We start from the raw sequence: 72,089 nt of genomic DNA, 5'->3' as shown, positions 1-72,089 counted from the left end.
GAGTTCAGCTCTTCTGGATTTCACCTGTAAGTGATATAATCTGTTATTTGTCTTTCTCTGTCTTATTTCACTTAACATAATGCCCTCACGATTCATCCACGTTCTTGCAATGGCAGGATTTCCTTTTTTATTATGGCTGCATAGTATCCCATTGTATATACTAGTATACATGACATTTTTTTATTCATATATATATTGGCAGAAATTTAGGTTGTTTACATGTCATAGCTGTTATGAATGATGCTGCAATGAACATGGGGGTGCAGATATCTCCTTGAGATAGTGATTTCGTTTCCTTCAGCTATATACCCAGAAGTGAGATTGCAGGATTTTATAGTTTTATTTTTAATTTTTAATGTACTTTTCTATAACTGGTTTTCCATAGTGGTGATACCAATTTATATTCCCACTAGCGTTCCAGTTGCAGGAAAAATCCTGCAATAGGGTTTCCTGCTGCACTCTACCCCGCCCCGCCTCCGCTCCTCCCTTGTCCCCCGGCCCGCCTTCTCCGCCAGCCCGATCCGCTCTCCTTCCTTCTCCCCTGGCCCCACCTCCGCTCCGCCCTTCTCCTCCCCCCCCCCCCCGGCTTGCTTGCTTCTCCACAGCTTTGCTCCCTTCAGCATCTCTTGGCTTCTTTCTACGCTGTCTTGATATGCAAATTAGTCGCCATCTTTGTTGGGGTAATTTGCATACTCGTCCTGATTGGTTGGTGGGCGTGGCTTGGTTGGTGGGTGTGGCTTGGGCGTAGCGAAGGTGCGGTCAATTTGCATATATGTCTATTATAAGGTAGGATGAGCAGTGTACACATATTCCTTTTTCTCCACATCCTTGTCAGCACTTGCTATTTCTTATTTTTTTTATGTGTGTAGTTCTATGCCATTTTATTATGTGTGTAAATTTGTATAACCACTACTATCAAGATATAGATGATTGTAAGTGTACAAACTTCATCTTCTTTAAAGTGCTTTTCCCTCCTAGTTTATAATATAATTGCTTCACATATTCTATATATGTTGAGAATCACACATTAAACTTTTGGCTTCAACCATGGAACATAATTTAGAAAACCCAAGAAGAATGTATTGTGTTTACTCATATTTTGTTCTTTCTGTTATTTCTTCCTTACTGATGTTCCAAGATTTTTTTTCTTAATAATTTCCATTCTGTTTCAAGAGCTTCCTATATAGATCTACTAGTGAAAAATTCTCTTAATTTCCCTTCATCTGAAAATGTCATAATTTCCCCTTCATTCCTGAAAGATAGTTTTTCTGAATATAGAATTTAGAGTTGACAGTCTTTCCTTTTAGCACATGAAAAATGTTTCTTCTGGCCTCTATGGTTTTTGATGAGAAATATAAGGCATTTGCATTGTTTTAACCCTATAGATAAATTGTCCTTTTTTTCTGATTTCAAAATTTATTTTCCTTGTTTTTCTGAACTTGGCATGGATTTATTTGAGTTTATCATCTTTGAGGGTTGCTCAGCTCCTTGAATCTATAGGTTTATCTATTTTGCCAAATTTAGGAATACCTTTTGTTAGCTCCATCCTCTTTCTCTTATCCTGGAATTTTAATGACAGGAATGTTAGATCTCTTGCTTGCAGTTCCACGGGTCCTTCAGGATTGGTTCAATTTTCTTCAGTTTGTGATCTCTTTGTTGTTCAGTTTGGGTCATTTCTATTGTTTTATCTTCAAGGTCACTCATATTTTTCTTCTGTATTCTCCATTCTGCTATTGAGCCCGCCCATTGAATATTTTGGGTATTGTATAATTCAAAAGCATTCATTTGGTTCTTTTTAATACTTTTTCTTTGTGAAACTTCCTATTTTTCATTTGTTTCAAGTGTGATTTTAATTGCTTATAGAAATATTTTATGATGATTATTTAAAAAAATTTTTGAATAATTTTTATGTACTTGTCATGTTGGTGTTAGCATCTGTTGATTATCTTTTCTTGTGCAAGTTTAGATTTTCCTGGTTCTTGGTATGATGACTGATTGTCATTTTTATCCTGGACATCTTGAGCATTATAAGAAATATGGATGTTATTTAAATCTCTTTTATCCAACCTCCCTTCACACCATGCTGGCAGGTGAAGGGGTTTCTTGCCTGTTACCACCAGGTGGAGATAGTTATCTAGGTATACCACTTGGCCTCTACTGACACAGTGTCATTCCTTGGGCCTCAAAGTTTCTACCCGTTCCACCTTTTTCTCTCTATCTTTCAACATTTAGTTATGTTTACTTTCTATTTAATTTACAGTATTTTTTAACTGTGCATAATGGAAGAGATAGGGAGAATTGCATGACACTATCTTGGTCCTGAATTTGGACCAAGAGTTTTAGAGTAATTTCATTTCATTTTGTTGTGTAGTTGGTGCAACACACAATTCAAGTAAAACTATAGCAATGATGATGCTTAAGCTGAAAATTTTAAGTATTTGCAGACCTAACCAGTTTGTTAACTTCTTTCTGAAAGAAAAACAGTACTCAAGTAATGAAAAGCTTTTTGTTTTTGTAAAAAAGTATAAGGAGGTTAATATTTTTTTACTTAAAAATATCAACTGATTTTTTTTCTTAGAAAATATTTAAGAGTCTGTTTAAACACACCTGAAGATGGAAACTATAGCCTCATTCTAAGCTTTCTGTTCTCGACAAAGAGGAGTCATGCTCTAGTGACAATGTCATTGAATTGTAAATAAAAGTGCCATGGAAGAGGATGGAAAATATTAGCTGATGTATCTTTCATTTTTCTTCTTGGCCAGAATGAAGCTGCTGAGTTATAGGCTTTAACTATCACATCACAAGGAAAGCAGTCAAGGTTGACTACACATGCTAATTAGAGACCAAGTTCAACAGGAAAACCCAATGGTTACCAATAATCTGGAGAAACTACAGCCTTTTCCTTAAAAAGACTATATACACTCTGTAGCCCCAGAATTAGCAAATATATTTATGAGCCTTTAGCTTTGCTGATTCCCAGCCTCAATGATACTGTGAAGGGTCAGCAAAGTTTTTCTGTCTGATAATAAATATTTCAGTCTTTATGGGGTCATACAGTCTGTCTGTTGCAAATATGCAACACCTACATTGTAGCATGAGAGAAGCCATAGGCGATTCATAAAAAAATGAGTGTGGCTATGTTTCAATAAAACTTTATTTATAAAAACAGGCAGCAGGCCAGATTTGGCCACTGGGTTATGGTTTGCTGATCCCTGGTATATACCCATGTGGCAGGATACTTTGTTGAAATATTAATTTATATTTTTCTCCTTGTAGATTCTCATTTCTTTATTCCTCATGTGTAGACAAGTTCTTTCATGCTTCCTTGACTTGGGAATTTTGAAGGAACAGAAATCAGAAGGGGCTTGAAATCAACTTTCCTGTTTATTCTGAAATCCAAGACAGAGGTTATAGACTGGCATCAATCGACTATGGCCAATGACATATTTTGCTTGTCCCAAATGATGTTTTCAAGTCATTTGAATTAGTAATTAGCATTTAGTAATAAGGATATTTCACATAAAAATTGAGATCTCTGATTTTCCTAGAAAAACTGTCATGGTGGGCAAAATAGTTCCTGTATCCCTCTTGACAACAGCTGGCTCAAGCCAAATAGTAGCTGCTCCTGTTGGACAGGTTTTCCAGTACCCACGCTCCCTGTGTCTTCTGAAATGAATTCCAGGGTTAGTTGCTATTTATTATTTTTCTCTGACTTTTTTATGGTGAATGATTATGTCTTCATTCTAGTGTCTATACTAGTGTTCATATTTAAATCTTTGGGCTCCTTTTCCTTATCTGCCATCCTTGGCCTGAGGCTATTGTAGAACTAATGCTAGGTATTCCAGATGAGAATAGCAGAATAACACTTCAGAAAGAAAGGAGAATGAAGCCATATCTCTAAACTGGCCAGTGTTAAGACCACCGTGAGACCTCAGGGAAATAGGACCAGCATTGTGTTCTGTGTGTCTGGTGGTTTTAAAACATGTTACAAATCCTTTGATGCTCTTTCTTCACTTGAGACTGGGCTGGCCTTTGTGACTTCCTCAAATAAAATATAAAATAAAATAAATACAGTGATTAAATTGAAAAAATAATGTGATGGAGGTGATGCTGGGTGACTTCTGAGGCAAGAAACCATGCCATTTTTGCTGGTTTCTCTTTTGATACCCCTTTTGGGAGCTTTCTAACTTCCCTGTGTTGGAAGCCTGGATACTGTGAGGTGGCCATGTGGAAAGATCATGTGGAGAGATCACCACGATAAGAAGAGGTGTCCGAGGAGCTCCAGTTGTTCTGGCTTCCAGCTTTTTGAACATCCCCAGACCAGATGGTGGCTATCTAAGCAAGAATCCTTCAAGATGACCCCAGCCCTAATCACCATCTGATTGTAGCTTCATGAAAGACTCTAAGCAAGAACCACCTAGCTGAGCCCAGCCATCCTCCAGAGCAAAATAAATGATTGTCACTGCTTTAAGTTACTCTTCTAGGGCAGGTTTTTTTTTTTTTGTTTTTTTGTTTTTTTTTCTGCAAAAACAGGTAACCAGAACAGTGAAAATGCTGGGAAAGAATGGAAAAACAAAAACAAATGGAGGGCTGCATGGTGCAAGGTGTCTTTCTTGCCCTGGCAGAGAATTCTGTAAACAGAAATCAGCTGGCTTTCAAAACTACTGTAGGTTTGGCTAGAGAACACCGATGATGTGCAGTGGAGGCAGGGACGAAGACTAGTGGTCCCATTTTCCTAGCACTATGCAATTCTGGGACAACTTTTGGAAGGAGAGCTAGAAGGAAACGTGGAAGAGAAGAAGATTCTAATTTTTGAGCCTGAATTTATGGCTAGGGGATGGCATCTTTAAGTCAATATTTATTGTATTTAAATGCAATTTTAAAAGAAAAAAAATTTTAATTCTAATTTGAAGAATCTGATTTAAATTAGTGTAAAAAAAAGGAAGCCCTTGATTTGCCCGGTATCTGAAACAACATTCTTTTTCGCCCTCAGCCAATTAAAAGTTTGCTAATATGGTGGACTATTTAGCCCAAAATGTTATGAGCTTGGTAAACATATGACATCTAAAAATTCAGTGAATAGAATATGTGAAGGAAAATCTCTTTGTGGGAAGAGGTCTTGGAGATGGAAAAATAAGATTGTTAAGTAACTGATTCTTGAGTGAGTCCTCCCCCCTTTCTGCTCATATCTCTCAATGGCATTTAACCTGAACTTGTATATGGGGCAAAGAGCACAATAATCTACCTCATGGACAATGTTGATTTCCTTTGCAAAACCGGTTTGACAGTTTTTACTAACATGTTTATAAATAATTTTGACTGGCTTGATTGTTTTGGTAAAGGCTGTTTTAGAAGTCATATTTTACTGATTTATGTTTTCTAGGTTTCATAAAGGAGGGCATATGAATAAGGAAGAAAAGCCAGTTTTTATTTTATTTTATTTAAATTTCTAAAAACTGATAAAAAATAAACACTAAATATAGCTGTATATGGATCCCAAAGATATTCAGTAAATGTTTTTTTTCTTATGATTTGCTTAATAACATTTTTTTTCTCTAGCTTACTTTATTGTAATGATACAGTATATAATACCTATGTCATACAAAATATGTGTTAATTGACTTTATGTTATTGGTAAGGCTTCCAGTAAACAGGAGGTTATTAGTAGTTAAGTTTTGGGGGAGTCAAAAGATTTATGCAGATTTTCTACTGCATGGGGGCTTGGTGGCCCTAACCACTGCATTGTTCAAGGGTTATGTACATGCATGTGTATATGCATGCGTGTGTGTGTGTGTGTGTGTGTGTGTGTGTGTGTGTGAACACTTCACCCTTTGTTTTCCAGTCCAGTGCTTTGGTTGAGGAGTTTGGAAAGTTCTCAGCAAGTTCTCTGAACTTTTTTTTTATTTTATATAGTTGCATTTTAAACTAATACATACATATAACAACGAGTTAGTTTTCTAAGCTCCTCTATCTTGTTCAGGCTTCTAAGTACAATTTATTTAAATTATAACAATTTGGATCTGAAAATTGATTTGAGATTGTTTTAGAGAAGAAAGGTGGCACATTCAGCGCCTCTCTGAAAGAAAGGGTTTTTAAAAGCAATCAAGAAAGGGACCTGCAGGGAGACTTAAAAGTGAGAGATGAGGGCTTTGATGAGGCCCCCAGAAAGCTTTCCTGGAAATGAAGAACAGCTAAATGAGCCATTTATAAGCAAATAACAAGAGAACTGTGGAAAAAAGAGGAGGGTACTGTTTTTTTGTATAGGCTAAGTAATATAAGTAGTGCTAAGTTTGGCAGTAGCAGAACTAAGAAAGTAGTAAGAATCTTAATTGTTATTTCTAAGCCTTTCAGTTGTGGAGAATGAGAGGAAGAGCCTGGGAAAGATGCCTGAGTCCTCCTCAGACCAAATTTGAAGTCTTCTCCCAAATAGATTGTTGGGCTGTCTAACTGGTCCCATCTTCAGCCCCGTAATTCTTTTTTTTTAAAGTATATTTCTTTATTGATTTCAGAGAGGAAGAGAGAAGGAGAGAGAGATGGAAACATCATTGATGAGAGAGAGAATCATTGATCGGCTGCCTCCTGCACACACTACCCCTCCCCGACACACACACTGGGGATTGAGCCGCAACCCAGGCATGTGCCCTTGGCCAGAATCGAACCTGGGGCACTTCAGTCCGCAGGCTGACACTCTATCCACTGAGCCAAGCCGGCTAGGGCAGCCCCATAATTCTTATGACCTCAGCTTTATCAGCTTTGTGAAAAACATGGGTTGTAGGATTTGTTCAAAATAAGTTATCCTCAAATTAATGGCCCCCTTATATTAAGCTCTACAGAGACTGCCATATACGAAAATGCAGCAAAAATGTGTAGCCAAAACTAAGACTTGATCTTCTGTGGAAAAACAATGCTTTCAGCAGATTTGGCCTCATAGTCACTATTAAGATGATGAAGTGGCTTAAGCAGAGGGACACAGCTAAGTCTAGAAGGAGCATAAAGGAAATTGGAAGCAGGATGTCTTAGTAGTCTCTTAAAAAGGCATCATCATTTCATCTGTGGTAATGAGACCTTGGCCATCTGCACCCGAGTTACCCAAGACTCCCCTTGAATGCTTCTAATTACAGGGGATAGCCAAAATTCTGTTTGAGGTCAGAAGAGCGATGAAGGCATTCTGACCCCCTCACCTGAATATGGTAAGAAAAGAACACTCTTGGTTCTCATAATTTTATCCTTGTCACAGAATGTAGAGAAAATTACCTCAGAATCATGCCCTGGGCCGCCTAAGGGCCATAAATTCAGGATAGGAGATGATTCCGGAAGGCAATGAATTATTTCTCTATTAATTCGTATCCCTTAAGACAACCCACAATGAAATGGTTGTTAGCAGCAAGATGAGTAGTTCCAGAAAGTAGCATGGATAGAAATAAAGAGTTCTCTCTTTGGTTTAAGTCAACTATAAGCAGCTGAGGAAGAAATTGTCAGGAAAAAAAGTGCCAATAGGAACATCACTAAAAATAAAAGAAAGAGAAAAAAAAAGAAGAAAGAAACTTGAGAATTATATTAGACACCCAGATTAAAAAAAACAACCTCAAAGGACCCATCAAACCTGAGTAAGATAAAATCAGAAATCCAATTCATAGCCTTCAATTAAAATAGCAGCATTTGTAATTACCGCACAGTACAGTGACCCAGTTTTCACAAACAATCTGAATGTTGCTTTTAAAGGCAACAGTGTCAGAAAGAAATGAATTCAGCACAAATCAGTCATGATTCCTCGCACCATTTCTATAGCAACTAGAAGCAGAAGAGTTATAAGGTTTGGTGACAGCAGATTCTGGGTAGGAAAAAGCAAAGCACTTCAGGTTGCTTATCAACTTCAGTAAAATAATAAAAGTTGTTAATCTCATTGGGCTCCCTAAATGAGGCTTTTTAAAGTCCTTCACAGTTCTTATCAACATTATCTAAGCAATGAGTTCCCCAGCCAGGCACCCTTAAATATCTCAGAATGCTCAGAGGTAATGATGGGGCCCTCAAGCTATTTGAAGTATTTTAAAAAGCCTAATGCAAATGGTACATTTATCTGTGAATTTTGAACCCATGTAATCCAGCATCTGGATGGAAACATATTTTTTTTAAAAAAAGCATAGTACTAAAAAGTAATTAAAAAGAGTTTAGTTTTTTTTCTAAGACATTTGAGCTGTATTACTTCATAAGCCCATCCACATTTCTCATGTCACTCTTTCTATCCTCCCCAGTTTTTCTGCCCTTCACTCATGAAAACCCCCTCAAATTTTTCCTCCACTGGCTGCCCTAGAGAATTTTACTCTTTCACTCACACTCTCTTCTCCCTCTTGATCCCCCCTTATCTGTTTATTATGGACCTCTTTCTAACTTTTCTCATAACTCTTTTTTTCTACTTTTTCTTCTTGTCCTGCCTGGTTGTGTATGTTCCCATTTGTGCCTCATAGGAGTGTAGGAAGGATCACTCTGCCTAGCGGGGTGCAAACGGATGGCCACAACATTCTTTCATTTATTGCGTAGAAATGTATACATTAACAGTTTGGACATTGAACAACAGGAGGATCTTGCCTTCAGGTGGAATTGTACTTGCTAATTCAGGGCTAGCTACTTAGCTCTTCCTGGTTGACTTTCTCCTTAACCATTCTGCCTTAGTGGTGGCTCTGTTGTACCTTTGCAGAATCCCTATGGTTCTACTACACACAGTTCAAAACACATTGTGTAGTGATTATTTTTCTGGCTCCTGATTTGACACTGTCCCACTGAGTAACTTTTCAGGTGTGTGTGCTGTATTTTCCCAATAAGATTGCATACCCTTTGGAGATGGGAGACAAGGACTCAAGAGTCTTCCATTGAACATTACATGATGCTAGGCAATCAAGTGGCATTTTATAAATATCAGAGAGTTAATGATGTCAAAGATCATGGCACCTAATTTTTCCAGCAAATTTATTATTCCTAACAGGACATTTCCTGAAATATATGTCAAATAGGGGCAATAGTTCTATAAAATATTCTACAATAAAAATATTCTGGAAAGGCTCAAAACACACACACACACACACACACACACACACACACACACACACACACATCCTATCTAATAATAGAGTAACATGTAAATTACCATCACTCCGCTACACCCACGATTGGGCAGCGGGAGGCTGGGGGGCGGGACTCGGGGTGGCCTATCCGGCCATTGAGAGTCATGAATCCGCTGCCACTGAGGGGGGCTACCCTGCTGTTGAGAGGCGCAGGGGGCGGGACTCCCGCCCCCTGCGCTACTCAACAGCCAGATCCATGGCCGCTGAGGGGGCCTGCCGCGGACACCCAGCTGCGCCTCTCAACGGCAGGGTAGCCAGGTGTCCGCGGCAGCCCCCTTCAGCGGCCGTTGAGAGGCGCAGTGGGCGGGAGTCCCCTGTGCCTCTCAACAGCAGGGTAGCCCCCCTCATCGGCCGCGGACCATCAAAAGTGGGGGAGCTGGGTGCCTGTCTGCTCTGGCACCAGGCCTTTCAGAAGCGCTTCTGAAAGGCCTGGTGCACCAGCGGACAAGCACCCAGCTCCACCGTGAAAAGCGAAAGCATGTAGGGGACCTACACGTGCATGATTCAATCATGCACTGGGCCTCTAGTATATATATATATATCCCCCTTTGGAAATGTATGATATTTGTTATTCTATTGTTTAACTTGTTGAACCCAACATATGGCAAACTACCTTGACCACTATCACTCCGTGCCTCTTTTTCTCTCAGAGCATCCTTCAGCATCCCACAGGAGGAATGTGCACCTTCCTTCAGTGAACTCTGGCCTAGGATCACATAATAAGCCAGGAAATGCATCTCAAAAAAATCCTTTCCTTGTGGCTTTTCTGAATCCTACTCTATCTTTTCTTCTTAACAAAAATTAACTCTTTAATCAGATATGAAGAGGAACAATGGAAGCACACAGGGTAAAAAAATACTTTAGAATTTTCCTTTTTTACAATCTGCAGTGTGTTTAATCCTGGCAGTCTTTGTTTGGTCCATTTTCCCCTTGTGCAGGTCAGGCTTGAAGTGATACATGCTTTTTGTTTTCTCTGGACACCAATCAGAGAAAGTTTCTTTCAACATCTGGTACTGCTTAAAAGCTAAGGGGAAAAAAAGCACTTCATGAAAAAGCTATTAGTAGGCAAGGAAATGAAAGCTTGGTGTTCTCACAAAGCAAGGAACACTTAAGGAAAATTGAAAAGAAACAAACAAACTGGAAATTTGAATGCAGCTGATATTTCTTTTCATTAACAGTTTATTATCTGTGGTGTATATAAAATGACCCACAACAAAACACTGTGCCTTCCTCAAAAGCTCTCAGACTTGCACGCAAATAGAACAGCCCTAGGGAGAAATATATAAATGCTGCATTGAATTATGTTAAATGGGTCAGGGCCAGCCACTAAGAGGACATTTCCTAAGAAGGTAACTAATCACTCATTCAAGAGTAGTCCCACCAAGTAGGGAGGATGGTGAGGAGTAGACAGGCAGCAGTGATCATAGGCAAGGGTCCTGCTCCAGGGGATGGTTCATTCCCGGGCAAAGCCGCTGAGATACAGCGAACATTCAAGGGAAGGCCTTGCATTTTACTGCGGCCACGGAAGAGAGATTCAAAATAAATAAACAACATAGTATAATTCACTTCCCAAGGGAACATTTATTTTTAGCATTTATTATAGATCAAGGAACAAATAGAAAGACTGACAATGGCATGGTCTCCACCATCTTAGAGTTTAAATTTTTAGGATAAAATTTAATAAAGACATGGTCACAGATAACTCTGATACCAAGAAGGGTGTCATGAATGCTGTAGGGGAGTTACAAATTGCTCTGAAAATTGAGTGGAGGTTTCCTTTTAAAATAATTTCTTTTATAATATATTTTCTAGCATATGGTATATGCTTTAAATAATATATAATATTTAATTATGTGCAAAGCACATATAATATAATTATGTGCAAAGCACTGTTTGGGACAGAGGTAAATAAATAAAATGATCCATTGGCTCACAGTTAAAATGATGAACCATCTCCTGGAGCAGGACCCTTGCCTATGATCACTGCTGCCTGTCTACTCCTCACCATCCTCCCTACTTGGTGGGACTACTCTTGAATGAGTGATTAGTTACCTTCTTAGGAAATGTCCTCTTAGTGGCTGGCCCTGACCCATTTAACATAATTCAATGCTGCCTCCATTGGCTCACAGTTAAAATGATCCCACTGGTACTCGGGCACTCACCTTTAAATTGGGGTTCACAAACCTTGGTCTGCAGGGCATTTCTGGCCCACTGATTGTTTTGAAAATAAAGTTATTGGAACACAGGCATATCCATTTCTTTACATACGGCCTGTGGTTGTTTTTGAGCTACAATAGCAGGGTTAAGTATAGTTGCAATGGAGACAGTACAGAATGCAAAACCTAAAATATTCACCATCTGGTCCTTTATAGACAGTTTGCTCACCTCTGTTCTAGAAGACAATCAGTAATGTTAATCATGTGATAAGGAATCTCTTTCTTATGCTGTTCATGTACTAAATAATCCTGTCATAGACACAGGGTAATTGTTCTCATTTCAATATGATGGTGGGAAGTACACCTACTCCTACCACCTCATAGAGGTTGGAAGCTCCTTAAGACTTGAACAATTTTTTATTATCCAGATAATACTCCAGAATCCAAGTTCCATGCCAGTTCTTTCTTCACTATTGTATCACCAATGCCAGGTGCTAAATAAATATGGCATTAGATGCAGAGAGGTCTATAAACTAGTCCAGAAGAAATACTGGTGTGAGAACCATAATTCAGGGCACCTCATTCGCCTTTTCTAGCAATTTCTCCCCTGGGCTATTTTAATAGCCACTTGTCTTGTCTCTCAGACTATATTCTTCCTTGTAAGGCTCTATTGATAACAGAAAAAATTTCTCTAGAGCTCTGCTAAAAAATCTCAAGTAGCTAACCATTACTGAAATCCTACTTAATTTTCAAAAGACTTAGCTTAACTATTCTTCCTCTATGAAGACTTCTGAAATCTCTCACCCACGTCAAGAATGAAGTGTACCCTCCCATGTGCCCATAATTTATATTTGTTGTAGAGAAAAATATATTACAGTAGAAACTTGGTGCACTCTTTGGAGCACATTCTTCTGATTTTAGCCTTCCACTGCCTTTGAGCTATTTTACAACTCAGTAAGTTGCAGATAACTGATAGCAATGCACAATAACTCTTCTCTAAATATACAAAAAATGCTATCAGGTGGTTTCAGTTAAATTTCCTCCCCACTATGGAAGAAGCTAGTTTTGTCTCAATTTGCACATTAATTACAATACATGTTTTAATTTTACATCTGTATAAGAATCATGATTTGACCTTTTTAAAAATTACCCTTCAACACATTTCTTCAGTGTTTATTGTACAACTTCAATATGGCAAGTTTTGTGCAAGGAAGTGGTCATATAATGATGATCATAATAGTCATGGCCTCTGACTTCAAGGATTTTATTGTATAGTGGGGGAGATAGATTTTTTTTTAAAATCACAGACACAAATATTTAAGGTTTATAAAGGAAAATTAGTTGTTGTAAGAGAAAATCACAGAGAAATTGGTTTATCTAGAGAATAGGTTAGGATAAGGGTCAGATGGAAATTGGTTTATCTAGATAATAGATTAGGATAAGGGTCAGATGGAAGTAAGAAGATACTTTATAGTTTTATGGTATCTCACTCACCACAGTCTGTCTACTTTCTAAGGTAATGGTGAGCACACGAGTTAACTTCCCTAAACTGAGGATAAGGATGATGTGTTATTTATCTTTGAATCTATCCAGTTCCTTGTGTACTAAATAAGTGCTTGTTGAGTCAGTATTCTATCCATAACCATAGACTGACTATACATTAGCTAACAATAGCTAACATTTACTGAATGATTACTATGATGCAGACTCTGTACCAAGAGCTTTGCAGAGATTAATATTTTAAAGCTCATAACAATTCTATCAGTCAGGTTCTATAATCATTTTTGTTATGAGATGAGACTTAGAGAAGTAAAATAACTTGCCTACAGTAATGAAATCAGTAAGGGAGACAAAGATAGTTTTGCTTAACTCTAGAAACCGAGCTCTTATTCAGAAATGATATTACTCCCAATTCCAGTATTTGAATCATAAGTTTACAAAAACAGGTGCTGGTTCGTTATACCTGCCTTCTTTTTAACTGTCCAGATTTACACTTTCACGCTTCTTTCTCCAGATTGCATTCAAGCTCTACGTCAAGATTTTGGAAATCACGGCCTCCTTCTGACATTGCCATTTATGCTTTCTCTTATCCCTCAAAGTAATTTGCTATTAAAATTCAGCACAAAAATCTGTCTTGCATTAGTGATTTATGTCGTCTCCAAAATAATTTTACACCTAACAACATCATCTATATTGTTTGACAGCAAGAGTCAAGTCATGAAAAAAATGGACCCATGCATTGCATCTCCAATTGAAACATAGATAAAAGAATAAATACATGCCAAATATAAAGGAGCCAATCTTAATATGGAAAGGAACAGTCTGTTCCAAATACAGCCCAGGACCTCAAACAATATAGGAAGGGAAGAAAAAAAATCTAATTGACTATTTGACTTTATTACATTAATACATCTTCACCATGTTCATCTAATCAGACAATTACAAGTGACAAGATATAATGATACCAAATTCCCTCCACATGAATAAAAAGCAATTTTGGATTATCTTGCTATATTGACTTCTCATCACAATGAATTTAGTGTCTTTCCTTTGCATGTAGCTGGGGAAAATTGTAATTGCTTTAACTGGTTTTGATTGACCAACTGCTGAACAGGACCATAAATATAGATGTCAGACAGCAAACACTAAATGTTTATTTCTGTGATCCTTCTCTAGATATTGACAATCTGACCCATGAACCCGCCAGCAGGTAATCTCATAGATCATTTTCTCTACAAGAGATTCTTGCAGTTGGGCAGGTTTGTCAATATCCCTCGCACAGGGTTTTGATCAAGGACTGCTTTGTAATTGTCTGGAAGATATATTAAACACCTCGCTTTCCCCAGTGTTCTGCAGACAGAACAGTCACTTCAGGTGTAAATTGCTCACACCAAGATTTCTCTATCTGGCTATTTTAAAACACATGTTTCAGATCCTTGCTGCTTAGAAAATTTACAATCATACAAACATGACTTCCTCATACATATCTCTGAAGGTATTCTCTTCTCATCAAATCAGAGGTGTTTTGTTTTTATAAAAAAACAAACCCTACTTGACAAGTCTTCTTTTTATTTTTAAAGAATACAACTGCTTGTCAATCTAGCCAGCTAACACTTGCCTTAGAAATGTCTTTAATAGTTTTCACGTTTCTGTTTTCACTGACACAGCTGAATATTAATTGGTAACTCCTGAGCATGCAAAACAGATAATTGAGAAAATTCATCTGGATGATTCACACCCTTGACTCTCTTTTTGCCAAAAGTATTTAGCAAAGGGTGTTAAAATTTTGATGGAAAGTGTGTAGCTCCTCAAATGTTAATGTGAGATAGTTGAAAGGGAAAGAAGGGAGCTAGGAAGCAGAGGCAAAGATAAAAAGGTAGGACACTGAGGGCTGATGAGAAGTTGAGGGTCAGTGCCATGGTCCTCCCCTTTGATCATGATATTGCTTCAAGTCCTTCTCTTCTCAATGTTTTTGGGGTTTTTTTCAGTGTTCCTTGCAGATGTAACTGTTGCCAAAACCTCTTTCTGTCATATAGGCAGAAAAACGAAATGGAGAACATCTGTTCTGATTTGTTTCTCCTTGGGTGTGAATTAGCAGATGGGGGAATGATAGGATATTTTAAATTACCAGTGTTGTGAAATTTCAAAGACAGTTGTGGGGTCTATGGTTGGAAGGTTGGGTGGGGGTTTGTGTATGAAAAAGTCTATCAGTTGTATTCCTTGCCTTATTGAGATGCTAATCCAACTGTGCTAGGTTATTATAGGCCATAATTAAGAAATAGGCCTAATGTATGCTATGGTAAGCATTGAAGAGGGAAGAATTAGAAGATTATTTTTAATATGAGCATAATTGCCCAATTGTATTGGGAAATGCTAAACTCCACTACCAGAGAAGATATCTGTGGCTTTATTGCCCAGGTAATGGCTGTTTTCTCTCCTGTTCAGTTTTTTTTTGTGCTGAAAATAATACATTCAATGAGAGCCTTTCTGGAGCATTAAGCTCAGGGGCCTTCAGGTTATAGTCGCCTTAGAATAAGGTCAGTTTTAGTATTTATTGGCAAAGAAAGCTATTATAGATTATAAAAAGGAGCTTCTTTCTAACAAAGCCTACTCTCTGTATACTTAAAACAACAAAATTCCCATTCAAGAGAAACCCAGAGCATAAAGAATAAATGGACATACAATAACTAAAGGTTAAACAGAGGAGGGATTTGGGAGTTAAAGTACTCTTGACCACCATTCTTAACTTAATCTACTGATATTAAAAATTCTAATTAAGGAGAAAATGAGGCAGAGTTAGTTTCTCTATATATTTTAGCCTTTTTCTCTGGGAACTGATAAAACAGCTCTTCAACACACAGGTGGAAGTGTGAATCTGAGAGCTAATGAATACTGGAAATATTCCCCAAAATTCACAGTTTTTGAACAAGTTGTCATGAATTAATTTTGTCTCAGCACCCTATTCAAATGGATTATAAAGCAGACAAGAATTTCAAGCTTTCTGTGGGCAATCTTTTCTGGGTGTTAGGATTCAGTCTGAAATGGAGGTACAATATCTACTATGGTTAGTGGCAGGCAATACATTCCATATTAAAATATCCATATATGATATCTGCTCAGCCCACTGAGATCTTGTGTGAATACTGGAGAGAGCTATGACTAAAGCCCTAGTCATAGCTGCACAAGAAAAGACACACACCTACCACATATTCCCTTTCCCAGTCCTTCCACAGAGGGGCAGGTCTGTGGAGTGGTAAGAGCTAGGGTTTTATAGAGAGACAAGTCTGATTGGAGTCTCAGTTCTTCTACTTATCAACTATGTGATCTTAGCCAGCTTACCTCATACTCCCTAGTCTCAGTTTCTTCAACTATAAAAATGGGGAAAATAACATATGTACCTTGCAGAGTTGTGAGGATAAAATGATATAATGTAAAGGGAGTTTATTCCTTTTAGCACATGTAAGTACTCAATAAAAATTAGCTGCTGCTATGCCACAGTTTTGACTAGCTACATGGTAGACATTGGTGATTTATTGCATTTTCTTTTTGACTAACAATGTCAAATATCATAAAATAAATGTACAGGTGGGATATGTCTGTAGAAGTGCAATATTATATATGTGCTTGGTATTTTTGAAGTTTTTAAACTTATTATCTCCTTTGATTTCTGCAATTTCTTTGTAAAGCAAGGTGGTTGTTTTTATCCCCATTTACAGGCAAGTAGATTGTGATTCAGAGGAATTAAGAAGTTTGACCTGTCATATTATTTGTGGTAGACCCAGGTAAAGTTTGCAGCTATTTATACTTTAATGTAGAACAAACAAAAGAAATTTGATGGTCTCTCTCCAGCCTGTGGTAGCCTTTTGCTCAACCAGCTGTCCTGGTCAGATGCCTGTATTCCACTCAGATCTGTGTTAATCCTGCCTTCTGGCCCAAACCTTTTATCTGCCCTCCAGTTATATTCCAGGAAATAAGCCCTCATATTCTTCAGTGTATTTTTTGTTTGTTTGTTAATCCTCAACCTGAGGATATTTTTCCATTGATTTTTAGGGAGAGTAGAAGAGAGAGGGAAAGGCAGAGAGAAACATTGATGTGAGAGAAACAGTTGATTGGTTGCTTCCTGCATGAGCCCTGACCAAGGTCTGAGCCAGGAAGGATCCTGCAACCAAGGAGGAGCCTGTAACCTAGGAGGAGGCCGATGTTCTATCCACTGAGCCAAACTGGCTAGGGCCTTCAGTGTAATTTTTATTAGAAGGTCAGTTAGGGGGAAATAATACTAATGGAAGCTTACCTGAAGAATAATCTTCCATTCCTTTATAGTCTAAATATTATTATTAGATCAAGTGAAATCATCAAAAGGATTCATAAAAACAAGCTTCTTGTGAAATTAGTTATTTTGGAGGTCTCTCAGGCATTATTGTCCTCAGTTTAATTGATTCATGCTATAATTAAAGTAGTCCTAGGCAACAGTGTGTGGTTTTATATCAATACTAGAGGCCCGGTGCATGAATTCGTGCACAGGTGGGGTTCCTCAGCCTGGCCGGCAATGGGGACTGATCAGGACCATCTAGCCCAGTCCCGATTATGGTTGATCGGGCCGGCTGGCTGGGTGGAGGGACCGCAGGAAGTTGGCTGGCCATGGGAAGTTGGCTGTGGGAGCACACTGACTACCAGATGGCAGCTCCTGCATTGAGCGTCTGCCCCCTGGTGATCAGTATGCCATCACAGCGACCTGTCAACCAGTCCGTCATAACGGTCGCTTAGGCTTTTATATATATAGAGATAAATATATTGTCCATTGAATTTATTCCACCAATGTCTGAATGGCTACATTTTGCCAGGGGTTGGGTTCTAGATATGCAATAGTGAACAGGCACAGTTGCCCTGTTCTCAGAAGATAAGTAGGCAATGCTACATGGAGTGATACATGTACCATAGTAAGTGAAAACACCTAAAAGGGCCATTGCAAAGTTTGGGAGTCCTCAAAATTACCCTCATTTCTGTCAGGGAGCAGGGGTGAAAAGTGGGCTAGAGAAGGAGAGAGAAGGTTAGATAGGATAGGGGCCAAGACTAGACTGAGGCATCCAGTTTACAATACAGAGCTCATGGAACAGATTGGAACTTTTGTTTTAATTTCAAAACTGTTTTTGAAATAACAGATTTTTTTTGCATCCTCTAAATTAGGCATTTCTATGAAACTTAATTTCTTTCTGTGTTCCCCTCTCCCAACTATAACTAGAATAAGCACACACAAAAAATATATGGGTAGTCACATGCTAGACATATTGAGTTTCTATACAAATTGTGGGCAAGTGAAATATTTCATCTGTCCCTTTGAGGCTGTCTATGCAGCCCACATTCAGCAATGATCTTGGAGCTGGTATCTGGAAAAGCAGGGGCTCTGAGCCTGCTTCTGTGTGGCCCAAAAGATAAAGCCACAGGTGCCCTCTGATTTTTCCTAAACAATGACACTAATGGAGTTATTCTCCTTGTTGACACACCGCTTTTGATATCTAGTACCTCCTTAGATAAAGAACAGTGACACTTTGGTTCTGTGCTATAATGGATAAGGCAGGGTTTTATGTGGGGTTTATTTCGAATAAAGAGATTTGCCATCCTGGGGTATAACTATGGAGATTAAAGGCCATAGTGATATTATTAGAAACTCAAGCTTCCCTGATATTATGATGACTATTTGCCAAGGTCCTGAAATATCGAATACTTTTCTCATTGTGGTATACTTTGTGGCCAGGTGACTTAAAAACAAAACACAACAACAAAAAAGCCTCTCCACAGGAGGAACTCAATTCACTCCATTCATAAATCCAGGAGAATGCTGTCTCTCTTTCTAAACCCAATGCCAGCGGCTCCAAGTAGGCCTCCGTCGTTCATCCCCTGGACTTTGGCCGCAGCCTTCTCATTACTCTGTGCCCTTTTCTCCTATTTCCCATCTCCTCTCCAAATCTCCCTGTACCTTAATGCCTCTGTGATCTCTTTGAAATGCAAATTTGACCTTGTCTTTTTTCTCCCTTTAATTATTATTTGGTTGCCTGAAATATAAGTCTCACCTTCTAAGCATAACACATAAGACCTTCCATGATGTGACCTTTGCCCTTTCCATAGCTTTTCTCCAGTGGTCTTTAGTCTAATTATTACAACTAACCTGTTCACTATATATAGTAAGTTAATTTTTGCAGCAGTCCTATGAAGTTAGGGTCAGAGTTCCCATTTTATAAATAGGGATACTGAACTTCAGAAGGAATAAATAAACTGTCCTAAATGATGTCACTGGGATTCAACACTTACTGGCACTAACATTTGTTAGCTTTGCTTACACTGCCTGATAGTTCTGTCCTTCAAAATTCTATAGCTTAATTAACCCAATGTTCTTCCATATTTTGGTTGGTACTTAAGCAAAAACAGGAACATCTCACAGAGTTCTGAAACCTGGTCTCAGCAAGGGTCTAGAGCCAGAACGAGGAATAGCACCAAAACTCAGGGAGCAATACAACCCAGCATGAATGCAGAATCATATGGGATACAAAGACTCAAATGCACAATGATTATTTCATTTTCCAGAGTCTTGAATTCTTCATCTGTGATGTGGGGAGGAATACTCTCCTCACAAGGTTGTTTTAGGTATTGTGAGTATATACACATATATAATATCACATTGCAGTACCTACAACAGGCACTTAATAAATGCTAGAAATGCAGCTATTTATTTATTTTTGTTCCATCTTGTTTTATAAATAAAATAAATGATTTGTAAGACCTCAGAAGAATATGTTTATCAATGCTTCTGTGGTTGGTACCATAGCTCTGGGTTCATTAGGAAAAATAGTCAACTTCAGTAACAAAACAGTCATTCGTTTTCACTTATTTTTATTTGTAAAAACTCACAAGATGCTGTCATCAGGAGGCTGGGCTGGCATGAGAGGGACTGGATTCTAATTGCAGGGTTTTCATTAAACCCAGGAGCTGTGCCAGCTCTGAAAAATTATCTAACTTCTCAGTGCCTTAACTTTCTCATCAAATGCCTGGCTTATACCACAGCATTGTTACAACCAGTAAAAAACATAGCTGGGAAGTACTTTGGGGGAAAAAAAGTTTAAATCTCATAAACTCAATTTTGTTCCTACAAGATTCACAGCAGAAAGAAACCATGCTACTGAGCTGTTCACTCAGATTGACTCCCTGTGAATAGAGGCTATGATGAGAGAAGTCCACAAGAAAAAGGACCGATTTCTGTGAGAAACTCAGCCTTCTATGGGATAAAGCCATATGTATACCCACATTGGAATTCAATTCTCCCAGTGATGAGAGTGGGAACAATTTCATTAGGATCCCTGAATATAATTTTACAAACATAGAGCTCCTCAACTAGTCATTGTTTAATTGCTTAGATTTGTACTTTTGCAGGAATAAGTACTCCTAGATCTAAATATCCTTCTCTGTGCATTAACACACAGTCTTCCTTCATCACTCCTCAAGGTGTAGCATGTCATCAGGGATACTCACAGCCACCACACCGGTGGACAGAGGCATGGTGGGGATCACAGTCCTCAGCCTGTTTGTAGCTCTTTTATCTCATTCCTGTTAGAAAATACGAAGTTAATCTGGGCTGCTTTTTCTTCATGAGGCACTTGTTACTATTGTCACCACCATCGTTCTTATAAATAATAACAATAATAATTAACAGTAAGAACTACTCCCCAAACCTGGGGTGAAATATGGTCACATTTATTTTTCAACTAAATCCTGTTTGCACCCTGTATGTCAGAATAGCATATGTTTTGCATCTTTCTTTGAGGTCTCCATCTTTTGTAGTGTCCTAGAACCACCCTTGCTTCATGTAGGCTCCCGTGGTCACAGTTCTTGGTTCTTAGCAATTCCATTCTGCCTAAAGGTATCTCCTAAGCCTCTATGCAGCTCGGCTCTTGCATGCATTTATATCTCCATTTTCTCTCCCTCCCAGGAGTCAGACTTTTGTTTTCAACAGTCATAACACAAAAATATTCCATTACATTGCCCTTTTACAACCATGAAGCTAGCAGCATCCCTTCTTTTTAAAAAAATATATTTTATTGATTTTTTACAGAGAGGAAGAGAGAGGGATAGAGAGTTAGAAACATCGATGAGAGAGAAACATCGATCAGCTGCCTCTTGCACACCCCCTACTGGGGATGTGCCCAAAACCAAGGTACATGCCCTTGACCGGAATCGAACCCGGGACCCTTGAGTCCGCAGGCCGACGCTCTATCCACTGAGCCAAACCGGTTTCGGCAACAGCATCCCTTCTTAAAGGTGGCTATGCTAAATGCCCCCAAGGGACTCAACCACCTAGGAAGAGCCAAAGAAGAAGCCTCCTTTCCCTAACAGTATCACTGCTTTTTCAGTCTTCTAGTGACATTAACCCGGAGAGTCTCCAGGGGAATGCTGTGCCCCTCTACATTTGGGAGACGGAACTACCACTAACACCTCAAATTAATGTGCCATTCTGAGGACCACCTAGATAGTTTATGGTATCGCTTTTGCTGGAGCAAAGAAAAAAAAAACCCACAGAAATATAATAGCATTACATTATGTGCATCTTAGCACATAACAATAAAAACATGTTAAATGTGTTGAGTCCTTATTCTTTGCCAGGCACTGTGTTAAGCACTTTGTAGGTATACTCTGTTAGGTTTATATGGACAGAGCAGAGTCCAACCTCAGATCAGATTGATCCTTCGATTCAGCAGCTGCTGCCCCCTCCGAGTAGATGCAGCCCTGGTGCTTGCAGCTTGATGGGCCGAGGGCAGGCTGGATTTCAGTCCCTTGAATCTTGTCTACGAATACCTGTGAGTAGTGTCCAGACTGCATAACTTCAGAGTCCCTGTCCAAATCCACGCTTCAACCTGACGAAAGAGCACGGTATTTAAGTGCAAGAGCTTGGTGACTACACTACTTGAGTTTGATTCCTGGCTGCTCCGGGCGAGTTACCTTATTGAATTTGATCTTGGCTTCTCCATCAGGTAAATGGGAATAATACAGGCCCCATAGGGTCATTGTGAGGCTAAATGATTTTTATTCAGACCTAACAGATAGTAGATACTTAATAAATATTGGTTTCTGAAAAATTAGTATTTTAACCCCTAAGCTATCAGTGAAGGATTAGCAGGAAAGGGCTGTGATATAGAGGACAAATTTTATGGAATTGACCTTTTAGGATTGGCTTTATTGAAGGGTAAAAGAGTAGATGGTCCATGAAGTTACACCTGATTCCCCAGAGAAGGTGAACTGTTGAGCATCCATGTTCAGGAATAATCTAATCTAATAATAGACAAATATGCAAATTGACCGCACCTTCGCTATGCCCAAGCCACGCCCACCAGCCAAGCCACGCCCACCGACCAATCAGGACGAATATGCAAATTATCCCAACAAAGATGGCGGCTAATTTGCATATCGCGACAGCTTAGAAAGAAGCCAAGAGCTGCAGAAGGGAGCAAAGCTGCAGAGAAGCAAGCAAGCCGGGGGGAGGAGAAGGGAGGAGCGGAGGCGGGGCCAGGGGAGAAGGGAGGAGCAGAGGCGGGGCCAGGGGAGAAGGGAGGAGCGGAGGCAGGGCCAGGGGAGAAGGGAGGAGAGCGGCTGGCAGAGAAGGCGGGCCGGGGGAGAAGGGAGGAGCGGAGGCGGGGCCAGGGAAGAAGGAAGGAGAGCAGGCTGGCGGAGAAGTTAGAAAAGCAGGGGGGCTGGTGGAGATCACGGGGCGGGGGACAAGGGAGGAGAGCAGGCAGGGTGGGGTAGAGTGCAGCAGGAAACCCTATTGCAGGATTTTTCCTGCAACGGGAACGCTAGTAGATACATATTTATCCAAGGTACCATGTTTCTCCAGAGTCCCTGTCTTTCAGAATCCTGAAGCATGGCCGTGATGAGCAGAGAAGCAAAGGAACTTCGTTGTCTAGAAATCTCACCCAATAGCACCTTCTACCAGTAAACAAAGTAGTCTCCTGGGCCAGCAAGTCACTACTCCCATTAAAAATCCTCACACTTTGACTGTTAAAAATAATGGGAGCACAGAAATATTTGACTAGCTCCAAGATCCATGATGAAAATACAACTCACAAATAGTTGTGAGCACATGGCCTCCTGAAGCATGAGGGACCAACCTCAGGAATATGTAAATGTATATGTTGCAATCCTATCTAATTACCATGATCAGGAAGCAGAAGTATATGATGTCCTTGTTTTAACTAAAGGTATTTGTTCTCTGAGATATCCATTAAGGACAAGGCTATGATATCTAAGGAACATCTTGGCTCATTTGACTATTTTTTAAATTGTACATCAAATGGTGATCATAGCTAAGGATTAGAGAACAGAGGAGAGGGAAAGTCAGGGGTGGGAACTGAGAAATCTTGCTTTTATGAGGAAAAGTAAAATTATTTTTTTTTCTTAAGGAAAGCATCCTAGTAAATTCCACTGGCATCTCACTTCTCCTCACTCTAAATCTCCAGCAACTTTTATTGTCCCCAACAATGATACATGTCTTTAGGGCCTGGCAGACCTCAAAGAAAAGAGTGAGGCCTTCAATATAGATTATTCCAAAATAAATGGGTTTTGATGAAATCGGGAAGTTGTGCTTATTACCAATTTCTTGGGCATGCAATGATAGAAAAGTCAGCGGGCAAATCAAAATACTAAGATAGTGATGGCTCTCCTTGACTGGCTATTTGAGAGGAAAAGATGAGAGAAACATAACCTCAAATTTCAGCCTCATTGCACAGATATTTCTGGCTGAGAAATTCAAATTCAACTTAACTCTCATGTCTCCAGATGCTGGACAAGAGAAACACACCTTATCTCTGATGTACCATGTGCTTTCCATTTCATGTGGGCTTTATATATGGTTCATAAACTTTCATTGTCAGGTAACATGAGGCACATTGGCAAGAGGTAGCTGTACATTTGGTTTGGAGCAATGGAAATGGTGTTGGACTAGGAGACAGAAGGCGTGGGTCCTTGTTGTGCCCTGTTGCTTAATATCTTGAACCCCTTTATTTCATTTATAAATGGAGAAAGTAGTACTTGACCTTCTGGCCTTACAAGGTGGTTGTGAGAATGAAATCAGGTAGTGTGAATTAAAGCACTTTGAACACAAAGGATGCCAGCAGTTAACACATTAAAGGACTCATTACTGAAGATAAAATTGGCTGTGGGCTTTCTTGTAACTTTATTGAGGGCACACTGCCAAATTTTACAAAGCCAATCTACTCCCATACTTTATTTTCTAATCTCACATTCACCTATTGACTCTTTGCAATCTGCCTTTTGACCTTCCTTCTTTTTTAAAATTGTTTTCTTGAAAGTCACCAGTGATGTCATAATTACTAAATTTTATGTCTATTTTTATTAGTTTTTATTCTTAGTCTCTCTGAAGCTATGATGCCACTTATCATCTACTCCATGAAACTCCCTTCCACTTGGTGGCCATGTGCTCCTCAGGCTTCCTTTCTGAGCCTCTAAATGCGTCTCCACTGATTTCTCTTTTCCACTCCTTAGATATAGGCCTTCTCCAAAGTTCTGAGCTTCCTCCCTCTCTTTACTTCCTTGGTGATCTCATTCATGCTAAGTCTTCTTCAGACTCTCCAAGGAAAACCTCAAAACCATTATGTCCATTTCACTGTAGCATCAGCATTCCTTCTATCTCATCCCTCATATCATCTTTTTCCTAAACTGCAAACTTGATAATGACTCATTTTCTCAGTCAGAGAGATGAGAAACCTGATGTATTTGGGTCTTATGCCCTTCCTCAGCCAGTGATCAATCTTTCCCACATTCCTCCAAGCTATTCTTACTGTTACTCTCAAACCTAGGCTCTTATCACCTCTCACCAGCACTCCCTTAAGAAACTCTAACCCAGTGGTTGGCAAACTGCGGTTCCCGAGCCACATGCGGCTCTTTGGCCCCTTGAGTGTGGCTCTTCCACAAAATACCACGTGCGGGCGCACACGTACAGTGTGATTGAAACTTCGTGGCCTATGCGCAGAAGTCGGTTTTCGGCTCTCAAAAGAAATTTCAATCATACTGTTGATATTTGGCTCTGTTGACTAATGGGTTTGCCGATCACTGCTCTAACCTATGGGATAATTATCTTAAAAGGAGAGCTCCCCAAATTCTAATATTCTCTTATTCATAGAGATCCTTTGACTTTCCTATACTGGGATTATAGCATGGTATCCATATACCCTCCATGCCCACACCCCAACCTGCCTGTTCAAGGATGTATTCCTGACTTCTCCACACATATTCTATATTTCAACCAAATTCAACAATTTCTAATCCCCATACATCCAATATTTATCACATGAATGAATAAATGAATTAAAGAATGTATAATCAGTCCATTTTATTTCTTTTTCCTGGTTCTATTTCTTTCTATTTGTTTCTTCAGTCAACTATTTCCAGTCACATCCATCTCTTAAAACACTACTGATTCTTTGAAACTCAGTATAAATATTCCTTCCTTCTTATGATCACACCAACCAACACAATCACTCTCCCTCTGAGATTAGAGAGTTCTTTGATGGTCATATGGTATTATTACATACAGTCCCTTGTATTCTTGTATGATTTTCCATTCCCCCCTCTTAGATTTAGTGCTCTCTGAAAGGTGAAACTATTCCTTCTTCATCCTTGTAATCCACAATACCTAGCATACTGCTTTATATGTAGTTGAGTTCAAATAATAATATTGCTTGAGGAATTTCTCAATTTGATTAATTTCTCAATTTTGATTAATTTAAAACTAGCACGTAAACTATTGGCTTAAAAACATTTGAATGTAATTACTGTTCTCCTGGGTCAGACCAGCATCTTTCAGTATTCAACTGCCATCCTTGGGTCGATATTGCTTAGTTGAGGCTTACTGTGCATAAGACACTGTGGCAAGAGTTTGCCAAGGTCATATATAACCCCCAAAGAGACCTTTTAAGGTAGGTATAGTGTTTTCCTTATGTGGAAACTGAAGCTTAGAGAGGTTAAATGCAAAGATCACATAGCTAGAAAACAGAGTTAAGACTTCAGCTACAAAGGATGTGGTCTTAACTTTGATTATATACTAAGTTTTAAGGGCAGATATTTAGCCTGATATATTCTACTTTTTCTCCCTAATGCACATTGACTTGTTTATCCATGGTTCTTAATTTAGCCCCTTACAAATTAATTTCTATTTTTAACTTGTGCTACTTTTTGTGCGCATGAGTTGATTCTTGTCCTAATCTCCTTTGGCTTGGATGCAACCCTTGGGAAAGTGCTGCTATGTCTTAATGTTCTCAGCTGTTCACTGAAGGGGATTAAGCCATAGATGTTTCCAGTGGCAGCTGTCTGCAACCCCCTGCCATGATTAAAAACAAACTTAGAAAACTAGGCTCCTGGGGCCAGAGAAACACGTGTAATTTATTGTAAGATGGAAAATAATTTAGGAAGCCAAAGAGGGAAACAAATCTTTACCTACTTCCTGCAGAAGCTCCAAATGGCCAGCCTTATATTTTTCTAGTTACAAAAACAGATTTTTCCCTCTGAAGTTCACAAAATGACTTTATGGTAAGTATGAGTTGAGTCAAAATTACACTCAAATAATTGTCATGATTGTAGTACTTGCTTTCCATAAATTTGATGTCCAATGACCCTTAGCAATAACATATTATTTTTTAAAAGGCAATCAAATCAATCAAACATTTATTGAGCTGCTACTACATGCCTATCTTGGATTATGGTTGGGGCATATTCTGGGCTCCCTAGAATCAGGATATCACATACATGGCAAGTTCTCAGTAAATACATATTAAATTAAAGTCAGTGTGACCTTGAAACAGTTTTCTCCAAAATAACTTTTATTTGTTCTTACATAAAAATAAGAGAAGACCAGATGACCCCAAGATTTCATTCAATTTTTAAACAACACAACAAAATAATGGAGAGAAAAAAGAAACCAGAAAATAAAAGAAAGATGTTGCCTTGATAATTTTTCTGACTCAGATTCTCTGAGATGATGAAATAATAAAATAATTTATGAAAAAAAGTATTCTATAGTCTAGTGGCCTAATCAAATGGACCATATTCTATATAATAAAAGCCTAGGTGTCATCATGCAATGTTGTCACAAGATGGCTGCCCCCACGTAGTCACAAGATGGAGCCACAGATGGCCGCCAAAAGATGGTCACCACAAGATGGCCAGCAGGGCAGGGCAGTTGTGGGTGACCAGGCCGGCAGGGGAGGGCAGTTAGGGGTGAACAGGCCATCAGGGGAGGGTAGTTGGGGGCGATCAGGCTGGCAGGGGAGGGCAGTCGGACGTACCTCTCACAATCTGGGACCGCTGGCTCCTAACCACTTGCCTACCTGCCTGCCTGATCACCCCTAACGGCCTCTGCCTGCCAGCCTGATGCCCCTAACGCAGTGGTTCTCAACCTTTCTAATGCCACGACCCTTTAATACAGTTCCTCATGTGGTGACCCCCAACCATAAAATTATTTTCGTTGCTACTTCATAACTGTAATTTTGCTACTGTTATGAATCGTAATGAAAATATCTGTGTTTTCCAATGGTCTTAGGTGACCCTGCTAGCAGTTCTCAACCTGTGGGTTACGACGCACAGGTTGAGAACCGCTGCTGTAGAGCCTAAGACCATTGGAAAACACAGATAATTACATTACGATTCATAACAGTAGCAAAATTACAGTTATGAAGTAGCAATGAAAATAATTTTATGGTTGGGGGTCACCACAACATGAGGAACTGTATTAAAGGGCTGCGGCATTAGAAAGGTTGAGAACCACTGCATCGGCTCTCCTGCTGGCCTGATCACCCCCAACTGCTCCCCTGCCAGCCTAATGCCCCCCTAACTGAGCCTCGGGCTACTGGGCAGCTGCCATTGGTGGCTTGCCTGAGCCCAGGGTGGCTGGGCAGCCACCATCCCCAGCTTTCCTGAGCTTGCAGCCACCATCCCCGGCTAGCCTGAGCTCGCAGCCGCAATCCCCAGCTTCCCTGAGCCTTGGGCCGGCCCTGGGCAGCAGCAGCCGCCATCCGCGGCTTGCATGAGCCTCAGGCAGCCACTGCGGCTTTGTCCCAAAGTAAGTCCCAAAGGTCGTCAGGAAGGTCTCCCAGTCTAATTAGCATATTACCCTTTTATTAGTATAGATTTTTGTTGGCAACAGATTATCTTGGCTTTAGTTTATTTGAAAATATTGAGCCTCTAATCAAAATAATGAATCAGTTTGTCCATTTACCATTCAAAAATAATTCATATATTGCCCATTGTGGCTGAGACATTTATTTCCCACAAATTATCCATAACCCACTCACATTTCTTACCCCTTTGCAATAAGGCAGGTCATAAGTTCTGTAAATTTGTTACTTCCAGGCAAAGCATTTAAGAGCAGGTATGATGTTTCAATTAGCTCTCTTGCCAGACAATCAGGGAGATCATATATATTTCAAGTATTTTACCTAAAAGATAGGGAAGCCCCTGTCAGCTTAGGTCCATGAATGACTCTGTGGAGCAAATAATATTATCATTATTCTTTCTTCAAAAATACCTGAATATTCTCAAACATATCATCCTTACAAGTCACCTTTAATTTAACTTTAATCATATTCCCAAAAAGAGTCCAAATGGGGTTCAATGTATAGATTTCTTTAACTAAATTGAGACTTCTTAAGGCACATTATATATTTCCATTTATTTTTCTTATTTATATCCTAAAGCTTTGTAGTTTTATGAATATACTAGAGGCCCGGTGCATGAAATTGGTGCACTCAGGGAGGGTCCCTCAGTCAGGCATGCACCCTCTCTCGGTCTGGGAGCCCTCAGGGGAGGGCAGTTGTGGGCACTCGGGCCAGAGGGGAGGGCAGTTGTGGGTGATCGGGCTGGCAGGGGTGGGCAGTTAGAAGCAATCAGGCCAGTAGGGGATCAGTTAGGCGTCGATCAGGCCTGCAAGGGAGTGGTTAGGGGGTGATCAGTGTCGCCTGGCAGGCAGAAGCGGTTAGGGGCAATCAGGCAGGCAGGCAGGCGAGCCGTTAGGAGCCAGTGGTCCTGGATTGTGAGAGGGATGTCTGACTCCCGGTTTAGGAGGACATCCTCTAAGGGATCCCAGATTGGAGAGGGTGCAGGCCGGGCTGAGGGACACTGCCCACCCCCATGCATGAATTTTGTGCACTGGGCCTCTAGTAGAATACATAATTCTATGAATTGTATATATATTATGCAGGATGACAAATTAGCCATGAAGATAATTCCAGTGTAGTAAAAAGGACTATATACAGGTCCTAGTCAACAATATATATCTAAAATAATCAGTGAGAATGAATAATGATAAAAAGTATCATGTAACCTAGTAAGAAAAAGTATAAAAAACTCAGGAATAAACTTAGATTAAGATTGCAGAATATCGTATATAATAAAGGGCTAATACACCAATTGACTGAATGGTGGAACGACCGGTGGCTGTGACACTCATTGACCATCAAGGGACAGATGCTCAAGGCAGAAGCTGCTCCCTGGTGGTCAGTGCGTTCCCACAGGGGGAGCGCTGCTCAGCCAGAAGCGGGGCTCACAGCTGGTGAGCACAGCAGCCGTGGCGGTAGCCTCTCAAGCCTCTCCCACCTCCACAGCATTAATGATGTCTGACTGACAGCCTTGGCCCGCTCCCCATGGGCCTCTAGTCTAATATGATAATACAGTTATGTACTACATAGACAGTCTAAGGAGTTGAGATGACCGAATTGTTCATTCTATTTATTTTTATCTAGCTATTTAGCAGACAAAAGCAAATGAATGCAGCATGCCTAGGCTTTCATACCAATCTCTTAATTCCAAAACACCAAAATGTGTGTTATTTTTCTCCTTTTCCTTTTCAATACAGGTCACAGGTACCAATAATGCCACCTGATGAAGAAGTCAGGCTTTTTTATAATTAGTATTCATGTGCTCTAAGATATGTACTTCTCATTTTAATTTAAAAGACAGTTCTTTTCTGTGTCTCTCTTTTTTCTTTCAGGGACTTTTCCTATTTGAAATTAGTTGTGTGTGTTATCATTATATTGGCAGTTTCTGAATGATTTTGGAAAAGATCAAAGTCCTTTGTTTATTATTAAGTATAAAATATTTAATCATTTCACTGTGTTTTATTGGGTGAAAATAGAATATGACAGCCTCCTCCAAAATTATATGGTAGTAAGTGAATTAAATACCAAAATATAATAAGATTTCCAAATGTTAAATCAACATAGATTGTGGAGGAGCTTGCCAAACTTAGTACCTTACTTTCCTTTTCACTTTTGAGATTGTGAAATCAATTCAGTTGACCCCGAGAAGACTTGTGCCAATCGTACCTCTTAGTTGGACCCAATATACCACAGTAGAAAGGGGATGTTATTTTGTTCTTCACAAAATCAAGAGCTATTTGGTTGAACAATAAGAATTTGTTTCACTAGGAGTTCTTTCACTCCTACTGTCAGCAGTCAGGAAACAGTTGGCTGGGGATGCTTTACACGTCCTCTGCTTTCTTGTATTTTTAGTTTTGATATTTGAATCTATGTAACTGAAAACACTTTCACCGCAGTGTACTAAATCCCAAGTGAATTTCCTTTTTTATTCTTCACTAGAAATTTTTTTTATGGAAGCTTGTCTTAAAAATGGGTTTTTGATTCACTTAGTCTTGTGGTGTGATGGGTCAGTATTTGTATTATGTCATCTGTAGGGATTTATCTAGATTAGACAGTGGATGGCTCTTAGAACTTCTTCCATTGAATTGATCTTGGAGCACTGAAGATGCAAAGGAATAGGCATCCATAAATAAGCTGACCATTCATTTCCTACAGCCTTGCCTCCCTGGTTCAGAGAGTCGTCTTAATCTCAATGTTTCTTAGGGTGAAAATGATAGCATTATCTCAGAGGGTGGTTTTGAGGATTAAATAGGATAATATATAAAGCAGCTAGCTCAATAGCTGGAACCAATTAAATACCCAGTAAAGGATAGGTATTATTATTAATACTATTTGGAATAATACCTTTTTTGTATTATACCATTATTACAGTTTACTGTATACTTTCACATGTATTATTTCAGACACTTTAAGTTGAAGAAAAAATTGTTCTCTTCTGGGCTTATTTAATTGGCTCAGACTTGAATGTAGGAAAATGAGTTAAGTATGATAAAGCATTAATTAATGATAATGAAAAAAAAAACTAACATTTCAATGTAACTAGAGTTTTCTGCTCTCAATTTGCAGAAGAGAAAATATGAGAAAATGTGCTTAGGTAAGTTACTTATTTAAAAATATAAGTTTTATACAAATGTACTAAAAACAAGAAGATTCATTCAATATTGCTCAATTTTACATTCTTGTTCAAAACACTAGCCAATGCAAATTATTGTTTACAATAAATGTTTTTAAATTAACCCATTCACTTATTCGTTCATCACTCTTGAATGCTCCCTATGTGCCCCATGTCATTCTAAGTCATCAAAGTTACATATATGTCCATTTTTATTCACCTAGTAAGTTAGGAAGGTGGAGTAAAGTATTTCTTTAAATGTTTCAATAATAAAAGGTAATCCTAAAGTATTTTCAAGATACCCTTATTAAATGATAAATAAAATCAATAAGATTTCTACTCTACCATCACAATTCTAAAGGAGGTTTTATTATAATTAGGGAATGGATTAGTTTTTTCCTAATGTAGTTTAGATATTTCTAGAACAATCTCATTTAAATGAAGAAGCAATTTTTTTTTAACACTGTAGAATCATTTGATGTGGCCAGTTACCTAAAATAACAGTATACACTCAGAAAGCAACCACTGATATAGAGAAACAATAGTTTCCATAAATGGGAAACAGTGAGGTTTGTGCAAACTATCCGACCTAATAAAATGGTAATATGTAAATTATTATCACTCCGCTAGGCCCACGATTGGGCCAGCGGGAGGTGCAGGGGGCGGGACTTGGGGTAGCCAGGGTAGCCGATTGGGCCAGCGGGACGCTGAGCTCGTGTCGCCAGCAGCAGCGCGAGCTCAGTGTCTGCGCCATGGCTGTGCTGCGGAACAGAAGGGGCCTCTGGGACAGTGAGTTCAAGTCCCGCCGCAGACCATCAAAAGCGGGGGAGCTGGGTGCCTGTCTGCTCCGGCACCAGGCCTTTCAGAAGCCTCCGGCTTGGCGGAGGCTTCTGAAAGGCCTGGTGCACCAGCGGACAGGCACCCAGCTCCCCCGCGATTGAAAGCGAAAGCTTGGGAGCTGGGTGCCTGTCCGCTCCGGCACCAGGCACCCAGCTCCCCCGCAGTTGAAAGCAAAGCGTGTAGGGGATCCTACACGTGCATGATTAAATCATGCACTGGGCCTCTAGTTCTGTAATAAATCTTAAAAATAGCTTTAGTGTTATTTATACATTTGAATAATTGCCTTCTCTTGCAAAGTAATCATCTTGGAAAACATTAACTAAATGTCAATAATGAAGATATTACTTCAAATAGTATTTGAAAATCTTTCAAAGAATTGAACATTTAAAAAATTCTCATTTGTGGCAAATTTTCACTCTTATAGACCAAATATTGGTAACTAACATTTAAAAAATGACATGTAACTAGTATATAAGTTGTTATACTTGAGAAATAATCCAAAGTATTTATAAAAAACACCGAGTAATATATTCACTTTTACCCCTGTATTTAAAATATTTTTAATTTCCATGTGATTTATAATTCATGACAAGGCTTTATCATGTTCCTCCTCATTTTTTTCTCCCAGAAAGTTTATTGATTAGTTATGCTTTCTTTATTGGTTTAAAATGTTACCTATTGAAAGGACTTTGGGAAGAAACTGCCCAACTCATGATGATCACATTTCTCTGAAAAGGCCCCCCAAGCCATAGAGGTGAACCAATGTGTTCTGTTAGCCTGGGTCAATCATATTTCTCCTGGGAATCTGGAATTGGGACTGAGAATTAGGGGCCTCTGTGTGTGGCTGGAACTGAGAACATCTAAATAGGAGTTGAGGATGCCTTTTTGCATGGAGAAGGATGTCTGTAGAGAGAAAAGAAGAAAGCAGATGTGCACAGAAAGACAGTGGTGAGAGGCCATGTTGTTATTGGTGGAGTTCCATCTGAATCACCATCTTTTATCAGTGGAAGTGGAGTTCTTGGGGTGTCCCAGGGAAAAGAATTTACTGAGCACCCACATGGGAAGATGGGGTTTTGTGGAAAGCTTTATTGATTATGTAGAATTAAGGAAGTTCCCCTCTAAGTTTCCATCTTTGTCTCCCACTGTGGAAAAAGTCCAAACCGGTCTTCAGCAGGCCCAGGATTAAGGCCACTTCCCAGAGTTTCTGTTCCTTATTAAAGTCCAGGTCAGTCCAACATCTTGCTAGCTTATCTTGTGTTCCCAGCTGCAGTCCATCAGTCCATTGCATGTGGGTGGCCATGTGGCTTCTAGGAACATGGGCAAATGCAAGGAAGAAGGAGCAAAACCAGAGGGACAAGAGAGCTAAGAGAGAAAACTCCTTTATCTAGAGGATTATACATTCCCAAATTTTCATAGGCTTGCAGTGGCCTCACCCTCTCTAGCCAATTATCTTTGTTTACAGTTAGACTGACAGGCACCTTCCCTGTGTTACCCTGACTTTATTGTGTATGTATCCATCTTCCTCTTCCCCCAGTGATCTGCAGAGAATGGACTGCTGGTTCCCTAGGGAGTGTGAAATTGCAGCTTCCTGGTGAAGCTCCTCAGATGGCCATGCTTATAATGTCTGGCCTTCCCATTGCTCCCTTCCTGTTATTAATAACTAACTTATTACAATGGTAACATGTGGATAAAAGCTATCATTTCCCTTTGTACCAAAGCCCCAAAGCCCATGGTCTACCACAGTAGAACACAGGGTCTTCTAAAACAAATCCACTTGACTTTATTTATAGCTTTGGTCCCTTTCTCATCCCTATTATTTTCTTAATTTATCCTATCTCCTGATTCAATTTGTTATACATTTTCTATTTTACTGGGTTTTACAAATACTCAGATTTTAGATTGACTAGTTAAGATTGCTTTTGTGTTTTCAATTTTATCAGTTTGTTTTTATTTTTAACTAGAGGCCTGGTGCACAAAATTCGTGCATGGGGGAAGGTGTCCCTCAGCCCAGCCTGCACCCTCTCCAATCTGGGAGTCCTTGAGGGATGTCCAACCGCTGGTTCAGGCCTGATCCCAGTGGACATCCCTCTCATAATCCAGGAATGCTGGCTCACAACTGCCCTCCCCTGCAGGCCTGGTCCCCCCCAACTGCCCTCCCCTGCAGGCCTGGTTCCCCCCAACTGCCCTCCCCTGCACGCCTGGGTCCCCCCCAACTGCCCTCCTCTGCTGGCTTGGTCACCCCTAACTTCCCACAACTGCCCTCCCCTGCAGGCCATCTTGTGGTGGCCATCTTGTGGTGGCCATCTTGTGTCCACATAGGGGCAGCCATCTTTTGTCTTGGTGTGATGGTCAATTTGCATATTACTCTTTTATTAGATAGGATAGTTGCTTCCTTCTATTTATTTAGACTCATTTTAAAGCTATGTAGATAATATTCTTTTTGGTAAAAAACACGTAACATAAAGTTAACCAACTTAGCGATTTTTAAAAATTTTATTTTTGATATAATATGTATATCTTTCATTCAGACTTTTATCTAGTTTTAATAGACTGTATATAGCAAACAAGTTCTCAAAATAGTGCCAAGAGTGGGAAGTCTTGTCCTTTAAAGTTTCTAATGTTTTTCCCCTAAGCCTAATGCTGACAGGGTTGGAAATATCTATTTTATTATAGTTTTTCTATGAATTTATCTATGTTTTTAAATCAGAACTAAATATTGAACTTCATTAAATGTCTTTTGGCCATTTATTGAGATTAATATATTTTTATTTGATTTATATTAGTGTAGCATATTATCACAATATATGTCAAGTACTGAGCCAACCTTAGTTTCCAAAAATGAACTCACCTGCTGTGTTTTAATGTTTTGCTGAATTATGTATTTTAATATTTAATTTAGGATTTGGCATCCCTAATATTTTTTATTATTTGTCTTTATTGTTGAGAGTATTACAGATGTCCCCCATTTTTCCCTCAGTACCCCCTCCACCCAGTCCCCCCCCAGCACTTCATCGCACTTTTGTCTTTGTTCATGGGCTATACATATATGCATATAAATTATTTGGTTAATCTCTTCCACCCCTTCTCCGCCTTTCCCTCTGAGATCCTTCAGTCTATACCATGCTTCCATGCCTCTGAACCTATTTTGTTTATCAGTTTATTTTGTTCATTGGATTCTACATATAAATGAGATCATGTGATACTTGTCTTTCCCTGACTAGCTAATTTCACTTAGCATAATACCAACTTAATCCTCTTTAAGTGTAGAGTGCAGTAGTGTTAACTATATGCACATTGTTGCAAAACAGGTCTCTAGAACTTTTTTATCTTGCAAAACTAAAACTCTGTACCCATTGAACAACTCCCCTCCCCAGATCCCTGATAACCACATTTTACTTTATGTTTCTATCAATTTGACTACATTAGATATTTCCTATAAGTGGAATCATGCAGTGATTTTATTTTTGTGACTGGATTATTTCACTTGGTATAATATCCTCATGATTCATCCATGTTGTAGTATACGCCACAATTTATATCTTTTTAAAGTCTGTATGTTATTCTGTTGTACATATATACCATATGTTCTTCCTTTATTCATTTGTTGATGGACTTTTAGGTTGCTTCAACCTCTTAGCTGTTGTGAATATTGCACACATGGGTGTGCAAATATCTCTTCAAAATTCCATTTTCAATAATTTGGGATATATACAAAGGAGTGGGATTGCTGGATAATATAATTTTATTTTTAATTTTTTGATGAACCTCCATATCCTCATATTGTTTTCCATAGTAGCTGCACTATTTTACATTCCCACCAACAAGCACAAGTGTTTCAATTTCTTCACATTCTCACAGTTTTCATTTACTTATTGTTTTTTAAAGTGGCCATCCTAATGGATGTGAGCTGATAACTCACTGCTGGTTTGATTTGAATTTCCCTGATGATTTAGTGATAATTAACATCTTTCATATTCATTTGTATATCTTCTTTGGAGAAATATCTATTCAAGTCCTTTGACCATTTTTAAATTAGGCTATTTGGTCATTGAGTTGTAAGAATTATTTATATATTCTGGAGATTCAATTCTTATCAAATATATAGTTTGAATTTTATCTCCCCTTCCGTAGGTTGCCTTTTTACTCCATTTATTTTAAATTTGATGTAGTCTCATTTGTCTATATTTTCCTTTTGTTGCCTGTGCTTTTGGCGTTATGCCAAGAAATAATTGCTAAATCCAATGTCATGAAACTTTTCCTCTGTGTTTTCTTTTAGGGGTTGTATAGTTTCAAGTGTATGTTTAGGTCTTTAACCCATTTTGAGTTTATTTTTGTATATTGTGTGGTAAGTTCTTTTGCACGTGGATATCCAATTTTTCCAGCATCATTTGTTGAAGAGACTATCTTTTCCCCATTGTGTAGTTTTGGTGTGCTTGTTAAAGATTATTTTACCATATATGTAAGGATTTATTTCTTGGATCTCTATTCTGTTTCACTGTAGTAATTTAATGATGCAATATGTATGTCTTTATGCCAGTACCATATTGTTTTGAAGGCAGCAAGCATGACATCTCCAGTTTAGTTTCGCTTTCTCAAGCTTGATTCTTTGGCATCCTTTGAGATTCCATGTAATTTTTAGGATAATTTATTCTATTTCTGCAGAAGTGTCCTTGGTGGTGTATATTTAAAGTTACCACCGTACCCAAGGTCTTCTAGGTTTTCAAATATGTTGATTCATTCTTTTAAAATAAAAAATATAAAATACTTTTATCTTTCTTGAATTTCTCTCCAGTACTTCCAGCTTTTAAAAATGTTAGTAGAGTCTATACCTTGTTTTAAAAAAAATTGTTTCTCCTCTTTCAAAATTACTTTTCTGCATTATATATAATATCAACTATCTAGAAATTAATGACCTTACTTAATAATTTTTAAGATGCATTTCTTCACTTGTAACATCTTTAAAATCAGGTTGGGGTGGAGGGATTGAGCAAAAAAGAAAAAAAAACAAGAAAAAACTTATGGACATGGACAGCAGAATGGTGATTTTGGCAGGGAGCATGGATAAGTGGAGGTGGAATAGGGTATAGGGAATAAATGGTGGTGGAAGGAGACTTGACTTGGGGTGGTGAACACACAGTACAGTGTACAGATGATGTGTTATAGAATTATATACCTGAAACCTGTACAATTGTCTTAACCAGTGTTACCCAATAAATAAAGTAAAAAGGAAAATCAAATCAAATCAGGATGCTTTTTAAAGTCAGTATCTCTTAGAACCTATGTGATAATTATGACATACCTGTGTAAGGATCTTCATGATATTTTGGTAAAATTAAGGAAGCATTAAATTTACACTTGCTTAATTATTAATTTGCTGAATTTTTTTCTTTCTGTTTTACTTCTACCATTTTCTCCTAATCCTTCTTCTCACTTAAGGTCACTTTATTTTTTAATTAATTATTAACTAAAATTTTTGATACATCCTCCTCACTTTTATTTATTTTTAACTTTTCAATATTTATTTATATATTTTTATTTGTTTATTTTATTATCATATTTTCCCCTTTTTATTGAATTTATTGTGGTAACATTGGTTAACAAATTTATACAGGTTTCAGGTGCACAATTCCACAACACATCATCTGTACACTGTATTGTGTGTTTACCACCCCAAGTCAAGTTTCCTTCTATCACCTTTTTTCCCCTTATATCCTCCTCCACCATCCTCCTTCCCCCTGGCAATTGCCACACTTTTGTCAGTGTCCATGAGTATTTTCTCTTTTTTATTCTTGACACTATTACAGATGTCTCCCATTTTCCCCCTTTACCCACCTCCACCCAGCCCCTGTCCCGCTCCCTCTGGTCATCACCACACTGTTGTCTGTGTCCATGGGCTATACATATATGTTCTTTGGTTAATCCCTTCACCTTCTTTCCTCCAGTATCCCCCTCTCCCTGCCTTCTGATGTTTGTCAGTCTGTTCTATGTATCCATGCCTCTGGTTCTATTTTATTCAACAGTTTATTTTGTTCATTAGATTCAACATATATGTGAGATTATATGGTATTCTCTGTCTGGTTTATTTTGCTTAATATAATAGTCTCCAGGTCCATCCATGCTGTCGCAAAAGGTCAGAGTTTCTGCATTTTTATAGCCACATTCATGTTTATGTAATACTAAGCAAATGATTCTATATCTGAAAAAGTCTTTGTGCTGTTCTCTTTTAAAAGTGACTTGACTAAGTATATTAATCTTGGATCATAATCTTTATTCTCAAAATTTTATAGATTTTACCTTCTGTCATTTTATGTTGAGGGGGAGATTTTGGTATCAATAAGAATCCCCCACCCCATCATGTAGGCTTTGATTTCTTTTCTCTAGCTCCTCATAATTTTCCTTATACATAAAATGTATACAGGAAATATTTGGTGTCCTGATGAATGAGTCATTTATTAGTTTTGCCCCATACTTGGAATAAACCCTTTGATCTAAAGAATTAGTCCTTCCTTCAATTCAACACATTTTATTCTGTTATTTCTTTAATTGTTCATTTCAATCACCTACTCTGTTCTTACTTATTGTATGTATATTATCTCACCTGATGTGTCATTTATTACTATCTTCTGCTCATTTTCTCATTATCTGCAATTCTTCTGTGTTAATGGGGAAAATCTTTGTCTTCTAATTCTGTCTTCTGAAACTTGCAATTCTCTGTTGTCCTCACTGTAATTTTAATGACTATAATCAAGTAACTTTAAATATGAAAGTAAAATTTCATAATCTCATGCAGTTTACTCTTATACTGAATATTTTCCTTAATTTCTTTGACATAATTGAGAGATATAATTTTTAATATTCTTGTAGTAAATGTTTTCTTAGAGAAATTTGAAATTATATATAAATATATATGTATATAAATGTGTATATATGTAACAGTATATGCATTTGTACATATATTTATGTGTGTCTTTATCTCCATTTTTGTCTGCCTCTAATTTTATCTCAATCTCTATCTCCTCCTTTTCAACTACTGAGTATTTTTTATATTATTGGACTCTTTATTTGTTCATTCATTCTTATGGAAAGAAGATTTCTACATTTTCCAAGTATTAGGAATTGGGGTAAGTTTTGTGAAAAATTATGTAGACAAACTTTAGAATATTTCAGTCCCGGCTGTTAGATGAAGGAACAGTTTTTATTTGCTGCGGTTTTATTTTGGTAGCTCACAGGTCCATTTACCTCTAGAGAGTGTGGAGGAAGTAGCTGTTTGGCAGAGAGTCCATTATGTGCCTAAGTGTTTCTTTTACATGTTTGTCCTTGTGGCCAAGTTACTTGGAGCCAGCTGCTCCCATTCTACGACTGCTAAATTTCCCTTATGAGAGCCATCTGCCTGGTGGGCCTTGGGTCACTTCCTTGGAGGTTCAGGCCGGATTTGATTCACTGGATTTCCTCCTGCCACAGTCTCCTTTAATCCTTGCCTTCGTGAAAGCAGTTTCACTTGAGGTACTCCCACAATATTTTTAAAACATAATATCATTGTTGAAGTGATATTATAGCCTCTTACTATACTAATTTAAGGATAATACTCATTTGGATAAGTTTATTTGAAGTCTTCATTCAAAATATGTCTCATTATTTTGTAGTCAGATTTTTTATACTTCTAAAGAAACCTATTATCTGTTATTAAATCGTTATTATCTATTATTAAGGCCAATGGATTTCCTACTGATTCCTGTTTCATATCACTCAACCAGAAAAATAGAAGGAACTAAAAAAACTATTTTTTTCCAAATAGTTCCCAAATGCCATATGAAGTTCCCAGTCATTCTTTCATTCAGTAAATATTTATTAAATGCAGATATCTCCTACATATAAGGCTATGTGGTATAGAACAGTTCATTTTCAGCCAGTTTAGATGTTTGATATGATTCTCTCAATCTTATTTTTAATGACACAGTCACAAAAGCCTAGGAATCAGGGAGAATTTATATATATATATCTTCAGAAAATGCACATTTATAGAAGTTATTTTAAACAAAGTAAAATGGCAAGATCTGGGCATACTCTGCCATTTAGCAAAAAATAAAAAACCCCATAAAAACACACAACTCAATATCTTGAAAAAATTTCTCTTTGAGATAGCAAAATGTAATAGCTTTTTATGGAGAAAATGATATCTTTGTTTGGAAATGGTTCAGAAATTAGGACATGTCACCATGAATTGTTTTCAGTCAATTTAGAGGTAGACAGAATGATGCAGAAGGCAAAAGACAGACATTGGAACCAAAAAGATCAGTTTCAAACTCTGGATCCCTCCTTTTCTACTGTGACCTTGTATAAACCTCTTAACCTCTCCATTTCTCTCTCTGTAAAATGGGAGTGATATTATTTCTATCACAGGGCCCTGGGGCAGTGGCTGAAGCACAGCCCTGGAGACTCCCAATAGAATTTTCTTACCAATGGCAACCTTCAAGGGAAGTCTTTCTTCTAAATCCTACTTTTTCCCTGCCTGACAAGTCAAAAGGTATTTACTTACTAACCACTGTGTTCCTGGAAATTCCAGTAAGTGAGTTGCCCCTGTAACACTTGAATTTCATATTTGTGAATAATACTATGTCAATACTTAGTCCCTAGCTATGTCAGGCTACTGGTAGAGATTTGACAGTATTTCTTCGCTGTGTAGGTAGGTGAGCCAGTGTCTATTTATATTCATGGAAAATTCTTTCATAAGCACCTCAGCCTGTAACAGCTGGTCTTGTAATAACCATGCACATATACCCACCTATGTGAAGGCTATGACTTGGACATATGACATATGCTCCAATTAATGTAAGGCATTATTGTGTATCATTAGTAACTTGAAAGTCCATTTATATAACATCTTATGAGAATAAATGTTCTTGGCATATTTAGTAAGTCCTTTGTCAAGGAAGAAAAAAGAGAGCTCTGTATACCGAACTGATGAACTGACATGCTCATATTATTCCTATTACTTCCTATTAAGCTTTTAAGAAAGGTTCCTTCTTTAACTGACCGAAAAGCACTGTTTTGCAGGGAAGAGAAACCTTTAATGCTGGTGTAACTTCATTCTTTATTCTTCCCCAGGAGACTTTGCTCTCTCATTCTGTAGTTGGGAAGCACAATTAGTTTATTTTTGAAGTAGGAGGAGAAATAGATTGATGCTCATTAAAACAAGATCTTCATTTCCAAGGTAGAAATATCAAATACTCATCTCCATGGGAAATTTGTTTGAGAATTTGATGGACAGATCCAACCTGGGTTCTGGGACCAAGGCATTCTCCCGATTTTTCTGTGACTTCTATTCAGATTTAAATCTCATCTATAGCAGATAATAGTCTTGGTGTTCTTTTCTTATAGGGCACATAGCTAGACTACATTACTTATACTCTTTTATAATAAAGTATGGCCATGTGACCGACTTCTAGGTGATGGAATGTAAGAAGTGATGCATGCCACTTCCAAGTTTGGACGAAAAAAGCCTACTGTGAGAGCCTCTATTCTTTGTCTTTCTCTGTCTGATGCTGAGAATGTCGAAGATGACTTTGAGGCACCGAGGGGATGTTTGAGGTACAAGATAGAAGAATCCTGGGTCTTTATTTTTTTTTAATTTTTAATAAATCTTTATTGTTTAGATTATTACAGTTGTTCCTCATTCCCCCCCCCCCTCCCCACCATAGCTCCCCTCCACCCGGTTCCCACCCCACCCTCTGCCCTTATCCAACCCCCCACTGTCCTCATCCATAGGTATACGTTTTTTGTCCAATCTCTTCCCTCACCCCCACACCCCTTTCCCCCGAGAATTGTCAGTCCACTCCCTTTCTATGCCCCTGATTCTATTATATTCACCAGTTTATTCTGTTCATCAGATTTTTTATTCACTTGATTTTTAGATTCACTTGTTCATAGATATGTATTTGTTGTTCATAATTTTTATCTTTACCATTTTCTTCTTCTTCCTCTTCTTAAAGAATACCTTTCAGCATTTCATATAATACTGGTTTGGCGGTGAGTTCATCGCCAAACCAGTATTATATTTAGCTTTTTCTTATCTGTGAAGCTCTTTATTTGACCTTCAATTCTGAATGATAGCTTTTCTGGGTAAAGTAATCTTGGTTGTAGGTTCTTGCTATTTATCACTTTGAATATTTCTTGCCATTCCCTTCTGGCCTGCATAGTTTCTGTTGAGAAATCAGCTAACAATTGTATGGGTACTCCCTTGTAGGTAACTAACTGTTTTTCTCTTGCTGCTTTTAATATTCTCTCTTTGTCTTTTGCTCTTGGCATTTTAATTATGATGTGTCTTGGTGTAGTCCTCTTTGGATTTCTTTTGTTTGGGGTTCTCTGTGCTTCCTCGACTTGTAAGTCTATTTCATTCACCAGATAGGGGAAGTTTTCTGTCATTATTTCTTTAAATAGGTTTTCAATATCTTGCTCTCTCTCTTCTTCTGGCACCCCCATAATTTGGATGTTGGTACTCTTGAAGTTGTCCCAGAGGCTTCTTACACTATCTTCATATTTTTTGATTCTTTTTCTTTTCCGGTTGGGTGTTTTTTGCTTCTTTGTATTTCAAATCTTTGACTTGATTCTTGCGATCCTCTAGTCTGCTGTTGGATCTCTGTATATCATTCTTTATTTCAGTCAGTGTATGCTTAATTTCTAGTTGGTCCTTTTTCATATCCTCGAGGGTCTCACTAAATTTATTGGCGGTTTCTAGAAAATTCTTGAAAAACCTTATAACCGTGGTTTTGAACTCTATATCCAGTCGTTTGCTTTCCTCCATTTCTGTCATTTGTGACCTGTTTCTTTGTCTCCGCATTTTGGCTGCTTCCCTGTGTTGATAGAGTGGCTTTGTGTGCTAGGTGTCCTATAGGGCCCAGTGGCTCAGCCTCCCCAGTTACCTGAGGTGGACACTTTTGGTGCACCCCTTTGTGGTCTGTGTGCACAGTCTTGTTGTAGTTAAGCCTTGATTGTTGTTGGTATCACTAGGAGTAATTGACCTCCAGGCCAATTGGCTATGAGAATCAGCTGTGTCTATGATGGGAGAACTTCTGTGCTGGAGACACAATTAATGGGGCAAGACATGCTTCAGTGGGGCTTTGGTGCTCCCTGAGTCTGCCCCCTGAGTGTGTCCCTTATGGATCTGAGGAGTTGTAATCTGGATGGTCCCACTCTGACCACTGGGTACACTGGCTCTTGGATCTCTAAGGAGGTGCTAATTTGGCCTCTGCCTGAGGCCACCCAGCAGGAGCTACAGAGAGATCTGCAGATTCCTCTTCTTGGTTTGGGATTTGGAGGTGCCCAGATGAGGCTCAGCTGTGAAGCAATGCAAGCTGCTGTGGGGCCTTGGGCCTTCTTTTGGATGTTCTGGGTCTCTTTGACTCAGCTGCAGTTTGTTAGGTAATTTTAGATTGCAAATGGCCAGGCCATTCATATGCAAAAGCCTCTGTGCATAGCTTGGGTGGGACGGAGTCTCCGGGTATCAACAGGGTGGAGCAAACAGCTATGGCTGATTCTCAGCCCTGCCCTAAGAGGCCCCAGGTCTCAGTGTCCTGTGGTAATCACTGCAAGCACCTCTGAGAGAAAGCCGCCCTTGGGTTCCACTGGATGCCAGACAGTCCAGTTTCTCCCCGTATGAGTTTGGGTCCCCAAAGTCTCACCCGGAACTGGAGTTCAGAGCTGTTGGGAGCTTGTGTCTCCCTCCCGAATGAAAAGACAACTGTGTACTCAGTTGCCAGCCCTTTCTGTGCATGTGCCTCCATACCTCTGTACTTTACTTCTGCACCTCCTCTGAGTCTCAGTGTGCTTTTCTCTTTCCCTCTAGTTGTAGAATTTCCACTCATCCAGCCTTCCTGTGGTTCTGGATGATGTCCATTTTGTCTTTTAGTTGTAGTTTTGAAGTGGTTGTGGGAGGCAGCAAGTTCAGGTGTTTACCTACGCTGCCATTCTTGGTTTCTCCCAAATCCTGGGTCTTTAAATTACCACATAGAATTGTCACATGAGTTATAAATCAACTTCCCTTGTGTAAATCCATTCAGATTGTAGGGGATGTTCCAGCAGTCAGTCTATGAGGATAATCACCACTCAGATGCACAGTAGCTTCATTCTACTCAATCCAGATTCCAAATGGAAACCACTTGAACTTTATGATCTGAATTCAACCATCACTGTACCCTTTTATTTTTCTTTATCTCTTCACTGATTGCAAATCATGTTTCCCAAAGTGTGTTTCATTGAACCACAATATATAAGAATATTAATTAGACATTGCATTTGGTAACACTGGCTCATATACAGTTTAACTGGTTTATTTTTTTGTGGTACATCTCAGAGCCCTTATAGTTCTGAGTCTTTAAGAAAGACTACAATAAGCAGTATTTTTCAAGCACATTTTGGAATTACATTACTTCCCATCTATCTTCTTTTTATTAACATCTTATGGAATACTAGAGGCCCGGTGCACAGATTCGTGCATCGGTGGGGTCCCTCAGCCTGGCCTGTGCCCTCTCGCAATTCAGTACCCCTCAGGGGACTCTGTTAGTGTTTGACAGCTTCTATGATATCTAGTATGACAAGATATTGTAGTCTTATCTTACATATTTCTGCATGAGACTTGGAAACCGGCAGTCTGACATCCCCCAAGGGATGTAGTAGTGCACGAAGCAGCAGGTAGCTGGGAGGAGCCCGAGCCTAGGCCAGGCACCATGCTGCTCCCACTCATCCTGGCCCTGCTGGGCCTGCCACCACCCCTCTTGGTAGCACTGCTGGGAGGTGGGAAAGGCTTATGCCACCGCAGCTGTGCTTGCCAGCTGTGAGCCTGGGGCCGGTCTGGTGCCTGTTGGTCAGCTGAGAAGTGCTCCTGCTATGGGAGCACACTGACCACCACGGGCAGCTCCTGCATTGAGTGTCTGCACCCTGATGGTCAGTGTGAATCATAGCGACTGGTCGACTGGTCTTTCGGTCACTTAGGCTTTTATATATATAGATCCTTTAAGAAACACTAGTCTAGACAATTAGATTTATATCATAGGTTTTTCCACATGAGTTTTCTTGCCTCTGATTGCTCTGTTCAAACTTAGTGTGATTAGCATTCATGTTGTTTGCCACACGTGAAGAGGTACTAACAGTTGGTACCTAAATTGTATAAAAATTAAGATGGACCATTCATAGAAATGTCTTTAAAAATTAAGATGGCCTTGACCGGTTTGGCTCAGTGGATAGAGTGTCAGCCTGCGGACTCAAGGGACCCAGGTTCAATTCCAGTCAAGGGCATGTACCTCGGTTGCAGGCACATACCCAGTGGGGAGTGTGCAGGAGGCGGCTGGTCGATGTTTCTCTCTCATCGATGTTTCTAGTTCTCTGTCCTTCTCCCTTCCTCTCTGTAAAAAATCAATAAAATATATTTAAAGAATTAAGATGGACCATTCATAGAAAAAGTACTTCCCATGTTTGTTGGTACGATGATGAATGGAGGCTCCTCTGTCTCCCAAAGCTAACCCACAAACTAAAATATTTCTCCCTTTGATTAGTCCTGATTTCTGAAATTCCCTTGGTAACATTTAAAGGCTCTTGTATACCTAACCTGGACAGTATGTTTTTGTGGAGAGGTAATAATTAACTGGCTAACATTTTATTTGGGATAAGTTGCTGTAATTAATTCATTGCCATATGACCAATCAAACTTTTGGGCAATAGAACACAACATAGAGAAGTTTTGATTACAGTTACAAGAGAGAAGGGAATGGAGAGAGAAGTCTACTGTTACTTTGATGTGAGGTCCAGGCAGCCAGGAGAGAAGCCAGCTATGAATTCAGACATATTTATGCTGGTTAGTCACTTAGTAATTAGGCCTTGGATAAATTGTTTTACTTCCATAAGCTTCAGTTTTCTGCATAAGAAAGATAATATAAATATCTTACCCCACAGAGTTTTGAGGAATAAATTAGAACATACATAATTAATACCGGCTATTATTTTTGTTATTATTACTATTAATGTAGTCTTTGGATGGTATACCAAAAATAAGGCAGCTATTTACCAATGAATTATATGCTTTTATTGAACAAAGAAGACTCAATGGAACGTTGTTGGGAGGAGGAAGTGAATGCTTTGTCAGTGACATTCAGTCTTTCATGCCACTCAAAAATTGTGGTCCAAACATCTCCAGTTATAAATGTATTACGTTATTCAATAATAAAAATGAGATTTTTTCCATTGCCTAGAAAATTGATGGATCTTATGTTTGATATATTGTAACCTCTTCAATTCAGAGCAATTCAATTTTGATCATCTCTTTTTGGAGTTTAGGAAAGATAAAAATTACTTCCATTGTGTTTCCTAGGTTTTGTTAAAAGTCAGTACTTAATTTAATGGAATGTTACCCCATCAGTGATCTTTGAAAGAAGGCACTCCCAATCTGGAACTAAGAATTATTCTATAAAAACTCACCATTTCACTTGTTAGCACAGCTGTTTTGTTCCATCAAGGGCTTCCTGGTGAGCACCTTTCCTTTGTGAGGCTGATACGCCTTCTTTTGAGCTCTACTTTAAAGTTATTAAGAGAAGAATCTTGCTGACATTCAATACTGATATATAAATACATTGAGAAAGAAACAAGTCCTTTTGGGACAAAGGTGTAGATGAAAATGTCTCTCCAGACAGTTTGGTGAAAAATAGGATTATTTTTATTGATGTGTCAAATAGAAGGCCACTTTGAAAATATTCCCTTCTTTATTCCCCACTACATACCCCCTCAACCATTTCTCTGGTTTGTATTCATTTAAACATTCATCAATAAATACTTACAAAGAACCTAGCACATGCAAAATCCACTGTTTAACTCTAAGTTTTTATTTTTGAAGATGTTTAAAATATAGATCTATCATCTAGTTGGGGAGTTAAAACAGAGAGACACATATGTAGGCAAAATATAAAAACCAAAGGAGCAATACATAACCAAAATAATAGTTAAACATTGATTGAGTGCCTACTATGTGCCAAGCATTTTTCTGTGATTTACAATCATTAGCTCATTTAAACCTCATGCTTTCTCTGATGGACTTTTTCACATGGTTCTTAGAATACACAAATGCAGAGAATATATGAATATAAACCTGAATAAAACTAATTTAGGAACACCATAATGAATAGAGAAATATATTTATCAAACAATCTGATGTTATTTCAAAACGTCCTCTTGGTTTATACAACACAATTATTTTGCACATGTGAGGGAGGTCTGAGAATTTGCTTAATATCATGTATCTACCACTGATCCCAAACCATGATTATATGGCAGCATAATTACATCCAGGTAACAAATATGTATCTGAACCAAAAAAAAAAAAAAAACAGAAATGAGGAGAATGCCTTAAAGATTGGGAGAAACTTCATTTCATAATTGAGCACCCCTTCTGAGGCCACAAACTTTGAAAATGCTCCCTTTTAGAGAGACTGCTGGAGGGAAAGGAAAAAATGTAATTTAGCCCAGGGCTTAAAGTAAGTCCTGTGAATCTCTAAAACTTTGGTGGAAATATTAGACTCTGAGAAAGACTATAATTTAAAAGCTTCAGGCTTTAATCTGATACTCTTTTTATATAATTTGTGGACATAAAGACATTATGCAGATACTCTTTGCACTGAAAGACTACTTTGATAATCCTTGAAGTTTTTCAAAGATAAAGCAAATTTGAAAATAGATTCAAGAAAGTCTGAATGTAAAAGCTGAACAGTTCTCTATAATAATATATAAAAAGCTGCTTTAGCCAGCATTTCATCTTATATTATGTTTCCCTTAGGAAAATAGGTATTTTACATGTTAAGGTTTACAGTGTTTCATCCAATATTGATTATACTTAGAAGTTGGGTATGAGTTCTTATCCCATAGTTGGGGCAGAGGTCAAGAAGAAAGACCCAGAACATTGCATATAAGGTGGCATTGTTTTATTTTGATGCTATTAGATGGATCCAGAAAGGAATTGGGATGACTATGTTATAGACTATATGCAGAATTTTCCAGGATGGATAAATAAGACTTTGGAAAATATATTGATATTGTCTATTGTGATAATGTCAAAGGGTGAGGAGATGCAGATATTAAGGCATAGTCTCTATGGGACAAAGTGGGGATTGTCCTGAGATGAATGGACTTCTCTGGTGTCCATAACTCCTCAAAGAAAGGCTGCCTTCCCATGAGGGAGAAAAGGGTCCAGATACACCCTCTCATTGTTAACAATTAGAAAACTGGACAAAATATATAAAGTGATTGTTTTCAGACATTTTACAACAGCACAGGACTGTGAGTTTGGAAAAAAGATAAATGAAGTGAGCTCTACAGTTGCCCTCACTTTATGTCCAGAGGCATTTTCAGGCCATTGCACAGGGAGTAGGAATCCAGACAGTCAAAAAGCACAGAAGCACAGGCTCACTAAAGGGCTGAGACCAATCATAGGACTGTAGAATGCTTTCTCTCCCCTCCATGTTACCATGACATCAATGGAGCCTATTTTCTTCAGTTCCAATTACTTAGTTTGACATGTCCAACTTTCAGCAAAAAAAATAAAAAAAATAAAAATAAATTACAAAGCATACTAAAAGACAAAAAACAGTTTGAAAATTTAAAGTAAGCTTCAACATCAGATTCAGATATGGCAGAGGTGTTAGAATTAAGAGATAAGGAATTTTTAAAGTCTATAATTAACATATTAGGGGTTCTATTGAAAAAAGTAGACAATATGCAATAATATACGAGTAATGGAAGCAGAGATATGGAAAGCCAGTATTGTTAGGACATCAGAAAGGATCAAAAGGAAATAATAGAAGTCAAAAACACTGTAATGGAAGTAAAGAATGCCTTTAATGCAGCAGTTGCCAACTTTTTGGACCTTGCGGACCACTGATTGGTGACCACTGCTTAATGGAATCATCAATAGACGAGACATGGCCTGGGGGTGGGCAGGGAATCAGAGTTTGAAGAAATGACAACAGGGACTTCTAAATTGAAATGCAAAGAAGGAAAAAAATATAAAGTTAGAACAGAATATACAAAAATTTTGAGACAATTAAAAAAGGTATAATATATGTGTAATGAGCAAGACAAGGAACAGTAGAAATATTTGAAGTAACAATGATAGAGAATTTTCCAAAATTAATGACAGATAGCAAGCTGTAGATCTAGGAAGCTCAGAGAACACCAAGAAGGATAAATGTAAAAAATTAGCCCATGCATATCATATTCAAACTGCATAAAATCAAAGATGGAGATAGCATCTTAAAAGAAGCCAGAGGAACAATACCTTACCTGTAGAAGAGCAAGGATAGAAATTATATCAGACTTCTCTACAGAAACCATGCAAGCAAGAAGAGTGTAGAGTTAAACAAAGGAAAAACAATCAAATGAAACAAGAATTTTGTATATAGTGAACTTACTCTTCAAAAGTGAAGGATAAATAGAGACTTTCTCAGACAAAAAATGGGGAAATTTCTTGCCAATAGACCTGCCGTGTTGGAACTGTTGAAAGAAATTCTTCAGAAAGAAGGAAAATGTGTCAGAAATTTGGATCTATCTGAAGAAAGGACGAGTGTTAGAGAAGGAAAAAAATTAAAGTAAAAAATTTTTAAATCTCATATTTTTACTATTCTTGTGACTTAACAGATAACAGTATCTTCAAAATAATAATAGAAACAGTATATTCAGTTTTTGGCTTATAGATAAGCTAAATGAATGACAGCAATATTATGAAGGAGAAGATGGAGGAATTGTATATACTCTAAGGTAATTGTACTACCATGAAGTAGTATAGTGTTACTTGGAAGAGAACTTGGATTAGTTATAAGTGTATATTGCAAATTCAAAGGCAACCACTAAAAAAGTGAAAACGGAAGTATAATTGGTATTGATATTGTGGAGTTGATATTCTAATGGGAGAAACAGGAAGATAATGAGCAAATAAATAAAATATATAATATTTTGAATGGTGATTTACTATGAAAAAAATAAAGTTATATGTATATTTTGTTTGGTCCTTTGCTCAAACATTTCAACTGTCCTAAGACATCTCTGAGACAGGTGGGAAATTAGAATATGGACTGATATGTTAGATCTGATGATGGTATCATGGCTTGTTTCCAAAAATAAAAGTGTTATTTAAAAATGCAGTCTGAAGTATTTATAGATAAGATAAAATAAGATTTCAAAAATATTGATAATTCTTTTGGGATGGTAAATATATAAAGAATGGTTTATACTTAAAAAATTTTGTTTATATTTGTAAATTCACAAAATATAAAGATAATCTTTTTTTTAAGGAAAGCAATGGATGGAGGTAGTGGATAGGTTGTGCAAGAAGTGTTGAAAGACCAAATAGATCACTGAGGAAGTGGCATTGGAGAAAAGACTTGAAGGAGGAGGGGGAAGAAGTTAGGAAGATCTCTGGGGAAATGATCTAGGCAGAATTAGGAGCTAGTGGAAAACCTGAAGTGGGAAGTGTGGAAAGGGTGGAATCTACTCCAAAGAAAGTTGGGCAAAGTTGTAAGAAACTAAAATATGATGACAGTTATCTTCTACGCAGCTTTATAGTTATGAATAATGTACCTTATTTTGTCTTATGCACACAGAAATATTCTTACTCTTAATTGACCTAACAGATAACAATTTGTTCAAAATAATAATTGCAGCAATATATTGGTATTGTGTCATGGTAACAGTTAAGATGTGGCATCATTTAAGACCAATTATTCAGGTTAAAGTAAAAGGAATTGAATTTTTAAATTGTAGACATTGAGTTCTTTAAAAGCCAAATTTTTTTGCAATTTTTCAAATAAGAAGTGAAAAGGACACTGAAACATCCTGCAGGTTTTTATTTCTAATAAGTTAAATATTGATAGCTATTGTAACCTCCCACTCCCATCCCCTCCCCACACAAAGGCCTTTTGGGTCCCCAATACTTTTTTAAAAGAGTAAGCATTCATAGGCCAAAAAGTGAGCACAACATTGTGGATAATCCCCAGCTGTAATCAGTATTGCTTGGTAGGGTTTCATAGGAGCCATTGTTATGGAATTTCAAGAACCTACATAAGTCCTTGGCTGGACTTAGATTTTTAATCTTTCTCGTCTGTTAAGGTCATTTTCAGTGACTTGTGGGACTTTGACCAAAATGAGCTTTCTTGGCATTGTGGACTTTTAAAAGTCTATTTTACGGTTTGTTATTGATTTTTAAAAAAATTATCTTTATTGAAAATATTACAAATGTCCTCCCTTCTTTTTTCCATTGACCCCCTGTACCCTGCAACTGTTCCTCCCAAGCCTTCGCCACACTATTGTCTGTGTCCATGGGTTATGCATATAAGTTCCCTGGTTAATCTCTCCCCACCCACCACCCACACTTGCCTTCCCTCTGAGATTTGTCAGTCTGTTCCATGCTTCTATGTTTCTGGATCTATTTTGTTCATCAATTGATTTTGTTCATTAGATTCCACATATGAGTGAGATCATGTGATACTTATGTTTCCTCAAAAAATTAAAAATGGAGCTGCCATTTGAACCAGTGACCTCACTTCTAGGAATATATCCTAAGAAACCAGGAACACAATCAGAAAGACTATATGTACCTCTATGTTCATAGCAGCACAATTTATAATAGTTAACATCTGGAAACAGCCCAAGTGCCCATCAGTAGGTGAATGGATAAAAAGCTGTGATAAATGTACACCAAGGAATACTATCTATAATAATAAAAGCGTAGTATGCTAATTAGACCGGACATCCTTCCAGACATCATTCCATCCTTCTGGACAAAGCCAGGGCTGCAAGGGAAGCTTGGGTCCTGGGTGACTGAGGAAAGCCAGTGCTGGGAGCCCAGGCAAGGAAGGCCTACTCTTGCATGAATTTTGTGCATTGTGCTTCTAGTGCAGCTATAAAAAAGAAGGATCTCTTACCCTTTGAGACAGCATGGAGGAACCTGGAGAGTATTATGCTAAGCGAAGTAAACCAGTTATAGAGTGATTTTTTTCTTTTAATTACTTTTTTCATTTCCTCATTTGTTCTTTTTTCTTATGTTTTTATCTTTGTTATTTTTCTCTATTTATTATTTTTCCTCTTTAAAATTAGTATTTATTTATTTTATCTGGCACTATGTTTTTATTCCATTAAAAGATCAGTTTGTTAGGTGGGCTTTAGAAGTAATTTTATTTTTCAGTGAATTGGACCAAGCTTCTCATCAGCTTTCCTCAATTTGAATCTGACTTTGGGGTACTTTGATTCTAAGCTTAATAGTAAGTCCATCATGCTGCAGGGCCTTTCAGCCGTCTCTACTGAGGAGTAGATCCATCTTGCTGACTTCTTGAGACCATCAGCAGGGTAAATTGGCTAAGGTTAAGTTGGTCTAGCACATCCTGACTAGAAAAGAGGTGGCTGTGAAAATCATTGATGAGACTCACCAGAACTCTGCCAGCAGTATGTGAGAAAAAGAGGCCTGAGGCCTCTGCTCTACAGTGCTGCCCTTAGAAGAGTATTGTTTATAGGGACTTAAAGGCAGAAAACTTGCTCTGGATGCTAACATGAGCATCAAGAGTGCAGACTTCTGCTTCAGGGACAAATTCATCTTTGGCAATAAACTGAATACCTTCTGTGGCATCACCCCCAGTGCTGCCCCAGAACTCTTCCAGGATAAAAAACACAATGGACATAGGTAGATATGTGAATCCTGAGAGCCATCCTATGAGTGGACCCCTGCCTTTGATGGACAGAACTTTAAGATGCTGTGGGAATGGGCACTGAGCAGAATATTGTATAGTCCTTTCTACTTGTCCATGCAATATGTAAAAACCTGGTCAAAGAATTTCTCATTCTTGATCCCAGGAAGAGAGGCACTTTGGAGAAAATCGTGAATGATCAATTAATTGATGAATGTGTGGTCCATGAAAATTAGAAACTAAGTCTCTACATGTAACTGCTCCCTAACACCAAGGACCCCAAGTAGTGGTGTCCATGGCTTATGTATATGAAAAGATGTAGCACTCACTGATGGGCCAGAAGTACAATAAGGTAATGGCCTTCTATCTCTGGGCTACAATAGGTATGAGTTAGAGGCCTACACCGTCACCTAATGCTTTCATTAACCTCTTTCTATCCTGAATTTTCTGCTCTTTTTTCTTCCCAGAGCTGGGCATTGCTCCACAAGCTGCTGTGCAAGTGTTACTTTGTCCCTCTCCTCGAGAGCTTATGTTTCTTCTGTGTTTGTGCTGATGGTTCTGTAGAAATAAAAACAATCCAAATGAAAAAGACCAGTAAAAATTAAAAGTCACAAAAATGAATAGGATGATTATTAAATTACCAGACAAGAATGTTAAAACACCCATTATAAATATCTTCAATGTGCTCAAGTATGTAAAGAAATTATCTATGCTTCCACTTGAAGAAGAGAAAAATAAAAAGGCAAACCCAAAGTAAGTGCAAGGAAGGAAACCATAAAGAGAAGAGATCAGTGAAGGTCCCAGGGGAAGGCTTGTGAATTCTTTATGAATTCTGTAGGTTCTTTATGTTACTATTCTTGTCTGTTCTCTCCTGTCACCAACACATGTTAAGAGCTACATCTTTGTCTCCACAGTCAAGGGAGCTGAAGGAAAGATCTGTGTCCAAGGTAGAGATAAGATGGCTCAGTGTCAAGCAATAACAGCCCAACAGAAAATGAGTTCAAGATGGCAAGAGGAGGGAGATGTGTGGAGGAACAGAACAGTGCATTGAGGACAGATGGTTGGCTGCAAGGGGAGGCCTTAATTAGAATAGATATGAGAATCCTAAGAAACTTTTCTGAAGATTCCTAGCAATATATACACAAGGAAAACTGGGAAAACATTGGACTTTCCACAAGGAACTAGGATCAGGACTCTGACATTTAGGAATTAATGAACCATGTAACCTCATTGGCTACTGAAGCATGGAATATTTGAGCCCATAATTTTGTGGAAGTTATTTTCTCTTTTATCTATAGTTAAGAATCTGCATCATTAGAAGAAGTTTTCACTGTGAGGAAGTGGTGATGTGCTTACTAGTAATTTATGGAAATAATTGGTTGGTAGGACATCAGAGTTCAGGGGGAGGCTGCAAGTAACGATGTAGGTAACTTAGGATATCTCAACCATATATTGTCATCCAGGAACCAATATTTTAGGCCATGACTACTTTTAGGTAGTGGAAAGTCTTACTAGAACCCAGCCTTCTGATTTTTTCTTACAAGAGCTTTCCCATATATGATGTTTTCCTGATTAATTGTGTACTATAAATTCAATTATTGGGAAGTCATTTAGTCAACAAATATTTGTTGAATACTTTCAATATACCATGCACTATTTCAAGTTCTGGAGACCCAGGAATGAACAAGGGAAACATCGTTCTGGCTTTCATGGAGCATACCTTCTAGTAGGAAAGATAGAAAACAAACATATACAAAGTTAAATAAAAAAGATAATTTCAGTGGCATCTGGGTTGATGCTGAATTGTGAGAAGACAAGAACCTTCTAGGCAGACAAAAACACAGGTCTTTAAGCTGGAACACATTGGCTGACTGAAGCTGGATTTGTCTAAGAATGGTTGCCTTGAATAGCAAAGGAAATCTGGGGGATGATTCAGGAGAACTATTTCTTGTCCTCCTTCCACCACTGTTCAACCCTGGTCTTGTATTTCCCCCCACCTGTTAAAGGGAGGTAATCAGTTCATCTTTATTCCCCAAACTTGCAGGACAGCCACAAACATTGGATAAGGTCATGTATGTGACAGCAAGCTGATAATATGAAAAAAAAAGTGTCTTCCAGCCAGAGGGAGGTTAGGGTGAGAAAGGCCACTGAGAGCTGGAGAGCCACCTGATACCACAGAAGCCAAAGAAGTCCCACTGAAGCTTTCTTCACTCTGGCTCCTAGAAGGAGTAGCTTTCCCTCTGCCTCAGGATTAGGGTTAGCTTAGGAAAGCAGGTTGTTAGGATCCCTGAAAGGCAAGTACAAGAACAGAGTGAAATGTGTCCCAGCACTACATTATTCCCTGGAAGACGGGGGGAGTAAGATACTTATCATTTGACAATATAGTGTAGCCCCAAACCATACGTACCTATGTTGTGCCCAAATCTAGAACCACATTCTACTTGAAATGGAGCAAAATGCTTTAAGAATATGTTGAAATGTTTTCTTCAGGTCAAAGCCAATAATAAATGCATTAGGGAGCTTTTAAAAACTGTTTCTCTTGTTTACAAGATAGATAATTACATTTGAGTTTATGATTCCAATTTTGGGGGCAAGTTTTAAAGCCTGTTTCCATGTTTTAAAATCAGTCTACAGTGATTGTGGGGGAAGATGTACATGTATGCACTTGCATGCGGGGACACACACACACACACACACACACACACACACACACACACACACACACAGAGGCATTTTGAGAATACCAGCCTATTATTCATCCAGGATGATTTTAGCTAAATGAAATGGAACAGGAAGGAAACAGTTTCTAGAAGACACAGGTAAACCTAAAGGAATCCACTGTTTTGAAGAAAGGTTAGTGAAATTACACAGATAGTCTACAACTCTCTTCATGAATAATCCAGGAGAAAACTAAAAATAGAACAGTCACCATAATCCTGAAAATTTATGAGACAATGGAACATGTACACTGATTGCTTACTGGGGACATCTCAGACAGTCTGGATGCTTATCTCATTAAGGGAAGTACTTGGTATCTATAGATATATAAATGGAGGTATAGCTCCCATTGAGTGGTATAATTTATGGAACTTAATGTAGCATCCTTAATCTAAATCTTTTAGAAGGATGATAGTAATTCTTTCTCCCCACCATCTATGAAATGATTTAGGGTCAGTGTATTCATTTAGACAAGCTGAGCTGTAACTAGCTCCTATTCTCAAAAATCTTCATGCCAACTTAGAACAGAGGTGGCAAATCTATAGACCAGCCTTGGAGGGACATTTCTGTTGCTTTTGACTCCTCTTCACCCAGTTTAATAAGATTAGATTAATAACCAATGTTTTACAACTGGGATATCAGTTGAATTTCTCACCTCTCTTAGGTAATAGGAAGACCTAACATCAGTAGGCTAGTGTTCTTGCATCGCTATGATTATTTGGAGTTGGGTAGCAACTCCCCTTTTAGTATGGACATGTGTCGTTGTTTTTTCCCTAGGTTCTTACCTGGCCCACTTATGTACTTTTCCATTTAATTTTGTAACCCCTATTTTGGAGACCATTCTTGTTGCTTTAGGAGAAAAGTGTGGGGAGGCATGGTTTGGTACATAGACCATGTCTGTCTACAAGTAGATTGTGTTATAAAATCCAGTAAGTTTTCTGAAATTAAATCCATTTATCCACTGTAAAAATATTAATTCAGTTTTACAAATATTATTTGAATACCTCTGTAACAGAAACCAAGGTTCAGTTACCTCGGCCTGTGGCCACAAAAGCTAAACTCACAAGACAGGTGCTGGTGAAATTGTAAAGAGGTTTATTCAGGTGCTGGCTACTTGAAAGAGGGGGACTCTTGTCCCAAAGCCCATCTTCACTTCTCAGTGCAGGCAGAGGTTTTTATAAGGAGGGAGAGGGAAATCAGAACAAAGAGATCACGGGGAGGGGCTTGAAAAGTTCTCTGTGTGCAGACCAGCACAGTCCATTCTGATAAGGCCCTTGAAACTGGTCAAATGATGGTCTGGTGTGTCATCCTGGTTTTTGTCATCCTGGTTATACATCATCCTCGTTTTGTGGTTGGAGGTCAGCAATTCTCCTAGAGGTGGGAGAAATGAAGATCAGAGTCTGTATCTTCTGAAGTTAGTTCCTAGGATTCTTGTGCAAACTATTGTTTATCTACAAGCTACATATTAGTCATAATCAGCATTTAGAGAAACAATGTCAAAAGAAAGATGGGGTTGGTTACAATTCCCCAGTGTTACAATTCCTCACTGCTAATCCTCTTATCATTGGGCAAGGCACATGAGAAGGAGTGTACATGGAACACAAGACCTGGTTCTTGTTTCCAAGAATCCCAGGCAAGATCACTAATGTTTGTTTAACACATAAAGTTTTTGAAATGGAAACATGGTGGCAAATATAAGTTATAATCAATTGCTAGATTACAGAAAAAATAAAATTTTATGTTACATGTTTTATCCTGAAAGCTGTTTCCTGTGGATAAATGAAGAAAAGTAGATGGTGAATATTGTTAGTATTTTGAAGGAAACTTTAGGCAATTGTAGGAAATATAGAGGTTAATAGTACTTGTTCCTTTGGTACTATTCTTTAACAAATATTTTAGAAGATTCTGAATCATTATTTTTCTGTATTTACTTTTAGGGAGATTCAAGGTGTCTGATATTAGCAGTGCCACTTCCATGCTGCTATGTATTGCTGCTGAGCCTTCTGAAACTTGTGACTTGGTGGATCTGGCAACCCAGTTTCTGATAGGGAGTTCTGGCAACATGGGTACTTGATGTCCCATGGTCCAATGCTCCATTTCAGCTAGGGTTCGGTAGCATATGAAAAGCTATTTTAAATTGCCTAGAAATCTCTGCAGTAGATGGAATGAGCCTGGCTACAAATATAGGGTGTCCCCCCAAACGAATACACACACTTTGAATAATTATAAAGGCAGTGTTTATTAAAATGCATTTCATTTTCAAATTTGAGCTACCAGCTGTTAAAGCGTATATACATTTTGGGGACACCCTGTATAGACCTAGGGGTCTATATTATTATTCTCCTATTGGAGCTTACCATAAACTATGTGCAGTATCTATTCTCAGCACTGATACTTCTAATAGCCTAAGGATCTGTTAGGTCTGATGTCCCAAGTGGCAGGGCTGCCTGAACTGTATTTTGGACTTGTTGCAGACCTCTTTGCTGTTCTGGGACACATTCAAAGTTGGAATTCTTCCAGGTTTCTCAGTAAAGAAGGAAATAGTATTCTTAAATGTGGAGTATCCTATACCCAGACCTAAATAAGGCCTGCTGAGCATTGTGCTTCCTTCTGAAAGGTAGGATTATGAGATGCTATAATTTGTCATTTACTTTGAAGAGGATGTCCCAGCATACTATCTTAGCTGGGGAAGGCAAGACAGTTTCTTAGTCTTCCACTCAGCCTTTTCCACTACAATAGTACAGACTAAAGGAAACTAAAAAAGCTATATATTGGTTACTCTACAGACTAAAGAAGATATGTATAGGTTCTAACAACTACAAATATGTATGTTCATGCCAATTTTAAATTCAGGGACTGGAAAATGATGATGGAGTAGGTCAGTGGACCCCAGTGGACCCATGGTAAGCAGGACCTGGCCAGAACTCCATTTATTACATGGCACCCATGTAGCCCCAATATAACAGGTCCATGATAATGCTTTGGGTCACCTGATGTCAGTGTTAATTTGGACTCTGTATTAGCAGTTATTGAAATGTTTTAGCATTTGTCTTTCTCTGGTATGCTGTTATTTGAGTAAATGGACAGAGATCCCTTATGGAAGAACTGAAGGAGTCATTACTAATTAACTTTGTCATAGTATCATTTGATGGTTTTTCCTGGGGTCGTGACCTTTCCACTAGTCATTGTATTCCAGATCTGAAAATGCCTCAGGCCTAAACTTTGGGCAAGAGATTGTGAATTTTTATTGGGATATCTATCCAGCATACTATCCCAACTTTTATTGGGATAGTATGCTGGATGTCTACTTCTATTGATCATCCATTCCTGATTTCGTTGCATTGTATAGCTTGAGCAATACTCTCTAAGACTTGCCATTTATCTTGATATTTGTAATACCATGTTCTATTAACTATCCTCATGGTTCTCTACAGGTCAGCTTCCTTGACCTTATTATTCATTATGATTACTGTATAAACCTTGTTGTTGTTTTTCAGTTAAGTGCAGCCATGTGACTTCTATTATTTAGGATCCTCTCATTCTCATTGTTACCAGGGAAGCCACTTCTTTAACAGAATCTCTTATTGCCCTGGTCTGTCAAGAACAGCTGTCACTGAGCTTCTGGACAAAGCTAGTGTCCTTCTCACCAACATGTTCTTTAACACTTTGGTAAATGGATTGTCCTTTAGTTCCTTTCATAGCACACTTTTGATAGGTGGCTTTTCTGGCCTTATGTAATATATCCGTGTTCTAGCAGGTTCACTTCTCTGAATCTTTTGATTACTGCCTCCACCATCTGTCACATTTATACTTCATTAGGTGTGGGCTATTGCTTTGTCCCAGCTTCCAAGAACCATCCTATTGGTATATCAGCACTGTCTCCTGGGGTCCTTGATGGGGTGAAAATTTTGGATTACAGGAGAGTGTTCACATACTGATAAACTCCTCCCTTTCCAACTTCACATCCTGTTCTCCTTGGTACAGCATCCTTGGGATGCCATCCCATGTAAATTCTTGTAGCTTCTACCAGTACAGGTGGTCTAGGTGTTGTAGCTTCTTTGATATTCGTCTCTAACCTACTTCACCAGACCCATAACTTCCCTAGATGGATTATGTTATGGTGGCCAGGGAAAAAGGATAGATCATGAAGGGATTTGTATTATTTTGCAAGACAAAGGCTTCTTCTGCACCTTCTTCAAGGACAAGTAGGGTTGGAATTGTAAGCCTTTAAGAGGGAGAAGGACCACTCTGAATAACTATAATATTTGGGGGAATCTGAGAAATCTAAAGATTTAAGATTTTCTAGTGCAGCAGCCCACATGTTCCCATCTGACATATCCATTTACCACTCCCTCCCCAACAGAGCCCTGCCCTTACTATAGAAGACATGCTGGTGTTGAGAAATCAGCTGCCCTATAGCTCTGCCAGGTCTGAGACTCAGCTCTTTCTGCCCTCGAGCTGCAGGAGCCGAGAGTCTTTTTTTGTATATGTATTACCAAGGAGGCCCTTAGGTTCTCACACTGCCTTATATTGGTAGTACTCCACTCTTAGGCTTCATTGTCATCTCAGTTCTCCATTAGTGGACTTTTAACAGTTGCACCATAATTGCATACAAGTGATGAGATTTTCATTTCAGAACTAGGTGATCCAGCTTCCAAATCCCATTTTATAGTTGTTGTCCTAGAGTCACTTTGGGCAGAAACTATTTCAGCTTGGCTTTCACTGGTGACAAACTCTATGACTTCGAGATTTGCATGCAGGAAGTTAATTGAGGAGTGCTTTTAGTAACATCACTTGTGATGAGTGAGAGTAACAGGATTGGGCAGATGGAGAAGCTGAATTGTGATGCAGTTGCAAAAGAGGCTTCGGTTGATCCTAAGGTAAGATTTGGAGCTTTGATACAATTCACAGTTGCTCTAATTGAGTCCAGAGCCTTTGTACTCCAGCACCATCGGTCACTGGCTACAGATGCCTCCAGGAAAACAGATGTGTATTCCTTTAGCCTAGAGACCTAGACCAACTCCTGGAGAGGACTGACTCAGCTGTGAACTATCAACAGTTTACACTCCCTGCAACTGGGGAAATGAACGGCTCAGTTTTGAAGGAATATTTGGGCAGTGAGCCAGGGAGGCTATCACAGTTTCCAAAGGAGACTTGAATGAATGATTGAATGGTCCTCTTGGGGTTATGAGCCTCCTGATAGTATATTCCTTTTCTGATTCCTTTTGATTAACAATACAGCCATTAACATAGTGCCTTTCATATAATAGTTGTTTGATCAACATGTGTTGAATGAGTAAATGAAGGAATGAATTTTAGGGTTCTTACATATCAGTGGCTATTCTAGGTCCCAGTCAATAATTAGAAGTTTTAACTATAACCCTTCTGCATGGCAATTTTCTTATACTTGCTACCCCCACAAAGAAGGATGATGTTTGTGTGGGACAGTGACTAGAAAGATCCTTTTGAAATGTGGTGGTATGACTGGGCACTAAGCTGAGCCCAATTTAATTGCTCCTCTGCTCCTCAACCATGTCAGAGGACTCATTAGTGCCTGGTTGATGGCAATTTATTGGCATGCACAGCCTTAGATAGTGGCTGAGCCTTGTGTGCTGTGGAAATGCCTATTAGCTTCATTCTGAATACTTAAGAGTATACTAGACATGCTTAAAAATTCTTCCTTGGTAACAGATTGTTGGTAACCGCTTTATTTTATCTCTAAACACATAGTTTGTCACCACATTTCTTCATTAAACGATGTCAATATTCCACTCAGTAGAAATAATTGTACCCTTTTCTTAGGTGCAATTATCCTGATGAAAGTAATTAGTCAACACAGCTACTTAAGAAGGAGCCCTGCATTTGGAAGAGATTCAGCTCATATGTACCATGTGGTAGGGATTTAGCTTGGCACTGGATTTAACTTGGCAACATGCACAACTTCATAGAGGATTCCCTGGTTGTTTTACCCCCATACACTGGTGATGACCCAAGAGCATCCAGTACAAAGAAAACATGCTTGCATGTTAAGACCCAAACAAAGCATACCTGTTATTCTGACAAAAATTATTTGCATTTATATATTTTTAAAATTCATGTAAGAAATTAGGGTTCTAATTTTGCTTTATTCTCTCCTGCCTATTTGTCAACTTATTGGATATTCGGCTAATGTTGTACATCCACATAAAGCTCTTCCCTGCCATCAACTGTGCTTTTGGAGTGTGGATTTTGCTAAAACAAATAGAGAAAAGCAAATCTTTAATAGCTTGAGATCTGAAGCAGTTTGAGAGATTTCAAATTCTTTAAGTTACCCCTATACCAGCCTTTTTCTGGGGGTAAAGAGGTAAAGAAATTAATCCAATTGCACTCAGATCTCTACTACTAAAATTTCTGGGGTGATAGTAATGTTCTATATCTTGGTAGGAATTTGAACTATACAGGAGTTTGAATTTGTCAAATTAAATGAATGATCAATTTTACATCAAAGGAAAAGCTTTAAAACAAATATTGAACACTAATTATATGTATGATTAGTATTTTCTGAGAAGATACCAATGTCTGTAACTTAATTTTGCACTACATAAAAAAAAATGAGTTGTTAGATGAATATAGAGATGGATAGATAAAGAGAGCTATATGATAAAATCAAGCAGAGTAAAATGTTAATGGTAGAATCTAGGACACAAGTATAGGGTGTTCCATGTAAAATTATTTATGCTTTTCTATGTTGGAAATTTCTACAATAAAATATAAAAAAATAAAATTTTTTATAATAAAATAATCACCTTTGGCACTCCTCCTGTACTGCCCTTGAAATAAACTTTAATCAAAATGGGGTGACAATTCAATTTATCAAGGTTTATTAAATAGTGTGGCAAAGCTTTGTGCTGGACACAAAGTTTCATTGGGATTCCATGGGTAGCACACTTGCTGTGCTCTTAAATGGGGCTAGTGGAGTAGCTCCAACTTCACCTCTAATTCTGTTTCCAACAGGAAAACTATAGGCAACTATATCCCAACCTTCTGGGATTCATGGATTGATTTATCCATCCATCCATCCATCCTTCTGTTTTACTCTGTTTCTCTGTTTGGTGAGAGGGATTTTAAAAGTGATCAAGACTAAGTTCTACAATCAAGAAGCTTAAAGTGTCATGGGGAATCTCAGAATGAAGTCACTATTCCTACAAATTCCTATCTGACCTTGTTTATTCATTTTGTCCGAAAAAAAATCACTTCAAGACCAGGGAAGTGATGTAACATATTGAAAATATACTTGTCCACATCTGGAAAACTTCAAAAGTAGCATTTTTGATTTTTGATTTTTGTGGTAATTTCTAAAGCCACAAAATATTCCAGTCACAAATAAAAAAAGCCAAGGCTTTCCTGTGGGAAACTTTAGAGGAAACCTAACAAAACTTTCCCCAATTGGAATAAACCATTAAATACTTAAAAGCATTTTAGTAGCATATAAAACCAAACCAAGTCCTCTGAATATCATGGGGCCAAGTCAAATGTTAAGTTTTGAAACGGCCCGACAGAATGCATCTCACCCAGGTCCTGCCTCCATCCAGAGCTGTCCCCTTGCTTTTATTGGTTTTAATTAAGTTTTAGGGAATAAATTAGTTCACCCTATTTGAGTCGCATTTTTCACAGAGATGAAAAGTTCTTCTTTCTCTCTTCCAAATCAGTGTTTCATTGCTGATGTAGCAATCTGTGCGATGCAACTACTATTGAAACACCAGTCTATAAAAAAGTCCAGTAAACTGGGAGGAAAAGGACATGGGAAAGAGAGCCAAAGAGAAGACAGCAGAAACAGAGGAGGTAAAAGGAAAATAGAGAAGGGAAGGGAAAAGCTAGGGAAAGTAGAGGAGGCCAGAGGGCAGCACAAATGACTTAGTACTCTCAGAGCCAAATGCTGAAAATTGGCTGTCAGATTCTAAATGTGTAGAAATCAATAAGCTGCTAGTTGAAAGCCTTCATATCCCACTGTTTTCCATTGGAAACAGGAATGCCAGGTACTCTGCAATCCTAAGATTCAATAATTTATAGACCTGACTCTTGGTTCTTCCGTATGGTCTACCATAGGAAAAAGTTTTCTCCACCCATTTCTGTTTGGTATTAAAATTCCTGTATGTATTTCTTCACTTTCTTTCCCCCCCCCATTTTAGGCAAATATACTGAAAAACAAAGAAACAAACACAAAAGCAAAAAACCTGTGTAACACCAAAAAGCTTGAAACTTACATTGGTATGTCCTTCCACAAGATGGTGCTCATCTTTCTCTGTTTTTATTTTCCACATTGAAAACCAGCATGACTGTGACTTGGGTTTCAAAATTATATGGATGATTATATACTAGAGGCCCGGTGCACGAAATTTGTGCATGGGGGGAGGGGGTGTGTGTGTCCTTCAGCCCAGCCTGCACCCTCTCCAATTGGGACCGCTAGAGGGATGTCCAACTACCCTTTTAGGCCCGGTCCTACTGGGATCGGGCCTAAAAGGGCAGTCGGACATCCCTCTCACAATCCAGGACTGCTGGCTCCCAACTGCTCGCCTGCCTGCCTTCCTGATTGCCCCTAACCACTTCTGTCTGCCAGCCTGATCACCCCCTAACCACTCCCCTGACAGCCTGATTGATGCTTAACTGCTCCCCTGCCAGCCTAATTGCCCCTAACTGCCCTCCCCTGCATGCCTGGTCACCCCTAACTGCCCTTCCCTGCAGGCCTGGTCCCCCCTCAACTGCCCTCCCCTGCAGACCTGGTCCCTCCCAGCTGCCCTCCCCTGCTGGCCTGATCACCCACAACTGCCCTCCCTTGCAGGCCTGGTCCCTCCCATCTGCCCTCCCCTGCTGGCCATCTTGTGGCGGCCATCTTATGTCCACATGGGGACAGGATATTGGACCACATAGGGGCAGCCATCTCGTGTGTTGGAGTGATGGTCAATTTGCATATTACTCTTTTATTAGATAGGATAGAGGCCTGGTGCATGGGTGGGAGCCAGCTAGTTTGCCCTGAAGGGTGTCCCGGATCAGGGTGGGGGTTCCCTTGGGGCATGGGGTGGCCTGGGCGAGGGGGCCTGTGGTGGTTTGCAGGCCAACCACGCCCCCCAGTGACCCAAGCGCAGGCCCTGGTATCTGGGATTTATTTATCTTCTACAATTGAAACTTTGTACCCTTGAGCAGAGGCCAGGGCCGGCCAGAGTGGGCAGAAAGCTTGGTTTCCTCCATTGCTGGGGAAACCCAAGCCTCCTGCTTGCTCTGTGGCTGGCCGCCATCTTGGTTGGGTTAATTTGCATACTCACTCCTGATTGGCTGGTGGGCGTGGCTTGAGGGTGTAGCTGAGTGATGGTTAATTTGCATGTTTCTCTTTTATTACTGTAGATATGCAATTCTGATAGCATCATACGATTTTATTAATTGAGATATTTAAGTTTCAGGGTACTGTACATTAGCGGAGTTGGAGATGAAAGGAGTATTGCAGTTTCGATATTCCTGGAAACAACCAGATTGAGATTAGAGATCAGGGAATGTATTATGAAATATTCATGTGATTGACACCTGTATAAGAAAAGGAAAGGAGGGAGGATTGGTTGGGCGCAGGATGAAGCTGGGCTGACCCTCCACAGCTGTTCCTTTTGGGCATCAGGGGCCAGGCCCTTACACTTCTGTAATAACTGGTCACTGGATGTGGGCTGCTCCATGAGGCAGCATACTATTTGGTGAGACAGTTCTCTTCAGCAAAGGCATTTCCTGAAATGGCTGAGAGCCGAGAGCTGTCACCAGCAACATTCCCAGCAATTGTCAGTTGTAGGAATAAATCCTGCCTTCCTAGAGGGAGATTTCCTGGCACATTATAGCATCCACTATTATAGGGGCACTTCTTTTTTCCTTTTCATTCTCCTGTGCTTATGTCCTCTAGTATGTGGCAGTCACAATCCCACATGGTTCTTCTCTCTGAGTTTCCCCATAGTCATACAGTTAGCCTATACAGGCTATTCCATCTCTCTCATTCTCTCCCCATCTCTCTTCTCATCTCTCTCTCTCTCTTTCTCTCTTCTGTTTCTGCTTGGTTCCCTGAACAGCTATAGCTGTGGCTTCAATTTTCCTAGCAGCCTATCTTTCACCTTTGGTTTGAAATTGAGAAAGACCAATGTACCTCAATGGGGAAATTTCACCTATCTGATTGCTAGGTAGGGGAGGAACAAGCCATGACCCATCAATAAAAAATGCACAGGCACTGAATTGGTTTCTCCTAATTTTTCTGATCTGTTTGCTAGTGCAGAAATGGATGGTGGTTACTTTTCTGTTTCTTGCTTGTAAGGAATGTTAATATGAGTTTCAAGTCAATCCACTGGTGGATCTATATATTTTCCTTGGAGAGCTTAAGAGGGGCTCACTAAATAATATTCTTTTCCACCTATCAATCTGTGTTAGGAAGATGTATGACTGGTATCTAAGGCGCTGTCAGTGTGTTATTTTCCATGTTCCTCTCACATGTCAAATATAAAAATACAACCTGTCAGTGTAAGTGTGATATGGGGCATTGTTCAGAGAGACTGTGAAAAATCCTGCAGCGCTCCCTGATTCATCATTTCAACAGCCTAATCATTTCATAGCCCAGTCCAAGAAAAACAGTTAAGGGCATTCCGACTTAGGGGGTACTGAATCAGGGACAATTCAGAAAGGACTGAAAAATCCCAAAGAGAAAAATGTTCTGGAAAAAAATAATAAAAGCCTTGTCTTTGTACCCAATTTAATAGTTACTGATCTTTTTCTGAAGGTTGTTTATCAGTTAATTATTCCCCACCACACCCTGCACCCTGGCATTTTCCCAAAGTGTCTGGGAGGCCTTGTTAAATCAGAATTTCTACTTTCAGCTCACCTGTCACAGCTAAAGGCTCCCTCAAACGCATTGACATCGATTAATATTTAATGATTGAATAGTAGAAATATTGGCTCAGCACTTTTTACTTTTTCTTCCTTTAAATTAAAAAGCCTTTAGAATGGACTCTGCTTCATACACACTTAGCTCAAGATTTTTACAATGAGAGACTTATGTGAGTGCCAAAAAAGGATGAAGAACATCACCCTGTGTAAAGCAATATGTGCTCCAGGAAAAGGCTGGACTGTGACACAGAGAGAGAACTAGCATTTAATGAGCACTTACTCTGCCAGGCACTGTGTTAGGTACTTTCCATCATTCATCTCCAATATTCACAAGCACCTATACAAGGTAGGTATTATTATTAGCAGTCTCAGGGAAGTTAGAAACCGTGCCTGAGGTCACATATTAAAGTGGTTGTCAGTATCTGAATCTTGTGTGGTTGGATTGCATAGTCCATACTCTTTCCAAACACATGTTGACTCATTGGAGACAGGAAACCTGAGGCCCATTGAAACAGTGCCCTATTTGACTCCAGCAATCATTTTGTATTTTTGTGTCTCCATTTTCCGTCTATGAAATGAGCTATAAGTCAGATCTTGAATTCTAATTTGGGGTCTTTTAGGACTGATATTCTGGTTTTAAATCAGGTTAGCTGTTGCTTTAAATGAACAATACCCTACAGATAATTTTTTATAACATACAGATGGAAAAGGAAATGAAGAAACATTTTCTTCCAGGGCAAGGTAGTAAAATATATAAAAATTCTAATATATGCATAGTGTGCATTTTTAGAGTGATAAATCAGCTAACAATGACAGTGGACAAGAGTTGTGCTCAAGTGAAAGAGAATAGGCTTCGGATCAGACAGGTAAGTTAAATTCTGCTTCTGTTATCTATTGGCTCTGTAAACTGGGGCAAGTTTTGTAACATCTGCAAGCCTCAGTTTCCTCATCAATAAAATTGGGATAATGATTCCTATCTCACAGAATTGTGAAAAGTGGAAGAGGCAATGTATTTAAGGAGCCTAGAATAGGTGTTTAGCACATAGTGGGCATCTGTTAAATAAGAGATCAATGTTATTAATACTAAAAAGGAAATATCAGTCATAATCAGTCTTTATAAATATACCAGCTTAGTTCAACTTTGACATTTGTTGATGAAGATAAACTAGGCACTTGCTAAAAGGGAATATACAGGTGAAGACACCGGAGTAATTGCAATAATTCAACATCCTAGGTATAGTGATAGATTCCTGAATAGTGGGTTTCAGTGAGTAGAGGAGGGAAACTTAATTCAACTCTGAGGTTAGAAAAGGCTTCCTGGAAGTGATACCTGCTATACGTTTTAAGGCTTTTTGATGGCTGTCCCATAAAATCTGTTCTCTCGTCTGTAGAAATGGAGATGCAACTGTGCATGTGGTTCCCAGTTTGAGAAAATGTAACCAGCCTCATCTGCAGCCTGGTGTGACCTTTTGACTAGCTTATCATCAGTATTTCATGTGTGCATAATCCATGTACATTGCTTAAAAGCAATGGCTTATTAATTTACCTATGGATGGATAATTGGGTTGTATGTGCAGTTTAATCTATATGAAGTATACTTCAATAGGTATTAAAAATAGAATACAACAAAAAATAGTTTGCCTTCAATGTTTCTCTTTCTCCCTTCTGGTGGGCTGGACTACCGATGTGGTACGACTTAGATTTGAAAATGAAATAAAAAACAACATCCTGGGAGATGACAGAGCAACAAGATAGCAGGAACCTGGGTCATGATATTATGGCACAGAGCTGCTATGCCTTCTTGAAATTCCTATCTATGGACTGGTAGATGAGGGAGATATGATTATGCTTCTTATTTATGCCATTCTGTTTTGGAGTATCTTTGTTATAGCAACACTAGAGGCCCGTTGCACAAAGATTCGTGCAAGAATAGGCCTTCCTTCCCCTGGCTTTGCTCCCGGCCGCCTGGGAGCCTGCAAGTCTTTGCTCTCGGTCGGAGCACTGCTCCTGTAGCTCCCTCTGCCACCCCCCGCCCTCCCCCTCATAGCAGGCATCTCGCCCCGCCCGGCAGCTCCACGCCTGTGTATGCAAATTAATCCGCCAGCTTTGTTGGGTTAATTTGCATACTCACTACTGATTGGCTGTGGGTGTGGTAGAGATATGGTCAATTTACATGTTTGTCTATTATTATTAGGTAAGATAGTCTATACCCTACCTGTACTATACCAGGCAACAATATCCACTTAAATATTTGGTCAATATTTCTCAAAGAATCATTTTCATAGGAGTCACCTGGGCTACACATTAAAAATGAAAATTTCGCCAAAACCGGTTTGGCTCAGTGGATAGAGCGTCGGCCTGCGGACTGAAAGGTCCCAGGTTCGATTCCGGTCAAGGGCATGTACCTTGGTTGCGGGCACATCCCCAGTAGGGGGTGTGCAGGAGGCAGCTGATCGATGTTTCTCTCTCATCGATGTTTCTAACTCTCTATCCCTCTCTCTTCCTCTCTGTAAAAAATCAATAAAATATATTTTTTAAAAATGAAAATTTCATGCACAATTAAACCAAATCCTTGGGTGACTGGAGTGCAGGTAATCTACATTTTAAACATGCTCTTGGGTGATGTCTATACAAACTAAAGATACAGTATCCTAGATTATTAGCTTTCTGTTTTTTTTAGGGCCTGTGAAAAATGTTCCGAGGCAGTAGACCAGCATCATCCTTTTGGTATTGTAAAGTTATAATTGACAGGTTGTAAGGACAAGTCAGGATAATTTTTCTACAATTAGGCTTAGAAAAATGTGGAGAATCATTGTTATACCCTTTAGGCTTTGCTACTTAAACTGTGGTCTGTGGACAGAAGTCTCAACATAACATTGGAGCTTTTTAGAAATGCTGTATCTCAGGCCCTAGCCCAGACTTATTCAATCAAAATTTTTATTTTAATAAGAATTATTATGTAAATAATTCATAGGCATATTAAAGTTTGAGAAGCACAGTTTATGGTGGTCCTCTTCCTTGGAAAGAAATCTGTGAGCCACTGAGCCACGCTTGACATTTATACAAGTGGCAACTATGTTTAGGAATTCAATGGGTAACTTCCAAAATGATAAAGAAAGACAGTTCTAGGAGTTAATAGTTTGTTTGCTTTTTTCCTCTCAGTGATTGTACCAAATTTATGACCTTTTAAGTGTGATGCCATGGTCCTGACCTTTGCCATTAGCAAGGCCCATGGTGGCTATTACAAAATGAAAAACACCTGGCTCACAGCTCTGGGAGCACCTTGATTCTGCTATTACTTGGATATAATCTCTTGTCAGTCTAAGCATGTAACAGATGACTTTCATTCTATTTGGTAATGACAAGGCTCTTCCAGCTGTTTTTTATATTTCTCTTTCTCTTTTTTCCCAACTTTATTGAAATATAATTGACATATAAATTGTATAAGTGGAAGGTATGCAACATGATGATTTGATATATGTATAGTGAAACACACGAATGTTAGTCAACACATCCTTCACTTCACATAGTTCCTTTTCTTTTTCTTTTGTGGTGAGAACTTTTAAGATCTACTCTCTTAACAACTTTTAAGTATACAGTACTAAATTGTTAATTTAGTCACCATATTGTACATAAGATCCCCCAAACTTACGCATAACTGAGAGTTTGTTACCCTTCACCACCTTTATTCACTTACCCCTTGCCCATAGCAACACCAATATACTGTTTCTATGAGTTTTAAATGATTCCACATGTAAGTGAGATAATAAAATATCTGTCTTTCTCTGACTGACTTATTTAATTAGCATAATAACTCCCAGGTTCATCTATGGTGTCACAAAACCATTTTGTACGGTTGTGTAATATTATATATACATATAAAATCACATTTTGATCCATTCATCCACTGATGGATATTGAGGTTATTTCCATATTGGAAATTGTTATTAATGCTGCAACAAAAACAGGGGTGTGGATATCTCTTTTAGGTAGTTATTTCACTTCCTTTTGATAAATACACAGAAGTGGAATTGCTTAATTACTTAATAGTTCTATTTTTAATTTTTTTAAGAATCTCCATAATGGTTTCCATAGTGGGTGCACTGATTCACATTCCCACTAGCAGTGTGCCAAGGTTCCCTTTTTTCCACATTCTCTCCAACACTTGTTATTTCTTGTCTTACTGCTAACAGCCATTCTAACAGGTGCCAGGTGATATTTCATTGTGGTTTTGATTTGCATTTCTCTGCTGATTAGTAATGTTGAGTACCTTTTGGCCATTTGTATATTTTTTTGGACAAATACCTTTTCAGGTTCTTTGGTCATTATTAATCAGATTATTTGATATTTTTGTTTTTGAGTGATATGAGTTTCTTATATATTAATTAGAGGCCTGGTGCACGAAATTTGTACATGGGTAGGGTCCCTAGGCCTGGCTGGCGATCAGGGCCTGTCGGGGCCTTCCTTCATTTCGTGCCGCTCCCTGGTGGTCAGTGCACATCATAGCGAGCGATCGAACTCCTGGTCTCCCGGTCAAACTCCCGAGGGGACATTTTGCATATTAGCCTTTTATATATATAGATTCCTAATCTGTGTTATGGTTCGTGAATATTTTCTCTGATTCCATAAGTTGACAATTTTTTTGTTGATGGTCTCTTTTGCTGTACAGAAGCTTTTTAGTTTGATATATTCTCACTTGTTTATTTTTGCTTTTATTGCTGTGTTTTGGTATTATATTTAAAAAATTCATTGCCAAAACCAATGTCCAGGGGCTTTTCCGCTCTTTCTTCCAGGAATTTTACAGTTTCATGTCTTATGTTTAAGTCTTTAATACATTTTGAGTTAAGTTTTGTGAGTAGTATAAGATAATGGTGAGTTTCATTATTTTGCATGTGAATATTCAGTTTTCCCAAAACCATTTATCAAAGATACTATTTTTTTTCCCATTGGAAAAAAAATGAGTCTCCCTTGTCAAATATTAGTTGACTATATATGCATGGATTTATTTCTTGGCTCTCATTTCTATTCCATTGGTCTATGTACCTATAGCCAGTACCATAATGTTTTAATTATTGCTAGCTTTGTTCTCCCTCCCCCCCCCCCCCAAGATTGCTTTGACTATTTGGGGTCTTTTTGTGGTTCTATATGAATTAAAAAATTTTTTTCTATTTCTGCAAAACATGGCATTGGACTCTTAATAGAGATTGCACTGAGTCTACAGATGGCTTTGGATGATATAGACATTTTAATATTCATTCTTTCTATCCATGAACACAGGATATCTTTCTGTTAATTCATGTCTTCTTTAATTTCTATTATCAGTGTCCTATAGTTTCCAGTATAGATTTTTAAACTCCTTGGTTAAATTTAAGTGGGATTTCCTTTATTTATTCTTTGGAAAGTTCATTCTTAATGTATAAAAATTCAACTGCTTTTTGTATGTTGATTTTGTATCCTGTAACTTTACTGGATTTTTAAAATTAGTTCTATAAGTTTTTAGTCATGTCTTTAGTATTTTCTCTATATAAGATCATATCATCTGGAAACAGAGACAGTTTTACTTTTTTTTTTTTTTCTCATTTGGGTGCCATTTATTCTTGTGCTTGCCTGATTGCTCTGGATATTACTTCCAATACCATACTGTGTTGAATAGGAGTGGTGAGTATGGGTATCCTTGTCTTGCTCCTTATCTTAGAGGAAAAGCTTTCAACCTTTAACCAGTGAATATGATGTCAGCTGTGGGATTTTCATATATGGCCTTTATTATGTTGAAGTTCATGCCTTCTATACCCAATTTGTTTAGAATTTTTATCATGAAAGGACGTTGAATTTTGTAAAGTGTT

The sequence above is a fragment of the Cnephaeus nilssonii genome (assembly GCF_951640355.1).
Source record: "Cnephaeus nilssonii genome assembly, chromosome: 16".
NCBI classification, from domain to species: domain Eukaryota; kingdom Metazoa; phylum Chordata; class Mammalia; order Chiroptera; family Vespertilionidae; genus Cnephaeus; species Cnephaeus nilssonii.
The sequence above is the reverse complement of the archived record's forward strand: the minus strand, read 5'-3'. Positions refer to the sequence as shown.